Source organism: Diospyros lotus, chromosome 10 (assembly GCF_014633365.1).
Source record: "Diospyros lotus cultivar Yz01 chromosome 10, ASM1463336v1, whole genome shotgun sequence".
NCBI classification, from domain to species: Eukaryota; Viridiplantae; Streptophyta; class Magnoliopsida; order Ericales; family Ebenaceae; genus Diospyros; species Diospyros lotus.
In genome coordinates this window covers 12,869,387-12,941,475 of record NC_068347.1, presented here as the reverse complement: position 1 = coordinate 12,941,475, position 72,089 = coordinate 12,869,387, and the positions used below count along the sequence as shown (strand labels likewise).

At 41.5% G+C, this 72,089-nt stretch overlaps 1 protein-coding gene, 1 non-coding gene and 1 pseudogene across 2 annotated transcripts; 2 read left to right on the top strand and 1 right to left on the bottom strand.

Moving 5' to 3' along the window:
* Positions 1–17,250: 17,250 nt before the first annotated feature.
* On the top strand, positions 17,251–18,318 carry LOC127811112 (uncharacterized). The gene has a single exon (XM_052350823.1). It carries the CDS (start codon positions 17,251–17,253, stop codon positions 18,316–18,318), a length of 1,068 nt encoding a protein of 355 aa, XP_052206783.1.
* A 22,925-nt stretch (positions 18,319–41,243) lies between these two features.
* LOC127811110 (uncharacterized) lies at positions 41,244–52,391 on the bottom strand (annotated as a pseudogene).
* On the top strand, positions 52,288–52,394 carry LOC127812382 (small nucleolar RNA R71). Its single transcript, XR_008025886.1, has one exon. It is a non-coding gene; the product is annotated as a small nucleolar RNA R71 (small nucleolar RNA).
* Positions 52,395–72,089: the final 19,695 nt, after the last annotated feature.

Below are 72,089 nucleotides of genomic sequence, written 5' to 3'. Positions count from 1 at the left end.
ACCCCGAAAAAATTCAAGCAATACTGTATATGGAACCGCTGACATCGATCAAAGAGGTTCAGCGGCTCACCGGATGGCTGGTAGCTTTAGGGCATTTTCTCTTTAAGTCAGCTGAGAGGGAGCTCCCATTTTTACGAACACTGAGGGCGGGGAAAAGTTCGAGTGGACAGAGTAATGTCAGAAGTCATTTGAAGCATTAAAGGAGTACTTGAAAGAAGTTCCCCTATTGACACGTTCAGAAATTGGAGAGGCATTGTACCTATACCTGGGGATAAGCGTTAAAGCAATAAGTGCGGTATTGATTAGAAAAGAGGAACAGGTGGATCGACCAATATACTACGTCAGCAAGGTGTTACAAGGTCCAGAGACACACTATCCCTTTGCTGAAAAGGTGGTGCTAGCTCTGCTAAATGCCTCTAGAAAGTTGAGGCCATACTTCCAAGTTCACTCAATCATTATACTGACAAACCAACCATTGTGGAGTATCTTGCAAAAGCTTGAATGTTCCAGTCGCCTTACCAAATAGTCCATTGAACTGAGCAAATATGATATACAGTATCAGCCCCGGCAAGCCATAAAGGGGCAGGCATTGGCTGACTTTATTGTGGAATGTATGCACTCTGATAAAATGGGCGAAAAAAAGCAGACCAAATGGCTACTGTCTGTGGATGGGGCATCCAGCTCACAGGGAAGCGGAGCCGGGATAGTACTTGTACCCCCCGAGGGAGAAACGTTATAATATTCTCTACAATTTGCTTTCCCAAGCACCAACAATGTGGCAGAGTACGAGGCATTGATTGTAGGAATGAGGTTAGCACGGAAATTGGAGATAACACAATTGATCACCCATAGTGATGCCCAGTTGATTGTTCAACAGTTTCATAAGCAGTATGAAACCATAGAGCAGGTGATGGCACAATACTTACGCAAGGTAAAAGACCTGGCACAGACGTTTCGGGGTTTTCAATTAACACAAATAAATCGATCGCTCAATGGACACGCTGATGCTTTGTCCAAACTAGCGTCCACTAAAGAAATAGCTAGGCGAACAATATCTGTTGAGGTGCTTCATCAACCGAGCATTGAGGAGAAAGAAGTGTCATGTGTTAAAGTAGGAATAGACTGGCGAATGCCCCTCTACCATTACCTAACTAGCAATGAACTAACCGATGATCCACAAGAAGCAAAGAGACTTAAGATACGGGCTACAAGGTTTACCATTATAGATGGGGTATTGTATAAGCGGGCTTACACTACACCTCTTCTCAAGTGTTTGGTTCCCTAAGAAGCCGAATATACTCTAGCAGAAACCCATAGCGGGGTATGTGGAGAACATTTGGGAGCAAGAGCCCTAGCAACTAAAGTCTTGAGGGTCAGTTTCTTTTGGCCCACGTTCCGATCAAAAGCATTAAAGAAAGTCAAATCGTGTGACAAATGCCAGCAACATGGACTAATCCAATCTGCCTCGATATCTCAGCTATAGCCTGCGTTCCAGCTTATACCATTTGCCATGTGGGGTTTGGATATTTTGGGTCCATTCCCATAAGCACCAAGGCAAAGAAAATTCTTACTGGTAGCCACAAACTATTTCACCAAATGGATCGAGGCTGAGACATTGGCCACCATTACAGCAAGAAAAGTAGAAACAATGGTATAGAAAGACATAATGTGCCGGTTTGGGGTACCGAGAATTATTGTTACAGACCACGAAAGGTAGTTTGATTGTGACTCATTTAGAAAATTCTGTGATGACCTAGGGATTCCATTACGATTCACTTCAGTGGCATATCCCAGGCTAATGGGCAAGCTGAGGTCAGTAACCGAACTATATTGCATGGACTAAAATCCCTCCTTGAAGGAGCCAGGGGGATATGAGCTGACGAACTACCATCGATCTTGTGGGCCTACCAAACAACTAGTCGAATTGTTACTGGTGAAACTCCATTCAATCTAGTATATGGAACAGAGGCCCTAATTCCCATTGAAATTTCAACTAAGTCTCTTAGGCTGATGGCATATGAGGAAGAGAACGGTGCGAGGAATTCCGAAGCATTGTGAAAAAATTTGGATTTGATTAAAGAGCAGCGGGATAATGCTGCCTTGAGGATAGCCACTTATTAGAGAAGAATGACTAGTTATTATAACTCTCGGGTAAGGAATAGGCCCATGAAATAAGGGGATCTAGTATTCCGAAGGTCTGCTGTAACCAACACGCTCAACGATGATGGAAAGTTACAGCAAATTGGGAGGGGTCATGTAACACCGCCTCGCTGGGCGTGTCACTATAAGGGTATTTTTGAGAATTTTTTTTTTTTTTTAAATAACATCATCATGTGCAGTGCTTCATGAACAACCTTCACATGCACACACAGGATCCTGAAAACCCTAGTCTTGCTCGTTTACTAACAAGATTAGTAATCTTAAGCTAAACGTGACATAATACAACGCAACAGATACATTAACAACAAACACTGTGGTTCTTACATAATATTTCCATAACAAAATACGTAATACAGATAACCAAATGATAACAACGTTACCGTATAACTATTCACACACAAGCTGAAATACAGACTAAAACCCCAAAAGGTTACAACGACTATCAATCTAAGCACCGTTGACCTTCAATCGGCCATGTCCTTGCCCTCACAACAGTCCCTGGCTGGAACATTGAATGTTCTAGGGGCATAACCCAGGTTAGATGACAAAACATCTAAGTGACGGCATGAAATAGTTTACATAACGCATGCAAAACATACAAGCATGGCATACACAGACAAAATGACATCATGCAAACACATCTAACTTGAGAAATCTCCCTATCATACTCAACCTCCCGTGGAAAATCCATTCCACACTCCGTTGGAGTTGACCTTGCTGCGACATACTTAATCTCTCAAGTGCCCTACCATGTCACTCATTCACCTGGATTAACCTTGTCCCATTCTCAAGTAGACCCCATCCTGTCCCATACGGACCCAACAACGACATGAAAATCAATGCCCTGATGATATGAAAATCACACGCCATGCACCGACTCTTTTGCAAGTAAAAACAGTTGATGCAATATACCACATGATCAATATGCAAATGATGCCATGAATACATGAATAAAACATATAAGCATAGCATCCCGAGTTCTGGTAAGACCGCTCACCTGAACTCACTACACTCGCACCAAAACATATCCAAAACAAGGTAAAACTAGAGTCAGACCACTCACCTCAAACGTGTTCGGATCACCTCGATCCTCGTGCACTACCTAGAATTGCTTGCCAAATCCCAAATACTTGAACTTATATTCAACCTCGAGCCAACATATTCCCTAAACACCATAATTAATTAAGGAAGCATTAAAGTCTATGTTCCTCAATTTTTCCATAATTTCCTTTATTTTCTCCCAATTTTCACCTCGATAATTCCAAAATAATCATTTCCTCAACCATTTTCCAAAATATTTCAACACAATAAATCCTAAAATAATTAAAGGAAAATTCTGGAATCAAAATCACCAAAAATGCACCTATCACGCGCCCTCACGCGCCTGGCACGTGGGTGCGTGTGGAAGCTGGCGCGTGGCTGTACGCGCCACTATCTTCTTCGTTGAATCGGCTGCCGGCGGTTGCACCGATGACCAAAATGAAGACACCCCGTTGAAGCCCTCTTAATGTTGATCACTATGGTACCTTTTTCGGCCGAAACAACACAAGCAAAGCCCCCCAAAGGGCCAATTGTAGGTCCGACAAGCGGACCGCCTCCAGTTTCCAGCCGACCCTCGAATGGCCACCAAATGCACCCTAAAACGCTTCAAAATGCTCCCAATCCCTTCTCCTTGACGCAAGGATCAAAACCCCCTTATTCATTCTCTCGAAATCATTTAAAAGCACGGCCGATCTTGATGCCAAAAACCAAAACCCTCGGCCTTTTTTTTATACTCGAAAACTGGCCAATCATCGGCCACAACTTTGCCTACAAGCAACCACACGCCGTATAGCACCTCCCCCAGGTCCTACCGCGACCATCCCATCGCCGGAGGCAGCTCCACGTGCGGGGGAAGGTGGCGGCTGACTTTGGCTTGCTGTGTTCACACCATAATTTTTGATAAATTACACTTTAGCCCTCTAACTTTCAATTGACATTTTTGCCCTTTTTCTTGAGCCCCCGAACAATCCAAATATACCACTAAGTCCCATAAGTTTAATACATCTCATCTGACTCTCGAAACTTCTGAAAAATTACCATTTTGACCTCGCTCGGGTAATTTTAGAAAATTGCACTTAGGCTTGGTTGATCATTTTAACCCTAATTCCTTTCATTTCAACCCGAATTCGCTTAAGGATTGTTCTCCACATCAAATGTTAGTCCTTAGCATGATCTGTTGACCTTCCGGACGTCTCCTAAGTCGATTTGGTTTTCCCAGCCCGGTCGACAACTGTACCGAAAATTGTCCCCGATCCAATTTCTTTCATCACTAAAAATCATAATTCGTATTACTAGTCAATACTATACCATTTTCCTTGGCTATCTAGGGTCCTAGATACTTCCTCGGGTCGTTTCGGTCACTCAAGACTGCGATAGTGTGTCCTATAGCCTTATTCTTTCGATAATTCCACTTGTACCCTTAATCAAATATTATTTATACCCTCAAATCATTCCCGGGTATTACAGGCCATACAGCATCCAGAAGTTGATTGGTCCCAACACCTGCATTTTACAAACACTTTTAGGAGAAACCCTTGGGAAAACGTGGAATTTGAATTATCTCAAGTTGTATATGAACGCAATACCTGGCAAAGTATTTGCAATAATATAAGCCATAATTGGGGCTGTGGACGTAGGCACATTTAAAAGAACCACGTAAAATTACTTGTGTGTTCATTACTTTTATTTTTGTATAGTATTTTACTCGCATTATTTGCTTGCAGAAAGGAATCTCAAGAAATCCAATTCAAACCCGTTGCCCCGCTCACGACCCAGCAACCAGGTAAAATATATTCAAACCCATTGCCTCGATCACGACCTAGCAATGAGGTAAAATACGTTCAAACTCGTTGCCCCGCTCACGGCCCAGCAATGAGGTAAAATACATTCAAACTCATTGCCGAGCTCACAACCAGGCAACGAGGTAAATTACATTCAAACCCGTTGCCCCGATTCTAGCCCTTCAACGAGGTAAAATACGTTCAAACCCGTTGCCCAACTTTCGGCCTAACAACGAGGTGAAATAAGTTCAAACCCGTTGCCCCGCTCACGGCTCGACAATGAGGTAAAATACGTTCAAACCCGATGCCCCACTTTTGGCCCGATAACGAGGTAAAATATGTTCAAACCTGATGCCTAGCTTTTAGCCCGGCAATGAGGTAAAATACGTTCAAACCCGTTGCCCCGCTCACGGCTCGACAACGAGGTAAAATATGTTCAAACCCGATGCCCCGCTTTTAGCCTGACAATGACGTAAAAATACGTTCAAGCCCATTGCTCCGCTTATGGCCCGAAAACGAAAGAAAAATCCTGACCTTCTATCACTAAGTTGAGCATTAAAGAATAAGTCGAACATTAAGGAGTGGAACATATTGAGCGGATCAAAGAAGATAAATACTAGGAATAAAGTGATAATCCTATTGCAGCAAGAACAGTAGAGAGTACAAAAAAAAAAAAAAAAGAAGAAGAAGTAGAAAACAACAATGATGATCTACTCGAGAGAGCGAGACTTGCGAGATGAACGCCTAGTAGACCCGAATGATGTAGCAGGAATCTCAAGGGACACCGTTGGAAGTTCTACTTCCTCAGCCTTGTCCGTATTCGGTATGTCTTCAATAGCCGCTCAAGATCCTCCTCAATCACTTCAGGGTTAGCCACCATGTCTTCTCCACCACAGTTGAAAGGAAACGGATCCCATGGGCCCGTCAGATGTCCAAGTCATCCATCATAAAAGAATCCAAGTAAGAAGAAGGGGTCATGGGAGCATTCGGCTCATACTGACGCCACTCCACCTGAGTAGATTCCTCAACTTTAGAAGTAAGCAGAAGTTCAGGAAAAGTCTCTCCCGGACGCTGAGATTCCAGATAGGTACGAGTCAGATAAAATCCATACTTTAAAAAGCCTTGGGCATACCTCCCCTTCCTATCTTGGTAGTCAGTCGAAAGACGATATTCCTTCACTGCATCAGCATGAATGGCACGGGCATCCCTACGACTTATCTTCAGCTCCGCCAAGCATAGAGAGTGTTCTTGTAGAAGTGCCTCATGCTTCGTCATCAAGGCGACATTCTTTTTCTCTTTAGCCTCCAGCTTAGAGCGTAAATCCTGAATCTCCCCTTGAAGACCCGAGGTACCAATAGCAACCTCAGACAGCTGAGCACGCATGCTTTCAAGCTCTGCCTCCACATTCCTTTTCTCGGCCTCCGCCCGGCGAGCACGACACTTTAACTCCTGGCGTTCTTTATTCCAAGTGGATTGGCGATTCCTCCACTCCAATATATGGGTATCCACTTTCTCACAATATCCCCTATCCCTCGCATTAGAGGCAACGATACCCTGAATCCCTTGCACCAGGAATTGCTTTACTTCATTCCTAACCTGGGCATGGTTGCTGCCAATAAATCGTCACTCATCCCGAGGAAGAATAGTGGAGTTAATGAGATGGGCACCAATTCTAGGTTCAGAAATAGAATCTGTTTCTAGTACCCTAAGGGAAACTTGAAAATCCCTTCCGCTAAGCTTCGTACCATCCCCAAGAATCATAGTATGCTTCATCTCACCTGGAACAGGAAGGATAAGAGGCGGCCTCATTAACTTCTCACCATCAAGACGACGACGATCCTTCCTGTTAGGGATCACAGGGCGATGGCATTCTTCCTCCACTCGGGCCATGTCTCTAGCCAATCGAGAAGATGAACTTTGTCCCCCTTGAGAACTGGTAGTCCGAGAAGAAACGACAACTGCTTCTTCCCGTGAGAGAGGAACTGATCCTGGACTTTCCATGGGAGAAGGAACCTCTACGCTCGAATGGTCATCTCTCAGGCGATGATGCCTTTCAACCCCGATAGGAGAAACTCCGGCAGGCCTACATGAGGAGGAGGTCGAGAGCTGGTAGACCCCTCTGCGCGACGATCTGAAGTACCGGTTGCTACTGCAATACATGCTTCCTCCTCACGATGATCCCTACGCAATTCCACCAGTCTGCCTAACCCAGTCATCCCTACCAAAATTTAGGTAAAGCATTAGATATGGGAAGTAACGCGGTAACAGAACAATGAAGACAATGCCAAATAGGAAATCTACCCCTAGGAGTGATTTCCTCCTAGGGATCAAAAGGACGATACAAAGATTGCCCAGGCATTTCCATCTCCTCCTCCTCCTCGACTCCTTCCATTCCTCGGTTAGACAGCATAGAAGATAGAGGAGGAACAGTTGGCATCACAACCCCCCAACCTGTGACTCTGAAATTCTCTAAATTCAAGAGACTCAGCAAATCAACAGGACCCTGTGTTGTTAGCGTCCCAACGAGACGAAGATATACGCCCTGAACATCTTTACAATGAGGGAACCCTTGGCTAGCATCATGATGATTCCAATACATGGGAGCATCCCAATCAAGTGGAGGCTCTATCACCAACCATCCTTCTTTGAATCGATTGATCTTATTAGGAAGAGCATTAAATAGCTCGAAGCCAAATATCTTTTGGAGCGTGTAGAGTTGACGGTCTTTACTAGCCTTTCGTAACCGATAGAAACAACTAAAAAGCATTAATGAAGGGATTACATCCCGTTGATGACAAACACCAGCTAGGCCCAACCATTAGGATGAAGCTGAGTGTTAGCCTAATTCGAAAGAGTACGAATCACACAAGTAATATAATGAATGAGTAGAGTGTCAATCCTAAGAGGATTGGATTAAGTACCAAAATTGGATTAACTTTAATATTATTTAGACTATAAAAAGAAGATGAATTTGAATAAATTAAACTAACGAGAACTAAAATTAAATGCAAATTTAAAAGAAACTTAACTTGAATAAAATAGAGGCAACTAGGGTGTTTCGAATCCACTTATTAATCCGTCTTAATTTTTAATCAATTAGGTTTCTATCAATTCAATAAGGTGAATATCTAAATTGGTTAGCTTCTTTCCCAAGATTTACTAACCTAATTAAATCTTAATTTGTTAATAATCAACCTATTTCCCAATAGTTATAACAAACCGAAATTCATTGTTAAGTTCAAATTCATTATCCCTCATAAAATTCAAGTATCAAATCCCTTATCAACTATCTATCTTATGAAATTTATTATTTCAACCTGTTATGAAAATCATTTCTCGGTCTCAAATCATAATACAAAATCAATTAAATGATGATTAAATCACTCAATCGCATTAAGAACAAGTAATAAATAATTGTGATGTACCTGAGAGGATGAAATGGATTTATGATCAAGTGTGAGCCCCAATAGGAGATAAATCAAAGTCAAGAGCCGAGGAAGACCCGCTCGACCGGGCCGGGTGGGAGCCTACTCGGCGCAACCGAGTGGCTAAGAGCACTCGGCTGGGCCGAGTGGCTAAGACCACTCGGAGCAACCGAGTGGTAAAGACCACTCAGTCGGTCCGAGTGGCTGAGACCACTCGGCTGGGTCGAGTGGCTAAGACCACTCGGCACAACCGAGTGGCTAAGACCAGTCGGTTGCTGAGTGGTTTTCCCCCCCACTCGGCCCAACCGAGTGGGGGCCCACTCGGCATGACCGAGTGGAGAGGGTCACTCAGTCATACTGAGTGATCCCTCCCCAAACTCAGCCTAACCGAGTGGAGGTCACTCGGCATGACCGAGTGACCCTTCGAGATTGTCAATCCAGCCGAATCCCCCCCTTCTCGCCAGACGATCAGCATTGCGAAATTTTCGTAATGGGCCGCGAGATTTCTGCCGAGAAAACCACGAGGCCTCTCTCTCTCCTCCACTATAAATATGAGACCCCACCTTTATTCCGAGGTACGCAATTTTGAGTAATCAAAGTATACTTTTCTCATTTTCTCTCGAGATTCTGACTTAAGCATCGGAGGGTTTGCACGGGGACACCCCCCCCCCCCCCCGCGTCCTAACGGTGCTTTCATTTTGTAGGTCACCAAGGGCACTCGGTCATCAAGGGCACTCATCATCAAGGCCACTCGTTGCCCTCAGGTCACTCGGTCACGGCCACTCGGTCACCAAGGCCACTCAGTCATCTAGGCCACTCGTCGCCCTCATGCCACTCGGTCACCAAGGCCACTCGGTCATCAAGGCTACTCGTCGCCCTCAGGTCACTCGATCACAGCCACTCGTCGCCCTCAGGTCACTCGGTCACGGCCACTCGTCGCCCTCAGGTCACTTGGTCACCCAAGCTACTCGGTCATTTAGGCTACTCGTCGCCCTCAGGTCACTCGGTCACGGTCACTCGTCATCCGAGGCCACTCGTCATCCTCAGGTCACTCGTTCATCTGAGGCCACTCGTCATCCTCAGGTCACTCGTTCATCTTGGGTCACCTGATCATCAGCCTACCAGACCTACCAGATCTAGTTACTCATCAAGATTCTCATCAGTAAGGGCACGACTCCCAAGACTCTTGTGTCTCTCCTCAATTAAAAATAGATTGTTGTATTTTGGCAACAACAATTGGCGCCGTCTGTGGGAAACGCAAGACAAAAAGTCAACAAGAATGGCAAACACCCGTGGACACTGACGGACTCTCTCTCAAGGAGTAGAGACACGCCTGCCACCATGAAACTCTCAGCAACAGGGAGCGCCTCCCACTATTCACAATTCTCAGCAACATCCTCCTCCCCCTCATAACGCTCAAACGTAAGGAGGTGATCGCTCCATTTCTCCAAACCGACAGATGGGGGATCAATCAATCCTACCTCCACTTAACATGGGCTCAGGATCACTCCCTACTGATCAAGCTGGGACCTCATGACAGCCACCACGTACGGTCCCGTGGGAAGAGTATGAAGCATTGAGATAATAACATGTTGAAGGCATGCAAGCACTACGAGACATGGCTGGTGTACTCCAAAGTATGATACCCGGAGGGACGCTGTCGGATACTCTAAAAAAGTTTATGCCACCTCTTGAACCTCAACCCGAGGTGGGAGCTGATTCCTATCAAGAGGCTACTCCCGATTCACATTCACGATCTACGCCTCCACGCGAGGGTAGACCCAGATCTCCACCACCAAGAAGGATCCCTCATTTCGTGCCTCGGAGAAATGAAAACCCAAGAATGGAAAACAGGACTAGAAGCCCTCAAAGGCGGAGGTATCACGAAACAGTGGCCAGTACACCAATAAGAGATGACAACCAGACGACAGTTAGTATGCGTGATGACATGAAAAGAGTAGTAGAAGAGGTGCTTGAGAAGAAAAATTAATCCCGGCAATAGAAGAGCACCAGCATAGAAAATGTCCTTTTACTGCAGATATATTGGAAAGACCTCTGCTTCGAAAATTCAAGATACCTCAGATCACCCCCTATTCCGGCAAGGATGACCCATATGATCATGTTCAGAATTACGAGTCGCTGATGATATTGCACGGATGGGACGACGACGTGATGTGCCGAGCATTTTCCTTAACACTATCAGGACATGCTCGAACATGGTTCAACAGCCTTCCAGAAGCCTCTATTTCGTCATTTGGGCAGCTTAGAACAAAATTTACCAAGGCTTTTGTGATAAACAGTCGAAGAAAGAAGGATGCCACATATTTGCTCAGCATACGACAAGGAAATAAGGAATCCTTACGTCAATTTGTGGACAGATTTCGCAATGCTACTCTTGAAGTCCCAGACTTGCCGGCTCAAGTGGCAGTATCCGCTATGCTCTAAGGGACATGTCTCGCCTCTCTTCAAGAATCACTTTCTTTTGACCCTCCACCATCCTTGGCCGATCTATTTGTCAGAGAAAACCGATATATCCTTCACACTGAGATTATCAGGAACGTGGCGGGGAAAGAGGATAAAGAAAGGAAAAGAAAAGAACGTGAAGGGGAAGAAAAGTTTATTTGACGGCAGGAAAGGAATAGAAGACCGGATGTACCAAAACCTCATTTTAATCATATACTCGGCTCTTACAACCCCAATCAACTATATTAGTTGCAGTAGAGGGAGAAGGACTTCTTAAACTACCCCACAGAGTTGATCGCCCCATGGGAAAAAATCAGGGAGAGTATTGCAGATACCATTGAACCAAAGGGCATTCCACTGACCACTGTAGAGAATTGAAGAATCAGATTGAGATGCCCATTCGTGAGGGACACTTGCAAAGATATTTGAGACATGAGGAAGAAGAAAACAGGGAACCCTGGCAAAGGATAGATAGGCGTGATGGGCATGAAAGGCCGAACCCGAGACAACAAGAGAGAGGAGGAGATCGTCGACTAGATACTCATGTAGACAATGAGCCGACTCAACAGGTCATTCACGTTATTTCAGGTGGGGAAACCCTAGGTGGGGACACATCAGCCTCCCGAAAAGCATACGCCCGTCAAGCCTACCAAGTTAACTCAGTAATGGAGGTAAGAGATGATGAAGAGCCAATCACCTGCGCCCCAACCGATCGGGGTGATATAATACTTCCACATGATGATCCCATGGTTATTTCAGCAGTCGTAGCTAAGCATCCTATCAGTAGAATTCTGGTAGATAGTGGCAGTTCTGTCAACCTGATCTATTGGAACTGTTTTGAACAAATGCATTTATCTCATGACCGGCTGAAGAAAGTATCCTCACCTCTATATAGCTTCACTGGAGAAGCAATTCCAGTTGCAGGATCAATTCAGCTGCCTATCACATTAGGTGTGGACCCCCAACTCGTAACTCGATAAGCAAATTTCATGGTGGTTAAAACCTCCTCGGCAGCATATAATATGATCTTGGGACGCCCATTACTCAATGATCTAAGGGTCGTAGTATCCTCATGCTATTTATTGATAAAATTCCCCACACCCGCCGGAGTAGGACAAGTTCGAGGAGATCAGAAGAAAGCCAAAACTTGCTATGTGTCCTTCACAAAAGGGAAAAGAGCTGAAGAAACCTTATCCATAGCCGAGAAAGCCATACATAAATCCTTGGAGGAAGGAGGCGCACGTAAACCTCAACCTGTTGAGGAATTGGAAATAGTACACCTAAGTGAATCAGATTCAAAAAAAGTAGTGTATGTGGGATCCCAGCTTCCAGAGCATACGAAAGAAGAAATTGCAAGATGCCTGCGAGAAAATTCAGACGTATTTGCTTGGAAACCAAAAGATATGCCAGGAATCAGTCTAGAAGTAATATGTCACCACTTGAATGTGGACCCCCAATTCAAGCCGGTCCGACAAAAGAAGTGAAACATTGCCTCTGATAGGCTACACACATTAGAAGAAGAAGTTGACAAATTGCTAAAAGCGGGCTTCATTCGAGAGGTATTGTATCCAGACTGGTTGGCCAATGTTGTTATGGTCCCAAAACCTAATGGAAAATGGCGTGTCTGTGTAGATTTCACCAATCTCAATAAGGCATGCCCCAAAGACTCATACCCGCTACCACGGATCGATCGTCTTGTGGACGAAACGTCTAGATACCAGTTTCTGAGCTTTCTGGATGCTTTCTCAGGGTACCACCAAATAATTATGTACCCCCCAGATCAGGAGAAGACGTCATTCATCACTGAAAAGGGGACATATTGCTACCAAGTCATGCCTTTTGGACTCAAGAACGCCGGAGCCACTTATCAATGCATGGTGAACAAAGTCTTTAAAAAACTACTGGGCCACACAATGGAAGCATATGTTGACAACATGATTGTGAAAAGTCGAAAGGATGAATCCCATGTAGAAAAACTAGCCCAAGTGCTGGGAGTCTTTAGACAATACAAGATGCGGTTAAATACAACAAAGTGCGCCTTTGGCGTACAGTCTGGAAAATTCTTGGGATACATGATCAAGCAAAGAGGAATCGAGGCAAACCCTAAGAAAATACAGGCAATATTGGACATGGAACCACCAGCATCAACTAAGGAAGTTCAGCGATTGACAGGGCGAATGGCAGCTCTTGGACGTTTTCTCTCCAAGTTAGCCGAAAAAGAGTTACCCTTCTTGCGAACATTAAGAGCAGGAAAAAAGTTTGAGTAGACAGATGTAATACCCTCGATGAGTCATGATAAATTTTGTCATTTAAGAGAATTTTGGTCTATGAAAAATTCCACAATTGCCCTTGAATTAAAGAAAATGCCATGATATATTGGATGTCTTAGGAGGGGCAAAATGGTAATTTGGAATTCCATCCCAAAGGAAGATAAATTATCTTTGGAGAAATTATTTATATTGGAGAATTAATTTTGGAGAATTTAATTCTTAATTAAGTGCATGGATAATTAGGAATTAAATTGGAAAACCAAGTATGGCTAGATTGGTGACACTTAGCAAATTCTTATGGAATGAGATTTAATTTAATTTGGAGAATAAGGATTTATTTAATTAAGAGAATTTGGTGACACATGACATGATCTTATGAATCAAAAGGGATATTTAATAAATGCAAAAAGGAAAAGAAATTAGTCTCTCAAGCATTAATGAGAGCCATTATGGAGAGAATTAAAAGGAAAATCTATATTAAAAAGAAATGTGTCAAGCATTAATGTTGGAAAATAGAGGATTTAAATAAATGCTAAAGTAAATGGATTATGTCTTTCAAGAGCCTTTAAATTTAAATCAAAAAGAAATTATTTAAGTCTCCATTAAATGCTTGAAAAGTTGTGGATTTAAATTAAATGCAAATTTGGGAAATTAGTCAATCTTGGAAATTAGTCATGATTTAATTATTTGGAAAATGGAGAATTATGGAAAATTGGGATTGATCCAAGGGAGGAGATTTAGTCTCCAAAGAAAGATCAATGGATGAGAATTAAGAAGACAAGTCTCTTGGATTTGTGTTTCCTTTGAATCTAGACAAGTGTTCTCCTAAAATCAAGGGCTAGGATTTAAATTGGGAGAAGCACAAGGATTGTGCTAATGTTCAAAGGTGGAGATTAAGTCTCTTGAAATAAGAAGAAATCTATGGCTAGGATGTGATCTTTAGATTTGGCATGGATTAAGAAGAAAGCTCTATAAATAAGAAGTGAGAAATTGGTTCAAAGCTTTTTTTTCCATTTGTGAAGTGAAGAAGCAAGAAGGCAAGCAAGTCTAAGAGAAGGGGAAAGAAAGACTAGCAAAGGTAAATCTAGTTTTCTCCCTTGATATAGTTGAATGCATGTGTTTAAGAGCTAAAATCCCTTTATTATTTTTCTTTAAGGGTGAGTCTTAGCTTGTGGAGGTGTTGAAGCTTCAAAGTCTAAGAGGGATTCTTGACTTGTGAGAGTATTAAAGCTTCAAAGAAACAAGGTAAGGGATAGCCCCAAGTGGAGGGGTTTTTGCTTGCATTTGTACATGTGTGAATGAGTTGCATGTAATGGTTTTTTGCATGTTTTGTGCTGAAGTGGACCTATGGCCATAAGGAGGACTTGTGAGGGGAGAGACGGGTTGGTTGGTGCCTTAACCTAAGTGGTTATGAGGGCATGGAGAACTACCCTTAATATGCATTGCATTTACATTACATGTTATGTTTCTCATACTTCATTTACATTTGCATAGCAGCCTTACTGAGCATTGGCTCATAAGGTCCTTTGACCTCAATGTAGGTGGAGAATCATCAAAGGGAAAGGGAGTTTTGCAAGGGTGAAGGTATTGAAGCAAAGAGGAAACCATGTGTAGTGGTTATGTAGTTTTGTGTTTGTGTTGTATTATTTTGTTAAACTTTGAATGTATGTAAATGTGGTAAAAAGGGGGGTAAACTTGAGTGTTTTGGAAGCCCCTTGGTATGGAAATGTATTCTGAAAAATATGGTATTTAAAAAAATATATATATATATTTTTTTGTGAAAAAATGGGTGAGGCAGTGGGCTGGCGCGGCCAAGGGCGCGCCTGGGCGAGGCTGGCGCGGCCGCGCGCAGCGTGCGTGCGCGGCCGGCCAGCGCGCGTGGGGCGTGCGTGGCCCGCGCGCGAGGCCTGCGCGGCCAGCGCGCGCGGGGCCTGCGCACGCTGGGGGGCGCGACGGCTACTGCCCCCCCTATGGCTGCTGTGAAGTTATTTTTTATATTTTTTTGGTTATTTAATTATTTTTGAGATTTTATAAAGTTCTGAAATAATTTAAATAAATAAATAAATAAATGAGTATTTAGCCTCTAAATTAATTTTTAAATTAATGTGAATTTGAGGCAATTGTGGGAAAAAATTTCTACATTTTGGGAAATTAAATAATGGAGTATTTTCCTTAAAGTTTGAAATTGGATGAGGATGCTTGAGATTTGTATTTCAAAAATTAATTTCCTAATGGTTGGAAAATTATGGAAATTTTGAAATAAATAAAGGGAAAATCAATAGAGCTTTAATGAGGAAAATTTATTTAAATTTTTCCAAAGAAGTATTAATCCAAATATTTTCCAAAGGAATTGGAAGTGAGATAAATGGGTTAATGGTTGGGGCAAAGATAGGAAAAATTTATTTTCTTATAATTAAGGCGTTATGCCATAAATTATTTAAGCTAGAGAGTTAACTTATTTTCTTTCGATCTTGGTAGGTCACCCTTAGCCCTTCGTTAGGGAGCTCGAGAAGGGGTGACGATTGCGAGGTTTCGGGTTTTAATAGGTCGTTTGATAATTCCCGGACCCTCGAGCAGAGCGAAGAGAAGGCAAAGCCTAGTTCCCACCTAGGTCGTTTCCCGTTGAAATGTAGCCGTCTCTTCATCTTTGCCCTAGCATGTGAATAGTAAGTTGGCTATTCGTGAGTAACACCCATAGGTGGGAGCGGGGCGTTACAGTTTGGTATCAGAGCGTGATTCTAGTTTGAGATAGGATTTTCACGATTGTTGGGCATCATAGTTATGATGATATGATTGTTGTGGTGGTGATGTCTTTGGGTTGATATCTATGGTGTGGTGTTTTGTGCGTAGGTATGGAGAGACGAACCCCATTTCGTTCAGTGTGGCTAGTGCGAGACTACATCCGGAGGCTGAAGGCCCAGTGGACTTTAGCCATATCAGTGATGAGACCCGGAGAGTCCATCCAGCGCTACCTTAGTAGGGTGGAGGACGTCATTACGGAGACCCCGGGCACAGCCTTACCTCCTGCATTGTTGGGTGAAGTGAAGGTGCACTATGTGAAAGAATTACTCCATGGCAAGTGGAGGCGGTACGCAAGAAGGATTGCGAGACGTCCAAGAGTATCCCAAAACTTCACCTTGTTCATTGAGATGATACGGGAGACAGACGTGTGGCAGTCTAGAGAAGTCACCCGTGGGCATGCGGGACCAGACGAAGAAAGTGTGGGAAGCAATGAGACCATAGATGATTCAGAGGAAGACCTTAATAGGGAGGTAGACTCTCCCGAAGCCCCTTATGAGGACCCCTCGGAGGAGTCCGAGTCCCTGATTGGCATCTACTATAGCGACCCGGTTAGCCTAAAGCTTCGAGGCGGGGTGATCCCATGTAGGCCTCAAAGTAGTTATGTGGTTGATGGGCCTAGTAGCGAGGGTTGTGATGTGGAGGCCATGGGTAGGGCTAAGTCATGCTAGGTGACTAGTGAGCTCTGGGGGTTGAGTTTGTGGGGCTAGTGGGGGAAAACTTGATGTATTTTGTTTTGTGTGGCTTTGGTTCATGATGACTATAAGCTTTTCCTCTTTTTGAAAACTTTTGTAATGGGGAAAGCTCTTTTGTAAGCCTGTGTCTTGTTTATGCAAATAAATAAGTTACGTTGGAAACATCATCTTGTATGGCATTGCCCGAAACTTGTGTTATGTATGTATGTGTGGCTATGGTGTAGTAGAAAAATGAATGTCGCTTGTGCCATTGTGCAGATGAGCCGTGAAGAACGACTTCGTAGGAGAAGGAGCCAGGCCCAGTCGTCATCTCAAGACTTCCCAGAAGGAAGTGGCTCGGAAAGGCCAAGTGGTGATAAGTCATTCGAAAGGTTCGTCGAAATGATGATGAGTTCGGTGAACAGACCAGAAACCCCTACTACAAATTGGCTGAAGATGTTTCGAGATTTACATCCGCCAAGCTTTAAGGGAGACCCAGAAATGGACCCAAAGTGTAGGAGAATATTGGATGGAGCAAACTGAAAAACTACTGGAACACTTGGAGTGCCCTGAAGACCACTGGGTAAGGTGCGCTACATTTATGTTAGAGGAAGAAGCGGCTATCTGGTGGAAGTCAATGTCAAGAGTCTTAAGGACTCGAAATACCATCCAAGAAAATGAGGAGGTGCGGGTGACACCTATTACCTGGGAGCAGTTCAAAATTGCATTCAATGATAAGTACTTTCCTGAGTACTGGAGAGAGGTGAAGAAACAAGAGTTTTTGAAGCTGAACCAATCAGAGGATATGTTTGTGGTGCAGTACGAGGCCAAGTTTTCCAAGCTGATAAAGTATGTACCTATGTACACTACGGATGAATTTGAGAAGGCCCAGAAGTTCTTTCAAGGACTTAGAAAGGAAGTGAAGCAAGTACTGTACGCGTGGAACATTCGTACTTTTGATGATGCAGTTGAGAAGGCTATTACTGTTGAGCGAAACATGATGGCTCAGGGAGAGCTGAAACTCCGAAGTGATGTGAAAAAGGAGGTGGAGAGCAAAGACAAATCAACAAACCCTCCAGTAGCACAATTCAAGAAGCCTGAAGGAGCTAAATTTAAGAGGGAAAGATATTGCAAGAAGTGCCAAAGGAGGCATGCTAACAACAAGTGTGGGACCAAAAGCAAAGGAGCAGGTTGCTTTATGTGTGGAGAAGTTGGACATTTAGCGAGAGACTGCCCTTCGAGGAAAACATTGAAGATCGAGGAAGGGGCCAAAAGGGAAGTAACGTGCTATGCTTGCAAGCAACGGGGACATTATTCATGGAACTGCCCCCAACGAGACAAGTCTGACCCAAGGAAGAAGCCAGAGGGAAAACCAGGCCCACAATCAGCACGAGTATTTCAACTAACAAAGGCGGAGGCTGATGCTGACCCGATCGTTGTGGAAGGTACGCTCTTCATCCACACTACTCCTGTACATGCATTGGTAGACCCTGGTGCCACTCATTCATTCATAGCAAATGAGTCTGCTAGGAGTTTGGGTCTTGCACCCTCGATAATAGGGCATGGAGTTAGAATTCAATCTCCAATTGGGGAGACTATGGAGACTAATTTAATGATCCGAGATTGTGATGTGGATATTGAGGACGAGAAATTTAAGATAGATCTTATACTGATGGAGATGCATGACTTCGATGTCATCCTATGAATGGATTTCCTTTCTCGGTATTGCGCCAGTATGGATTGTTTGGAAAAGACAGTAGAATTGGGATGTCCGGGGGGAAAGGTGGTGACGTTTAAGGGACCACGGTTTGGTAGGTCGTTAAAATTTGTATCGGCCTTGAAGGCCTGCAAATGGTTGGAAAACGGAGCATATGGATTTATAGCTTATGTTATGGTAGTGGACAATAAGTCAGAAATGAAACCAGAGGAGGTAGAAGTAGTGAGGGAGTTCTTGGATGTTTTCCCAAATGACTTAATAGAGCTACCTCCTGATCGAGAGGTGGAGTTTGCCATTGAACTGTTGCCGGGAACAACACCAATTTCTATACCCACTTATCAAATGGCCCCGGCTGAGTTGAAGGAGCTTAAGGTACAACTTCAAGATTTGGTGGATAAGGGATTTATTCGACCAAGTATTTCCCCATGGGGAGCTCCAGTGTTGTTTGTAAAGAAGAAAGATGGCAGCTTACGATTGTGCATCGATTTTCGAGCACTCAATAAGGTGATAGTGAAAAATAAGTACCCATTGCCTAGAATTGGAGAGTTATTTGATCAATTGAAAGGTGCCAGAATATTTTCAAAAATTGATCTGCGCTCGGGGTACTACCAACTGAAAGTTAGAAGTGAGGATATACCCAAGACGGCATTTCGGTGTCGATACGGACACTTTGAATTTTTGGTAATGCCATTCGGGTTAACCAATGCCCCTGCAACTTTTATGGATCTCATGAATAGAGTGTTTAAACCATTTCTAGACCAGTTTGTGATCGTCTTTATTGATGATATCTTGGTGTACTCAGCTAGTGAGGCGGAGCACTGTGAGCATTTGAGGTTGGTGCTAGAAAGGTTGCGTAGCGAAAGGCTATATGCCAAATTTTCCAAATGTAGCTTCTGGCTAAGGGAGGTGGCATTTCTTGGCCATGTAATTTTGAGTGACGGTGTATCAGTGGATCCATCCAAGATAGAGGCCGTTAAGAACTGGCACCGACCGAGTACAGTGTTCGAGGTAAGAAGTTTTCTAGGGTTAGCTGGATACTATCGACAATTCGTTGAAGGATTTTCAAAAATTGTTTGCCTCTGACATGTTTGACTCAGAAGAATGTGAGGTTCATATGGGATGACAAGTGTGAACAAAGTTTTGAGGAACTTAAGAAACGGTTGACCACAGCGCCGATTTTGACCCTACCTGAAGGTTCAGGAGGATTCGTGGTCTACAGTGATGCTTCAGGATCGGGATTAGGCTGCGTGTTGATGCAGCATGGTAAAGTGATTACTTATGGGTCGCGTCAATTACGACCTCATGAGAAGAACTACCCGGTCCACGATTTGGAATTGGCTGCAGTCATCCACGCCCTGAAGATTTGGCGATATTATCTCTACGGTGAGAAGTTTGAGATCTACACCGATCATAAAAGCCTAAAGTATATCTTTTCCCAAAAAGAGCTGAACATGAGACAACGTCGATGGATGGAGTTCTTGAAGGACTATGACTGCACCATCCATTATCATCCAGGGCGGGCGAATGTTGTGGCGGATGCCCTTAGTCGTAGGGATCTTGCTGTCGCGGCCGGGATGATGATGTGGGAATGGCAGCTGATAGAGGTGTTCAGTAGCCTAACGATGGGTGTAGCGCCTGGGAACGGTATATCCATGGTGGCTAGTCTGCGAATTCAGCCAGGTTGGTGGGAGGAGATACGGCAGGCTACCGGGGAAGATCGGAGACTTCGCCAATGGGTGGATGAGAAAGGTGAGCCAATGAAGATAGGTTTTGAGTTCAGAGATGGAATCATGAGGATGAACGGGCGAATTTATATTCCTAATAATGAAGAATTAAGGCAAAAGATTTTAGATGAAGCTCATGATCAAAGTACACTGTACATCCAGGGGCGACCAAGATGTATAAAGACTTGAGAGAAGTTTATTGGTGGCCTGGAATGAAACGGAGTGTGGCTCAGTATGTAGCCAAGTGTGACACATGCCAACGTATTAAGATCGAGCATCAGCGGCCAGCAGGATTGTTGCGACCGTTAGAGATACCAGAATGGAAGTGGGAGCACATCTCCATGGATTTCATTGTGGGATTGCCCAAGACAGTAAGGAAGAAAGACTCGATATGGGTTGTGGTCGACAGGCTAACAAAGTTGGCTCATTTCATACCTGTTCGAACTGGTCAAGGTGCGGAAGAGCTGTCACGGATTTATGTTCAGGAAATTGTACGGTTGCATGGAACCCCAGTCAGCATTGTGTCTGATAGAGATTCAAAATTTTTATCAAGATTTTGGACATGTTTGCAAGAAGAATTGGGAACGAGGTTGAATTTTAGTACTGCTTATCACCCCCAGACAGATGGCCAGACTGAGAGGGTGAACCAGGTTTTGGAAGACATGTTGCGGGCATGTGTCCTAGAATTTGGAGGAAATTGGGATGAGTACTTTCCGTTGGTAGAATTCTCATATAATAACAGCTATCAGAGTAGCATCGGCATGGCGCCGTATGAAGCTTTGTATGGCAGGCATTGTCGATCGCCTTCGTGTTGGCTTGAGGTGGGTGAAAGGCAGCTGGCCAAGACTGAATTAGTGCAGCAAGCCTCTGAGAAGATTGATGTGGCGAGAAAGTGTATGAAGATTGCTCAAGATCGCCAAAAATACTATGCGGATCACCGTGCGCGAGATTTAGAATTTCAAGAAGGGGATAGAGTATTTCTTCGGATCTCACCACAAAGACTGTCAATGAGAAATCGGAAGCAAGGGAAGCTTAGTCCGAAGTTTATGGGACCGTATAGGATCATTGAGCGAGTAGGTCCTTTGGCCTATCGGTTGGCCTTGTCCAACGAATTAGCTGGATTTCATGACGTGTTCCATGTGTCTCAATTGCGAAAGTTCATACCGGATCCAAGAATGGAAGTTCCAGAGGAAGAGGTTGAGGTTCGTCAAAACATAACCTATATTGAAAGGCCGGTAAAAATCTTGGACCGCAAGGAAAAGAAATTGAGAAGCAAATCAATTCCATTAGTTAAAGTTCAATGGAACCATCACTCTGATCGGGAAGCAACATGGGAGCTAGAAGAGCATTTAAAGCGTCAATTTCCCGAATTATTTGTTGATGTAATGGAAGAGTAGCTTTGATGTATTGATACATTGCATTAATGGAAATGAAATTTCGAGAACGAAATTCTTTTAAGAGAGGTGGATTGTAATACCCTCGATGAGTCATGATAAATTTTGTCATTTAAGAGAATTTTGGTCTATGAAAAATTCCACAATTGCCCTTGAATTAAAGAAAATGCCATGATATATTGGATGTCTTAGGAGGGGCAAAATGGTAATTTGGAATTCCATCCCAAAGGAAGATAAATTATCTTTGGAGAAATTATTTATATTGGAGAATTAATTTTGGAGAATTTAATTCTTGATTAAGTGCATGGATAATTAGGAATTAAATTGGAAAACCAAGTATGGCTAGATTAGTGACACTTGGCAAATTCTTATGAAATGAGATTTAATTTAATTTGGAGAATAAGGATTTATTTAATTAAGAGAATTTGGTGACACATGACATGATCTTATGAATCAAGAGGGATATTTAATAAATGCAAAAAGGAAAAGAAATTAGTCTCTCAAGCATTAATGAGAGCCATTATGGAGAGAATTAAAAGGAAAATCTATATTAAAAAGAAATGTGTCAAGCATTAATGTTGGAAAATAGAGGATTTAAATAAATGCTAAAGTAAATGGATTATGTCTTTCAAGAGCCTTTAAATTTAAATCAAAAAGAAATTATTTAAGTCTCCATTAAATGCTTGAAAAGTTGTGGATTTAAATTAAATGCAAATTTGGGAAATTAGTCAATCTTGGAAATTAGTCATGATTTAATTATTTGGAAAATGGAGAATTATGGAAAATTGGGATTGATCCAAGGGAGGAGATTTAGTCTCCAAAGAAAGATCAATGGATGAGAATTAAGAAGACAAGTCTCTTGGATTTGTGTTTCCTTTGAATCTAGACAAGTGTTCTCCTAAAATCAAGGGCTAGGATTTAAATTGGGAGAAGCACAAGGATTGTGCTAATGTTCAAAGGTGGAGATTAAGTCTCTTGAAATAAGAAGAAATCTATGGCTAGGATGTGATCTTGAGATTTGGCATGGATTAAGAAGAAAGCTCTATAAATAAGAAGTGAGAAATTGGTTCAAAGCTTTTTTTTCCATTTGTGAAGTGAAGAAGCAAGAAGGCAAGCAAGTCTAAGAGAAGGGAAAAGAAAGACTAGCAAAGGTAAATCTAGTTTTCTCCCTTGATATAGTTGAATGCATGTGTTTAAGAGCTAAAATCCCTTTATTATTTTTCTTTAAGGGTGAGTCTTAGCTTGTGGAGGTGTTGAAGCTTCAAAGTCTAAGAGGGATTCTTGACTTGTGAGAGTATTAAAGCTTCAAAGAAACAAGGTAAGGGATAGCCCCAAGTGGAGGGGTTTTTGCTTGCATTTGTACATGTGTGAATGAGGTTGCATGTAATGGTTCTTTGCATGTTTTGTGCCGAACTGGACCTATGGCCATAAGGAGGACTTGTGAGGGGAGAGACGGGTAGGTTGGTGCCTTAACCTAAGTGGTTATGAGGGCATGGAGAACTACCCTTAATATGCATTGCATTTACATTACATGTTATGTTTCTCATACTTCATTTACATTTGCATAGCAGCCTTACTGAGCTTTGGCTCATAAGGTCCTTTGACCTCAATGTAGGTGGAGAATCATCAAAGGGAAATGGAGTTTTGCAAGGGTGAAGGTATTGAAGCAAAGAGGAAACCATGTGTAGTGGTTATGTAGTTTTGTGTTTGTCTTGTATTATTTTGTTAAACTTGGAATGTATGTAAATGTGGTAAAAAGGGGGGTAAACTTGAGTGTTTTGGAAGCACCTTGGTATGGAAATGTATTCTGGAAAATATGGTATTTAAAAAAAATATATATATTTTTTTTGTGTCAAAAATGGGTGAGGCAGTGGGCTGGCGAGGCCAAAGGCGCGCTTGGGCGAGGCCAGCGCGGCCGCGGGCCCGGGGCGTGCGCGGCCCGCGGGCGAGGCCTGCGCGGTGGGGGGCGCGGCAGCTGCTGCCCCCCCCCCCCCCTTGTGGCTGCTGTGAAGTTATTTTTTATATTTTTTGGGTTATTTAATTATTTCTGAGATTTTATAAAGTTCTGAAATAATTTAAATAAATAAATAAATAAATGAGTATTTAGCCTCTAAATTAATTTTTAAATTAATGTGAATTTGAGGCAATTGTGGGAAAAAATTTCTACATTTTGGGAAATTAAATAATGGAGTATTTTCCTTAAAGTTTGAAATTGGATGAGGATGCTTGAGATTTGTATTTCAAAAATTAATTTCCTAATGGTTGGAAAATTATGGAAATTTTGAAATAAATAAAGGGAAAATCAATGGAGCTTTAATGAGGAAAATTTATTTAAATTTTTCCAAAGAAGTATTAATCCAAATATTTTCCAAAGGAATTGGAAGTGAGATAAATGGGTTAATGGTTGGGGCAAAGATAGGAAAAATTTATTTTCTTAAAATTAAGGCGTTATGCCATAAATTTTTTAAGCTAGAGAGTTAGCTTATTTTCTTTCGGTCTTGGTAGGTCACCCTTAGCCCTTTGTTAAGGAGCTCGAGAAGGGGTGACGATTGTGAGGTTTCGGGTTTTAATAGGTCGTTTGATAATTCCCGGACCCTCGAGTGGAGCGAAGAGAGGGCAAAGCCTAGTTCCCACCTAGGTCGTTTCCCGTTGAAACGTAGCCGTCTCTTCATCTTTGCCCTAGCGTGTGAATAGTAAGTTGGCTATTCGTGAGTAACACCCGTAGGTGGGAGCGGGGCATTACAACAGAGCAATGCCAAAAGTCATTTGAAGCGTTAAAGGAGTATTTGAAAGAAGTTCCCCTATTAACACGACCAGAAACTGGAGAAACATTGTACTTATACTTGGGGATAAGTGATGAAGCCATAAGTGCAGTATTAATCAGGAAAGAAGGATAGGTGGATCGACCAATATATTATGTTAGTAAAGTATTACAGGGCCCCAAGACACGTTATCCAGTGGCAGAAAAAATGGCATTAGCACTGGTAAACGCATCCAGAAAGTTGAGGCCATACTTCCAAGCTCATTCGATCATCGTACTTACAAATCAGCCCTTGCGAAGTATTTTACAAAAGCCCGAATGTTCCGGTCAACTTACCAAATGGTCCATTGAGTTAAGTGAATATGATATCCAGTATCAACCTCGACAAGCTATAAAGGGACAAGCGCTAGCTGACTTTATTGTGGAATGTACACACTTCGGTAAGGCAACAGAAAATAGGCAGGCAGAATGGTTGTTGTTTGTTGACAGAGCATCTGGTTCACAGGGGAGCGGCGCTGGGATAGTACTCGTATCCCTGGAAGGAGAAACGTTTGAGTATTCCCTACGATTCGCTTTTCCAAGTACTAACAACGTAGCTGAATATGAAGCATTAATCGCTGGAATGAGGATAACAAGAAAATTGGAAGTAGCACAACTGGTTGCTTATAGTGATTCTCAGTTGATTGTGCAGCAGTTTCAGGGACAATATGAAACCAGAGAACAGATAATGGCCCAATACTTGCGTAAAGTAAAAGACCTAGCACAGACATTTCAGAGTTTTCAGTTAACACAAATAAACAGATCACTCAATGGACATGCCGATGCCTTATCTAAACTAGCGTCCACTAAAGAAACAACCGGAAGAGCAGTATTTGTTGAAATGCTTCATCAACCGAGCATTGAAGAAAAAGAGGTATCATATGTGGAGACAAGAATGGATTGGAGATCGTCTTTCTACTGTTATCTCACTAACAATGAAGTACCAGATGACCCACAAGAAGCAAGAAGACTTAAGATGCAAGCTTCAAGGTTTACCATCATAGACGGGATATTATATAAGCGAGCTTACACTACACCTCTTCTCAAATGTTTAGGCCCTCAAGAGGCCGAATATGTCTTGGCAGAAGCTCATAGTGGAGTATGTGGAGAGCACTTGGGAGCAAGAGCCCTAGTAACCAAAATTTTGAGAGCCGATTTCTTTTGTCCCACATTAAGGTCAGACGCCTTAAAGAAAGTCAAATCATGTGACAAATGTCAATGACACGCTCCAGTCCAATCTGCCCCAATATCTCAGTTGCAACCTGCGTTCCAACCTATACCATTCGCTCAGTGGGGTTTGGATATTCTGGGACCTTTCCCTCAAGCGCCTGGGCAAAGAAAATTTTTAATAGTGGCCATTGACTATTTCACCAAATGGATTGAAGCTGAGGCATTGGCTACTATTACGACATGAAAAGTAGAGGCAATGGTGTGGAAAGACATCGTGTCCAGTTTGGGATACCAAGAATTATCGTCACAGATCATGGGAAGCAATTTGACTGTGACTCCTTTAGAAAATTCTGTGACGACCTAGGAATTCAATTAAGATTTGCTTCAGTGGCATATCCCCAAGCTAATGGACAAGCTGAGGTCAATAACCGAACCATATTACATGGCCTAAAAACCCGACTTGAAGGGGCTAGAGGCAGATGGGCCGACGAGCTACCCACCATTTTGTGGGCTTATCGAACAACTAGTCTGGTCGCTACGGGAGAAACTCCATTCAACCTGGTATATGGAATAGAGGCTTTAATTCCCATTGAAATTTCAGCTAAGTCCCCAAGACTGATGGCATATGAGGAAGAGGATGACGCAAGGAATTTTGAAGCGTTGCGAGAAAATTTGGATCTGATTGAAGAGTAGAGGGATAACACTACCATGAAGATAGCTGCATATCAAAGAAGAGTAGCCAGTTATTTCAATTCTCAGGTGAAGAACAGACCCATAAAAGAAGGAGATTTAGTATTTCGAAGATCTGTTGTAACCAACGCACTAAAGGATGATGGAAAGTTACGAGCAAATTGGGATGGGTCGTACCGCATTCTAAAACTGATTGGCCCCAACACTTGCATTTTACAGACTCTTTCAGGGGACACTATGGGGAAAACATGGAATTTGAACTATGTAAAGTTGTATATGAACAATGTATCAGAGAAAAATCTGCAATAACATAAGTCCTAAAGGGACCGTGGACGTAGGCGCATTTGGCCGAACCACATAAAAATGCTTGTGTACGCATGGTTGTCATTTTATTTTCGAAAAGGAAAAGATCGAGCCCGTTGTCCCGCCTATGGCCCGGCAACGAGGTAAACTACGATCGAGCCCGTTCTCCCGCCTATGGCCCGGCAACAAGGTAAACTAAGATCGAGCCCGTTGTCCCGCCTATGGCCCGGCAACAAGGTAAACTAAGATCGAGCCCGTTGTCCCGCCTATGGCCTAGCAACAAGGTAAACTACGATCGAGCCCGTTGTCCCGCCTATGGCCTGGCAACGAGGTAAACTACGATCGAGCCCGTTGTCCCGCCTATCGCCTAGTAACGAGGTAAACTACGATCGAGCCCGTTGTCCCGCCTATGGCCCGGCAACGAGGTAAACTAAGATCGAGCCCGTTGTCCCGCCTATGGCCTGGCAACGAGGTAAATTACGATCGAGCCCGTTGTCCTGTCTATGGCCCGGCAACGACGTAAACTAAGATCGAGCCCGTTGTCCCGCCTATGGTGTAATACCCGGTATTACATGATATTAAAAATAAATAATGTTGATTATTTTGGATAGGACCTTGGGTGGTCCGGAAAGGCCAAAAGTCAAATTTGAGTAATTTATTAATGAAATTTGCCGAATTGGCGACCGGGAGTGCCTCGGGACTTGGATGTCCAGGGAAGAGGACAAGAGATTGATGAGCATCTCGGGATGAAGATAATGGCTCTAAAAGCGGTCCGACTGGGAATAATTTTTGGAATAAATTTCGTATAAGCCCGAGTGGGTGCCATTACCGAATAATCGAAGGGGACCTCCTGGAAGCTGAGAGGACCCTAGGGGAGGTTCGGTTTTCTGAGTAAGGCAACCCTTAAGTGTTTTCGGGTCGAATAAAGGTCCCGTGTAAGCGCAGGGATGAGGTCAGTATTCCCGAGTAACGGTCGGCTATTAATTTGTTGATAAATCGAGATGTGGTGTGGCTTGATAATAATTTAATTAAGCTTTGGAGGGTCAAAGTGTTATTATTAAAAGTCTCAAGTGTAATTTTGTATTCCTTAAAAAGGAATTATGATAAAATAAGGGGATTAAAAGCTTTATATATGTAATTATATATATGGATATATATATGGGCATGAATATATGTATATATATATAGGAGACCGCGAGTTCTCTGCTATCAAAAAAAAAATTTAAATTTTGAATTCAAACAGAGAGATCGAAATTGAGGGAGAGTGAATGCGAGAGGGAGCTCGCAAAAGAGAGAGCGAGAGAGCAATGCCGAGGGGGGGGAAACGGCCGAGCTTGGCCATGGAAGTGGCAGCTTCGAGCTGCTGTTGAAATGGCCGAGACAGAGGCGGCCATGGAAGCCGATTAGAAGCAATGTCGTCGGCGATCGAGGCAAGCAGCGGTGGCACACGATGGCTTGGCTGAGGCGGAGGCACGCAGAGGTGCACCAGGAGCTTCGAACGCTGGCAATGGCGGTCGCGCACAGCAATGGCTCTATGCGCGTAAGCCGGTGATGGCAGAAGGCGTGAGATGCCGCGGTGGTGGCCGCGATGCAGGCTGCTGTGCGAGGCGGAGCAAAAAAAAAAATGACCGGCCGAGGCAAGTGGACCAGCAGCGGTCGAAGGCGCGAGCAGGGTCGGCCATGGCGGTTCCAGCGGCTGCGGTGCGCACAGGTGGCCGGCTGGTTGTTGCTCGCGATGGCGTCGGCCAGTGGCGGCGGTTGCGGAGCTTGCTATGTTGACCGAAGGTAGGTGTGGCGGGCGTCGGAGCCAGGCTTGGCGGCGGCGTGCGTAGGCTGGGCTTAGTAAAGAAGATGAAGGAACAGTGGCTGCGCCCGGGAGAAGAAAACCAAGGAAGAAGAAAGGAAAAATAAAAAGAAAAAAGGAAAATAAAAATAAAGGAAATTCTGGAAAATAGGGAAAAATCCCAAAAAATTCCAGAAAGATTGGGGAAAGTTCTGGAAATTAATTTGGGGCCCGAGAAGCATGTTGGAGGCCGAGAATGAGATTTGGGCGCAAGATTTGCAGCCAAAGAAGCAACGTCGGGTGAGCGTTTTCCTGATGCCTTCTCCAGAATTAATTGAGGTATATTGAGTTAATTCTTCCCTAGTTATTTTCATTAAATGAGTTAATGAATTGTGTAGTATTGGTTGGATTAAACCCTGCGTTGGGGTATTTAAAATTTTGTTAATGGATGATTTTGGGGATGTTCGGAGTAGTTGAGGGCATTAATTGAATGCCGGATGTTAATGGAGTTGGGGTTTTGTGTGTTTTGCATCTAGGTTTGATCGGGGAGGCGGTGATCCTAGAGGAACTAGAGGTTCGAGCTGGAATTCGTGCCGAGGCGGAGATGAAGCTTCGACCCAGGTAAGGGACGGCCCCATGTGGAGGTGGCCTTGCAAGTTGGTAAATGTGTTTGATAATGTTTTTTTATGTTGCAGTTGCATGTAGTGGTTAACACTTGCATGATGCGAGACCTAGTGGACCTATGGCCATATGGAGGACTAGTGTGGTGAGGGCTGACAGGTTGATGCCTCAAACCTTAGTGGGTTGTGAGGATGTGTGAGCCTAGCCTCATTTGCATGCATTTGGCATACATAAACATGATTATATTCATATTTACATGCATTGCACCCTTACTGAGTCTTTAAGACTCATGAGGTTTTACCTCATGTGTAGATGATGTAAGCCCAGATGCAAGCCGGGATGGTGCCGGGAGACTGTTATGGAAATTAGCTTGTTGCCTGAGTTGTGTTGTTGTGTAATCTCCTGTAAATTTTTATAAGTATTCATGTAATTGAATGTAAACGATATTGAGCACTAGATGTATTTAATTATTGAAATCATCGTAGTGTGATAAATGATTGTGAGATTGTTCGTGGTATATGGCTTAGTTGGAGAAGCCGAGTTCGGACCGAGTAAAGATCAGCGAGGTATGTTCTCATAAATCCCCAATACTCAGCGAAGTGTTTATATGCTAGCCTCGTGCCTGGGTCACCTCTGGCTTGCTATGGGGTGAGCTGAAGAAAGGTGAAGCTCACTCGAGTTTCGGGTCTTGGTCCGCTGGATTTTTCTTATTTGAGTTGGGACCGATTCCTGAGTGGAGCGAAGGGAAGAACGAAGCCTAGTTCCCACCTAGGGCGTTTCCTGTTGAAACATAGTCCAACCCTTCAGTTGTGGTTGTCGGGTGAGTAATTCGGTCAATTATTTATCGGTGGCGCCCGTAACTGGGAGCGGGTCGTTACAGTTGGTATCAGAGCATGGCTAGCTATATAAGTGAGGAAGGCTAGCGTGCTTGGGTGTTAAGTATGGTCGGTTAAGTGATTGATGTGAGCGATTGCCAGAGTAGCGAGTCGATGATGTCTGGTATGAATTCGGATATAAGTCGAAATGTCGTAACTGCTGAGTTGGGGTCGAGAACAATTGATTTGAAATTTTGAGATTTCAATGTAAGGGTTGGTCTGATAACCTTGAAAGTTGGACATGTGGACCAAGGACCCTAAGGGATTGGGTCAAGTCATTGAGGCCTGCAATGGCATGTATGGATATTCCTGTTCTTGGGATGAGAAAATACCCTCGAATGAGATGATATACCTGTGAGAGGTATGCGGGTCAAGCAATGAGGAACCGAACCCAAGTGTGGGTGTTGGTATCAAGGAAATTCGAATGTGGCATCTCGAGGATATGAAATGTTTTAAGGATGGGGACTCCTTGAGATTGAAGTGTTGAGGCTCGTGTGGGGACACGAACCCGAAGCATGACTAGTCCGGGAGGGAATTAGTGGAGCGTCCCTATGTCAGGGATTTGCCGAGCATGTTCGAGGGAATAGAGTTGTCCCTTGGAAGCGGTGTAGTAAGGCGTGTGCGTTTGAGATAGAGTGAGCTAAAGTGGAAGTTAGCTCGGGACTCAAGGAGATGAGACGTCAGTGAGACTCTATGGAGAGCGTGCCTGTTAGGCATCTGTATGTCATGGCCAATGACGGCATGAAGTAAGTAGCATCCGGAAGGACTCTGAGGGGAGTCAGGATGCTAGATGTATGTGATGCGATGTGATCGTATTGTTATGATGATCCCGGAGGGGATGTGCCTAGGGTATGAGTGGACCCTAGTTGGTTTCATGATGAGACGAGGTCTATCCTTGGGAATGTTAGGCGTGTGACAAGTGGACCCTAGTGGGTGTTTGCATGTGATGGAAGTCCCAAGCGAGTCAAGCTGGAATCCAGATTGGGATTAAGGAGTTGGGCATGCGTTGATGTGCGTGTGAGAGCCATTGGGTTAGCAGTCCTAGTTGTGAAGGGCCAAAAGACCGTTCATGTGAGTGATGGATGAGGGGTCAATCAAAACTCTCATTAGAATGCTTGGGGTCTGGTAGGACTCCTAAGGTCGGGAGATGAGAGATGAATAAACGCTCATTATGATGCCTGGGGTCGTGATGACGCCTAAGGTCTCGAGACCCTTGATGGAACGCGGAGGTCACCCGATGAAGGGTATGAACGGGTGCGTGTGGTCCGAGGGTGATGAGTGTGTGGCAACAGGACATCCATAGGCTATGCGCACAATGGAAATGCCAACTTCGGATGCCAAGTGGGCAGGGGCATGGTGAGCAATGTGGAGACTCCGAATTTTAAATTCCAAGTCATGGGAGCCTGAGTAAGGCGTGCTGGAAGGCCAAGCTGGGCATCGTGACTGAATGCACTATGGGTGTACAAGGAGAGACGAGAGGTCTCGATTTACCTGGAGGGTAATGGTAGGTGCTTTATGGTTATGGGTGCCAGAGCTTGAGGTATGATCTTGTGGGGTAAGATCATGAGGCCTCAAGAGGAAATGTGGTTTAAGAGTCTTTTAAGCGGTAAGAGATGTAGAGTCCTAAGGAGTAAGGCTTCTGGTATGAACTTGAGGTTATCAAGGCAAGGATAACCAAGTAAGTTGGCTTTGGTAAGATGGTGGCGGAACCATCGTAGCTCGGGAAGGCTTTAAGTAGCCTTGATGCTAAGGGTGCAAGGCTCGAGGTGACGGATCAGATGCTATGGACCGTGTGGCAGAGGACTAATGAGTTGGCTCGCGTTGAGGGCAAGTGGCCCATGGGCCTGAGCAATTTAGTGAATTGCAGGTGACGGTCAAATGTCGAAGATTCAGAGCAGCACCCTAGGAAATTTGGTCAGGTGAGACTGAGAATCTCCTGCTAAGGATAGGACATCTAGGGTAGTCCTAAGGAAGAATCGTGGAAAGCGGTAATGATCCTATAGATTTTGCCGAGTAGGAAGGCTGGTAAGAATAATGGCTGCGAGCGTAGCGGGGTGGTCATGTTAAGTTCGATATCAGAGGTGTGACTGAAAGGCTGAAAGCCACATTATGGGGTGCGAAACAGATCAGAGTGGGACTTGAGCCATGTTGTTGGAAACTGTTGTTGGGCCAGTGTAAGGGAGCCACATGATAATAACGATTAGGTGTTGACTCTCTGAAGCACAGGGCAACACGATGGGGAACCAGTGTTGGGCCAGTGTATGGGAGTGACACGGTGATGGTGACCAGGTGTTGGCTCGCCTAAAGTACAGGGCAGCACAGTGATTATGCAGATGGCCAGGGGCTAAAGATTTGTGAAATGTGGTAGGGTGACGAAAGTTGTGGCCAGTTCCACAACTCAACTGCTAGTAATAAGAGTTGTCAGGGTGTTCCACCCAAGTGGAGTGTAAGCCCTTTATCTCGTTAAAGTAGTGTTGAGGCGGTTTAACGAATGTTGAGGTGTTGTAGCATCTCGAGATGTTTAAGGAAGAAACCCGGAAAAAAGAAACGGGTCTAGCATGGGAATAACGCTACGGTTGATGCCTATCGTTGATGGGTCTAATGCTAAGGACCACTGGATATAGACGGTTAGTTCACAGAAGGGACTGCAGCCCTCTATGTGGAGTAACCTGTCTGCGGTGGAGACGATTAGACGCCGAAGACTTGGGGTATGCCATAGGTTATGTCTGGGCTAGACTTAAATTTCTGTGAGGGTTGAAGTGCCGTGGTAGTACTTTTGTTGTCAGGGCAGCAAGAAGGATTGTGAATCGATTAGGTGATATCTTGTGGTGTGATAACAAGACGTGTGGCGATGCTCCTTATTAAAGGATGCTAACGCAGTTGTGGTTGAATTTGATCGAAGTTGATCAAATAAATTGAGATGATGGACCCTGTGACCTTGTGATGATGCAAGAAGATGGGTCAACTGGTGGAGTTGGTAAATGACTCCAGGATGTTACGTAAGTGCCGTGAAGGGCGAGACTTACGAGTTAGAAGCCAACCATGAAATGTGAAAGTTGAAGCATGCAAAAGTTTCAAGTATGGGGATCTCTAATCCTGTGATGTGAGTTGTGGCAGGCTAAACGTGTGGCAGAGGCACGGTTTGAAATTCGTGAAGGCTTGCAAGTGCACGGTCTAGTATTAGTCCTGATGTGTCGATGCGAAAATGAGGAAGTATCCTCATGTAGCACTGGATGGATTTCCGGTTGATGACACAGGATCAGTTGCCAAGTGGTAGCACCTGATGGCAATGATGGGAGCATGAGGCTCAAGGACCGTGACGTAAAGCCTTATTGATTGACCGTGTACAAAAAGGTTCGGCGGCTCCTGGTGGTTAGACTAGGCGAATTTTGAGAAAGAGATCCAAGGCAATAAAGATGGTTGGTCAGGGTAGAATTGTGCTTGAAGGAGTGCTACTCCGTAACGAGAGTTATAAATGGTGGAGCTGAAATGTGTCCTGGGTAGAATGTGAGAGGTTCTCCCGAGAAAGGTCGAGCATAGGGCGACAACATTAAATGGATCTCCTAAGGCACTACCACTCTAACAGGATGCATCACCCGGGGAAAGCCAGCGTGATGGCAAGTGCCTGAGTAGGAATGTGAGTCCTACGACATCTAGTGGAAGTGTGAGTTCCACAGGAGTAGCAGGGGTGATGTCTAGTGGGTGGATTTAAATCAAAAATCATAGTCGATGAGTGCAAGAGTAATGCCTGGAGAAAAGTTATGTTGGTTATGAGCCGGGCGATCCGGGTAAAGCTAATCGAGTTGATTAGATGGAAGGTGAAGACGAATTTAAGATGTCACCAATGGGTGGCTAGAGCTCAAAGAAAGAGCTTGTGGGACGAGATTGGTTCTCAGGAATCGTGTAGAAGTGATGAAATCACCTGGAAGCTGTGAGTAATACAGCTAGAGGGATGCCTTGGAGTTTGGGCAATTAATGAGATTTAACCTCGTGGCTAAAGGTTAACGATTGTGAAAGGAAATCGGCTAGTGGAGCCGATTGGTGACTAGCTGAGGGTAGCTAATGGTGACCAAAGGCGCCAATTGGTGATAGTAGCAGCGGCGAGCGGTGGCTAGCCATGGCCGTGTTGCGTCGTGAGAGTAGTTGGTCAGTGGCGTTGGTGGATCTGGAGTCGCGGTTGCGGCTGGATGTGGCGCTAAGCGATGGCAAGAGATCGTCTTAGCTGATGATGATGGCGTTAAGGCTAATGTGGACGCTCACTGAGTGATGTGAGCTGGTTGTAGCAAAAGTTATAAGAAACCTGGGAGAAGCCAAAGTTTCTCAGGGAATAAGCTAGCTGCTATAAGTATAGCAAAGTGATTTGTGGAAAATGGCCTAAGGGTGGGGTCGTGTTTGTTGTGATGACTAGTAAGATTCAAGGAGCAGCGAGTCTTTGAGATGACGTGGTGGTGTCATCGTCGCTGTAAGAGAATTCATTGTTGTCATGGTGTTGTCCCTGCCGAGTAGGACAAAGGGAACCATTAAGCATGGTTTAAATCAGGTGTTTATCACAAATTGAGAAAGAACCTGATTTTGGGATTGCCGAAAGGTTCCATGCTTCAAGAGTAAGAGGCTTTGTTGAGAAATGTGAGATTTAAAAAGTCCTAACGAAATTGAAGCTAGGCGAGTAAATTTGGCTAAAAGACCGCTACAAGAGTAGGGGTGTTACCGTGTTAGCTTGTTGTGGTGCGGACCAAAGGCACGAGTCATCCTACAAGTGCGATGCAATAAGTGATTGTGCAGATGGTAATAAGCCAATCACTTGTGCCACGCACCGTGGGTGATGACGAGGGCTGATTAATGGTTCCGCGACCTTAAGCGCAATGATAGGATCCTTGACTCGCGGTAGGGTTTAATAGCCAAGATAAGGCCTAGCATGGGGCATGATTGTGAAAGCTGAATTGGGTGAAGTATTAAAGAGGGGTTGCTCAGTGAAGAGTTCCCTTGTATGGGTAAGAGACCCCTACTAGCGTGCGATATCGGCTAGTAAGTATCCTTATGTGCTTAATGCGAAGAACTCCTGGTTGGGAGATGGTTGTGGCCCGAGCATGATTAAGCTCGAGGTGAGATTGTAATAGTGCGTGCATCGCCAAGCTCGAGTTGGACTCGGGTAATGCACGTATGGTTGAAATGTGAAATTACCTGACATGGTGTTAGGTATATCGATTTTTCGTAATCGTATCGATAAATGAGGGTCAGCTGGTCAAGGTAGTAGACCATGTATGAAATGGTCGAAATTGGCAGGGTGGGCCAAATGGGTGCTTCCCATGTAGTGCTAGCATGGTTAGTTGATCGGTAATGAGAGGTTGCCATGAGGATCGACTCAAACTCTGCATGCTTGTAATAAATGGCGGTGTGCCATGATAAATGGGTGTCTGAGTGTCTTGTGGGCACTAAAAGAGACATTGCGGTGATGATCAGTGCTAAAACGTTGCTGGTTGGACCAGCGTAAAATCGTGGCCATGTGTGATTGGCAGTGGGAAACGTTGCCGTGTGTGATCGGCGTAAAATCGTGGTAGGCTGATCAGTAATGCAATGTTTGTGAGAGTTGTTTCGGGTGATGCGAAAAGGGGAAATGGGAAGTAAACCTGCAAATTGATGCTTCGAGGCAGAGAAAATTCATCTGGAGATGAATGTCGTTACAGTAAGCATGATCAGCGACCAGAGGTGCCGTTTGGCGGGAGGCCAAAGTGATAATCGGTTGGTGAACGTCCTGGAAAGGTGGAGGAGCAAATGCCTAAGTGAAGCCTTGAGGTGGGAATAACCCAAGGTGAAGGCTGAGAAATGGTTCGGCTACGAGATTCTTGAGCAGGAGATTCGGAGAGTAGCTAGAGAATGTGATTATCTTGGGTAAGAGATTAAGGCAAAGTGAATTTCGAGGACGAAATTCTTTAAGGAGGGTGGAATGTAATACCCGGTATTACATGATATTAAAAATAAATAATGTTGATTATTTTGGATAGGACCTCGGGTGGTCCGGAAAGGCCAAAAGTCAAATTTGAGTAATTTATTAATGAAATTTGCCGAATTGGCGGCCGGGAGTGCCTCGGGACTTGGATGTCTAGGGAAGAGGACAAGAGATTGATGAGCATCTCGGGATGAAGATAATGGCGCTAAAAGCGGTCCGACTGGGAATAATTTTTGGAATAAATTTCGTATAAGCCCGAGTGGGTGCCATTACCGAATAATCGAATGGGACCTCCTGGAAGCTGAGAGGACCCTAAGGGAGGTTCGGTTTTCTGAGTAAGGCAACCCTTAAGTGTTTTCGGGTCGAATAAAGGTCCCGTGCAGGCGTAGGGATGAGGTCAGTATTCCCGAGTAACGGTCGGCTATTAATTTTTTGATAAATCGAGATGTGGTGTGGCTTGATAATAATTTAATTAAGTTTTGGAGGGTCAAAGTGTTATTATTAAAAGTCTCAAGTGTAATTTTGTATTCCTTAAAAAGGAATTATGATAAAATAAGGGGATTAAAAGCTTTATATATGTAATTATATATATGGATATATATATGGCCATGAATATATGTATATATATATATAGGAGACCGCGAGTTCTCTGCTATCAAAAAAAAAATTTAAATTTTGAATTCAAACAGAGAGATCGAAATTGAGGGAGAGTGAATGCGAGAAGGAGCTCGCAAAAGAGGGAGCGAGAGAGCAATGCCAAGGGGGGGGAGACGGCCGAGCTCGGCCATCGAAGTGGCAGCTTCGAGCTGCTGTTGAAATGGCCGAGACAGAGGCGGCCATGGAAGCCGATTAGAAGCAATGTCGTCGGCGATCGAGGCAAGCAGCGGTGGCACACGATGGCTTGGCTGAGGCGGAGGCACGCAGAGGTGCACTAGGAGCTTCGAACGCTGGCAATGGCGGTCGCGCACAGCAGTGGCTTTATGCGCGTAAGCCGGTGATGGCAGAAGGCGTGAGATGCCGCGGTGGTGGCCGCGATGCAGGCTGCTGTGCGAGGCGGAGCAAAAAAAAAATGACCGGCGGAGGCAAGTGGACCAGCAGCGGTCGAAGGCGCGAGTAGGGTCGGCCATGGCGGTTCCAGCGGCTGCGGTGCGCGCAGGTGGCCGGCTGGTTGTTGCTCGCGATGGCGTCGGCCAGTGGCGGCGGTTGCGGAGCTTGCTACGTTGACCGGAGGTAGGTGGGGCGGGCGTCGGAGCCAGGCTTGGCGGCGGCGTGCGCAGGCTGCGCTTAGTGAAGAAGATGAAGGAACAGTGGCTGCGCCCGGGAGAAGAAAACCAAGGAAGAAGAAAGGAAAAATAAAAATAAAAAGGGAAAATAAAAATAAAGGAAATTCTGGAAAATAGGGAAAAATCCCGAAAAATTCCAGAAAGATTGGGGAAAGTTCTGGAAATTAATTTGGGGCCCGAGAAGCGTGTTGGAGGCCGAGAATGAGATTTGGGCGCAAGATTTGCAGCCAAAGAAGCAACGTCGGGTGAGCGTTTTCCCGATGCCTTCTCCAGAATTAATTGAGGTATATTGAGTTAATTCTTCCCTAGTTATTTTCATTAAATGAGTTAATGAATTGTGTAGTATTGGTTGGATTAAACCCTGTGTTGGGGTATTTAAAATTTTGTTAATGGATGATTTTGGGGATGTTCGGAGTAGTTGAGGGCATTAATTGAATGCCGGATGTTAATGGAGTTGGGGTTTTGTGTGTTTTGCATCTAGGTTTGACCGGGGAGGCGGTGATCCTAGAGGAACTAGAGGTTCGAGCTGGAATTCGTGCCGAGGCGGAGATGAAGCTTCGAGCCAGGTAAGGGACGGCTCCATGTGGAGGTGGCCTTGCAAGTTGGTAAATGTGTTTGATAATTTTTTTTATGTTGCAGTTGCATGTAGTGGTTAACACTTGCATGATGCGAGACCTAGTGGACCTATGGCCATATGGAGGACTAGTGTGGTGGGGGCTGATAGGTTGATGCCTCAAACCTTAGTGGGTTGTGAGGATGTGTGAGCCTAGCCTCATTTGCATGCATTTGGCATACATAAACATGATTATATTCATATTTACATGCATTGCACCCTTACTGAGTCTTTAAGACTCATGAGATTTTACCTCATGTGTAGATGATGCAAGCCCAGATGCAAGCCGGGATGGTGCAGGGAGACTGTTATGGAAATTAGCTTGTTGCCTGAGTTGTGTTGTTGTGTAATCTCCTGTAAATTTTTATAAGTATTCATGTAATTGAATGTAAACGATATTGAGCACTAGATGTATTTTATTATTGAAATCATCATAGTGTGATAAATGATTGTGAGATTGTTCGTGGTATATGGCTTAGTTGGAGAAGCCGAGTTCGGACCGAGTAAAGATCAGCGAGGTATGTTCTCATAAATCCCCAATACTCAGCGAAGTGTTTGTATGCTAGCCTCGTGCCTGGGTCACCTCTGGCTTGCTATGGGGTGAGCTGAAGAGAGGTGAAGCTCACTCGGGTTTCGGGTCTTGGTCCGCTAGATTTTTCTTATTTGAGTTGGGACCGATTCCTGAGTGGAGCGAAGGGAAGGACGAAGCCTAGTTCCCACCTAGGGCGTTTCCTGTTGAAACATAGTCCAACCCTTCAGTTGTGGTTGTCGGGTGAGTAATTCGGTCGATTATTTATCGGTGGCGCCCGTAACTGGGAGCGGGTCGTTACATATGGCCCAGCAACGAGGTAAACTAAGATCGAGCCCGTTATCCCGCCTATAGCCCTGCAACGAGGTAAACTACGATCGAGCCCGTTGTCCTGCCTATGGCCCGGCAACGAGGTAAAACTGAGATCGAACCCGTTGTCCCGCCTATGGCCCGGCAACGAGGTAAAACTATGATTGAACCCGTGGCCCTGCTCACAGCCCAATACGAGAAAAAATACGCTCAAGCTCGCCACATCGTGCATGATTCAATAGCCAAAGAAAAGTCTTGGTCTTATATCACTAAAGACAGCAATAAAAGAATAAATCAAGCAACAAAGAGCAGAGCGCATTGGGTAGAACAAATAAAAAACATCCATTGATAAAACAAGCAAACTACAACGAGAGGAGCACATGAGCCCGGCAACAGCGGAAAGCAAACTACAATGAGGGTCTACTCGCGGGAGCGGGACTTGCGAGAGGAATGCTTAGAAGATCCCAACGACACAACAGGAATCTCAGGAGCCCCCATCGGGAATTCCCCTTCCTCAACCTCGACCGTGTGAGGGATATCTTCATCGGCCGCGCCAGAATCTTCTCCAACGGCTCCGGGATCGACTGTCATGCCTTTTTCCCCATGATTGAAAGGAAATGGATTCCAAGGGCCTGTCAAATTTTCCAAATCATCCACTAAGTAAGAGTCTAGATAAGAAGAAGGACTCATAGGCTCATTCGGCTCATATTGACGCCAATCTACTTGATGAGACTCCTCAACTTCGCGAGTAAGAAAAAGTTCAGGAAAAGTCTCTCCCGGACGCTGAGATTCTAGATGTGCATGGGCCAGATAAAATCCATATTTCAGGAAGCCGGAAGCATACTTTCCCTTCCTATCTTGACAGTCGGTTGAGAGACGATATTCTTTCACTGCTTCAGCTCGAATAGCCCGAGCATCTTTCCGACTTATCTTCAATTCTGACAGGCGTAGAGAATGTTCCTGCAAAAGTGCCTCGTGTTGCGCCATCAAACCAACATTCTTATGCTCTTCAGCTTCTAGCTGAGAGCGTAAGTCTTTAATTTCCTCGTGAAGACCCAAGGTACCAACAGAAGCCTCGGACAGTCGATCCTGCATGCGCCCAATCTCTGCCTCTGCATTCTTCTTCCCGAGCTCCGCCCGACGAGCATGACCCTTTAACTCTTGACGCTCCTCATTCCAGGATGATTTGCGCTTCCTCCAGTCTAACATTTGGGTCTCTACTTGTTCACGATAGGCCCTGTCCCTAGCGTTGGAAGCAACGATTCCTTGGATACCTTGCACCAGGAGCTGCTCTGCCTCGTCTCTAGTCTGGGCATAATTACCACTAATAAATCGTCGTTCCTCTCGAGGGAGAATGGTGGAATAAATGAGGCGAGCACCAATCCCTGGTTCAGTAACCGAGTTTGTCTCTAATACCCCTGGGGAAACTTCACAGTCTCGACCACTAAGTTTTGTGCCATCTCCAAGAATCATGGTATGTCTCACATTGCCTGGAATGGGAAGTATAGGAGGGGGCCTCAATGCTTTCTCGCCTTCAAGACGGTGGCGATCCTTCTTATTTGGAACTATAAGATGCCGACATTCTTCTTCCACCCGTGCCATGTCACCAACAAATCGAGAGGACGAGCTTCGCCCCCCTTGAGAATTGGGAGCAAGAGAGGGGATGTCTGCAGCCTCTTCATAAGAAAGAGGAATTTATGGACTTTCCGTATGAGTAGGAGCTTCAGCACTAGAGTGGTCGCTTCTTGGACGCCGCCGCCTTTCCACCCCAGTGGGAGAAACGCCGGCAGGTATACACGACCAAGGAGGGCAGGAGCTTGTAGATCCCTCAGCTCCATGCGTAGAAACCTTGGCCGCTGTCGCAGCACGTGACTCCTCCTCGCGGTGGCGTCTATGCAACTCCATCAGTCTACTCAATCCAGCCATTTCTGCAAAAATCAATACAAAACATTTAGCATGGAGAAATAATGTGACAATGGAAAAAAGAAAGATAATGGCGAAAGATATTCTACCCCCAGGACTGTTTTCCTCCTAAGGATTAAAAGGAGGAAGGGAAGATGATCCAGGCATTTCCATCTCTTCCTCCTCGACTCCTTCCATTTCTTCGTTGGATAGCGTGGAAGAGTGAGGAGGAACAGTTGGTATCACGACCCCCCAACCCGCGATTCTGAAATTCTCCAAAGTCAGGAGGCTCCTCAACTCGACGGGGCCCTGCGCCGTTAACATTTCTACTAGATGACGATACACGCCCCGAACTTCCTTGCAGGGAGGAAACCCTTGGCTGGCGTCTTGATGGTTCCAGTATAAAGGAGCATCCCAATTAGGTGGAGGTTCTATCACTACCCACCGTTCTTCAAATCGACTAATCTTGTTTGGAAGAGCGATGAACAGCTCTAAACCCGACACCTTCTAGAGAGTGTAAAGGGCACGATCCTTGTTGGCTTTTCACAATCGATAGAAGCAACTGAAGAGTTTCAAGGAAGGGACGACGTCCCTCAGACGACAAAGTATAGAGAAGCCGACCATCTGAGACCAACCATTAGGATAAAGTTGAGCGGGAACGATCTTGTAGTGACGCAACCACGCCATGGCAAAGGGCGGAAGAGGAAAGCGGAGTCCCACCTCAAATAAAGCAAAGTGAAGACCAAGGGAGCCCTCGTCTACCCGAGAGGGGTCCGGCTCATCGAGGCGAGGGTACCTCACCATAAATCCAGAAGGCGTGGCATCATAAACTTGCTCAAAGGCCCCGTATCGAAGCCGGGAGCTCGAAGTGGTAGGAATGTGCGCGAGGCCGGGGGGTGATGCCGGTCTTCTCCTCGACATGTTAAAAGGATCAAAGTCGTTACCTTGTTACGTTAGGAAAAGCGGACGATCACGACAAGCAAAGCACCTGCACATAAACACAAAGAAAATCAGTACAAGGCAAAGAAGGAGCAACCGAAGGCCGAGATAAGCATTTCAAGCCGTTTAAAGGGCACCGGGGCACTAGAACCACTCGGTCATGACCGAGTGGGTGGCCACTCGGTTATGACCGAGTGGCCTCGGCTAAAATCACGACCACTCAGTCATGACCGAGTGGTACTAGTTGCACGTCATGGCCACTCGGTCATGACCGAGTGGCCCAGTGAGAGCTCCCCCAAATGCTGAAAATGAAGACATGGCCTAGAAAATGCGTCGAGACCTGAGGGAACTTGAGTTTTGGAGCACCTCAGCTGATCCTTGTGAGAATTAAATGAAGAGTGGAAGCCCTACTTATAGGAGCTCAAAAGGCAAAAATGTCGAAAGCTGTGGAGCAAATACAGAAAATGAAGACCAAATGTGCAAAAATGATCTCCCGAGGGATAAGCAAAATGTGGCAAAAGCGACGCTAATATTTCCCGGGATCGTATGCTCTTTTACCCGACTCATCAGCTAAAAAAGCAGGGAGTAATTGATGTACCTGGGAGGACGAAATGGATCTATGATCAAGTGTGGGCCCCAATAGGAGATAAATCAAAGTCAAGAGCCGAGGAAGACCCGCTCGGCCGAGCCGAGTGGCTAAGACCGCTCGGAGCAACCGAGTGCTAAAGACCACTCAGTCGGTCCGAGTGGCTGAGACCACTCGACTGGGCCGAGTGGCTGAGACCACTCAGCTGGGCTGAGTGGCTAAGACCACTCGGAGCAACAGAGTGGTAAAGACCACACGGTCGGTCCGAGTGGCTGAGACCACTCGGCTGGGCCGAGTGGCTAAGACCACTCGGTTGCCGAGTGGTTTTCGCCCCCACTCGGCCCTACCGAGTGGAGAGGGTCACTCGGTCATACCGAGTGATCCCTCCCCAAACTCGGCCTAACCGAGTAGAGGTCACTCGGCATGACCGAGTGACCCTTCTGGATTGTCAATCCAGCCGAATCCCCCCCTCTCGCCAGACGATCAGCATTGCGAAATTTCCGTAATGGGCCGCGAGATTTTCGCCGAGAAAACCGCGAGGCCTCTCTTTCTCCTCCACTATAAATATGAGACCCCACCTTCATTCCGAGGTACGCAATTTTGAGTAATCAAAGTATACTTTTCTCATTTTCTCTCGAGATTCTGACTTAAGCATCAGAGGGTTTGCGCGGGGACCCCCACCCGCGTCCTAACGGTGCTCTCGTTTTGTAGGCCACTCGGTCACCAAGGGCACTCGGTCATCAAGGGCACTCATCATCAAGGCCACTCGTCGCCCTCAGGTCACTCGGTCACGGCCACTTGTCGCCCTCAGGTCACTCAGTCACCCAGGCCACTTGGTCATCTAGGCCACTCGGTCACCAAGGCCACTCGGTCATCAAGGCCACTCGTCGCCCTCAGGTCACTCGGTCACGGCCACTCGTCGCCCTCAGGTCACTCGGTCACCCAGGCCACTCGGTCATCTAGGCCACTCGTCGCCCTCAGGCCACTCGGTCACCAAGGCTACTCGGTCATCAAGGCCACTCGTCACCCTCTGGTCACTCGGTCATGGCCACTCGTCGCCCTCAGGTCACTCGGTCACGGCCACTCGTCATCCTCAGGTCACTTGTCATCTGAGGCCACTCGTCATCCTCAGGTCACTCATTCTTCCAAGGCCACTTGTCATCCTCAGGTCACTCGTTCATCCGAGGCCACTCATCATCCTCAGGTAACTCGTTCATCCGAGGCCACTCGTCATCCTCAGGTCACTCGTTCATCTTGGGCCACCTGATCATCAGCCCACTAGACCTACCTGATCCAGTTACTCATCAAGATTCTCATCAGTAAATGCACGACTCCCAAGACTCTTGTGTCTCTCCTCAATTAAAAATAGATTGTTGTATTTTGGCAACAACAATTTGAAATCATGATAGAAAACCCAATCAATAAAAATTAATAATTCATAACAAGTTTTATCTCAAACCCTAGTTAAATAAAATTAGTTCATAATAGAATTAATTAAAATCTAAAATAACAGTGGGAGCATAAAAAAAATTAATTAAACAAGGAAGAAAAAGAAAAATATGAAGCTCCCTGCCCAGATCTAAAACAGATCTGGGTGCTTTCTGCTCCAACGGTCTTGTATCTGCCTTCTTCTATTCCATGCGCCTGGCTTCTCAATTTCTCCTTTTCAATGCCTTGTTCTCACTCCTTGCGTCCGCTGCCACCCAAAGTCTCCTCCTAGCATTCCATGCCTCTCTTTTGATCTCTTTATCTATATAGAGTATGCACGACCGCTACCTTCATTCCTTTCTCCAAGTGCCTTTTATTATATATATATGTATATAAGATGAATGCAGCAACCCTAGTCCAAATTTTTCAATCTCACGCCATTGCCACCATATTATATATAAATAAATAATATAAATATATAATATAATACATATATATTATAAATATTATAATTTAATTTATAGTATAATATCTAATATCTAATATACTACTAATTATAATAACTTTGATTATATTATAATAATAATTATTATTATTAAAATATTTATTTATTATTATTTATATTAAAATATTAATTTTGAAATTAACTTTATAATATTTTTTTTCTTTTCTTTTCACACCCAAATCTTCGAAATAATATCATTTGTTGAATTCCTACAAAAAGAGATTAAAATGATGTAAAATCCATATAATCACACATTATATGTAGGAAAAATCACACAAGGTTAAGATGAAAAATAGATAAAAATATGCATACAATTAAGCCCTATCAAATACTCCCATACTTAACCTTTTGCTTGTCGTCAAGCAAAGTAGAGAAATTCCATACTCAAAAGAACAAAACATGTATTTGGAATTATTCATCACATTCAAAGCCTTTTGTTATGTCCACATGTAAATCCTCAATCGAGAATGCAACAGTAACAAATAAAGAGAAATTGAGCATACTCACATTTCCTAGCTTAAGAATTCATATAAAATTCTAAACTCAGTCATGTTTTTTCATGTAGCCAGCACAATCGAATAATGCAACACTCATTATTGTAACCATCCCTTCTCACTACTACAAACAAAGGTAGCAAATTAGGGGTTTCTTTTTTTTAATATATATATATATATATTTAACGAGTGCATTTTATGCTCCATCTCATATTTTTTTAACTGTTGAACGAGTGCATTTTATGCTCCATCTCGCTTTTTCATTCTTTTTTTTTTTTGAATTGTCGAACGAGTACATTTTATACTCCATCTCGTTCAACATTATTCTCCCTACTTACTTAAACCCTGTTTAGGCCTAGCTCAAAGGGAACAATCACAAGAAAAACATTGCATTTATCTTTCATGCCTAGTCACACAACTTACATGACTTTGCAAAGAACATGTATTTCAACGATCATAAAAACCAAGTATGCTTGATATTGCTTTATAAGATATTGTTCATTCCAAATCAAAGACTCAATGTTAAACACAATAAAGAACCCAAATGCAAATCATGATTCCAAATAACAAGTTTTGTTTATTTTATCTTTCATTATTATTATTATTATTATTATTATTATTATTATTATTTAGGCTTGGGGTTGGCCAAATGTGCACTTGATATAAGTTCCACCAAAATCTTCACATTAAGCACACACATATATAACAAAAAAAGCACAACAATCAATAATTTTTACCCCCCCAAACTTATTTAACACATTTTCCTCAATGTGAAGCAAAAGAACATGAAAGAAATACTCCCCTGAAATGCGAAAAAGAATGCCCACAAAAATTCTTCTTGTCTCCTACTTTCAAACTTTTGGAGCTTTGGTCTTCAAGTGAGTTGGATGGAAGTCTTTTGTGGAATTAGACTTCCATTGATGTATGGCTTCAAGCGCTATCCATAAACCTTGAAAACTTTATCACCACGTTGAACTTCAATTCCACCATGAGGAAAAATTTGGCTGATAGTAAAAGGGCCTGACCATCGTGATTTTAATTTTCCTAGAAACAATCTCAAACGAGAATTATATAATAACACCATTTGACCAATTTGAAAATCACGCTTTACAATATGTTTATCATGCCATTGCTTAGTTCTCTCCTTATAAATCCTAGCATTCTCATAAGCATTCAATCTGAACTCATCCATCTCATTCAGTTGCAACAATCTTTTTTTACCGCAAGCATTCATATCAAAATTCAAGAATTTAATATCCCAATATGCTTTATGCTCTAATTCCACAGGTAAGGGACATGTTTTTTCCATAAACTAGACGTTAAGGGGACATACCAATAGGTGTTTTAAATGCAGTCCTATATGCCCATAATGCATCATCCAATTTATGAGACCAGTCTTTTCTAGAGGTATTCACTGTTTTCTCCAATATGCTCTTAATTTCTCTGTTAGAAATCTCTACCTGGCCACTAGTTTGAGGATGGTACGGTGTAGCAACCTTGTGGGTAACCCCATATCTGGCTAGTAAAGAATCTAATAAGCGATTACAAAAATGTTTACCTCCATCACTTATAATTGCCCTAGGAACTCCAAAACGAGAGAAGATATTCTTCTTAAAAAACTTAATCACACTTTTAGAATCATTTGAAGGAAGTGCAACTGCTTCTACCCATTTAGAAACATAATCAACAGCGACAAGAATGTATTGGCTTTTAAATGAAGAAGGAAAAGGTCCCATAAAGTCAATACCCCAAACATCAAATAACTCAACTTCTAAAATGTTAGTTAAAGGCATTTCATTTCTACGAGACACATTATCTGTTCTTTAGCACCTATCACATGAATGAACAAATGAATATGCATCTTTAAATACGGTGAGCCAATAAAAACCACTTTGAAGCACCTTAGCTGCAGTTTTGGAGGGTCCAAAGTGACCTCCTGTTTCTAAAGAATGACAATGGGTAAGCACACTAACAACCTCATCTTCATTCACACATCTTCTAATAAGTTGATCAGAGTAATATTTAAACAAGTATGGATCGTCCCAAAAATAATTTTTCACTTCAGAAAATAATTTCTTTTTCTGTTGATAAGTTAGATCATGAGGAACAATACCACTTGCTAAATAATTCACATAATCAACATACCATGGCGATGATGAAATCAGAAGTGCATACAATTGTTCATCGGGGAAGGATTAGTTGATGGGTAGACTTTCCTCTTCATGAGCGTTCTCCTTTTTAAGTCTTGACAAATGGTCAGCTACCAAATTTTCAGCTCCCTTTTTATCTTTAATTTCCAAGTCAAATTCCTGCAATAATAAAATCCATCTAATCAACCTTGGTTTAGCATCTTTCTTTGCTAACAAATATTTAATTGTAGAATGATCATACTATTGTTTTAGCTCCAATAAGATATGATCTAAATTTATCAAAAGCGAAAACAATAGCTAACAACTCATTTTTTGTAATACCCAGGAAGTTATTAAGAGTATAAATGATTTTTAAGGAAGGGTATAATTGGAATTAGCAAAAGAATAAGGCTATATGGCACATTAACGCAGTTTTAGACGATCAAATCAGTCGGAGGGAGTAACCCGGACCTTAGATAGCTAAATAAAATTGTACAGTATCGACAAGTGATTCGAATTATGATTTTTAGTGATGAAAGAAGTGGGATCGGGAACAGTTTTCGGTACAGCTGTCGATCGGGCTGAGAAAACCAAATCGACGTAGGAAACGTCTAGAAGATCAACGGAGCGCGTCAAGGACTACTATTTAATGTGTAGAACAACCCTTAAGCAATTTCGAGTTGAATCAAATGGATTTAAAGTCAATTTGACCAATCGGGCCTAAGTGCAATTTTCAAATTTTACCCGAAGGAGGTCAAAACGATAATTTTTCAGGAGTTTCGAGGGTCTAATGAGATGTACTAAACTTGCGGGACATGGTGATATAATTGGATTTATTAGGAGTGTTAAGGAAGGGGCCAAATTGAGAATTGATGAAATCAGGGGGGCTAAAGTGCAAATTAACAAAAGCTGCACAGTGTGAACGCAAGAAGGATTTCGGCCGCCGCCTTCCGCCGCACGTGGAGGTCGTTTCAGGCGATGGGACGGCCGAGGGTGGTTCGAGGGAGGTAGTATTCGACGCTAGGAAGCTTGTAAGCCAAGCCTCGATCGCTGATTGGCCGGAAATGGGCCGGAGGTTCGCTATAAAAACCTAGGTTTTGGCCGAAAATTAACATTCAAATTTCTCGCGATGGGGAGCAAATCGAAGGGAGTGGTTAAGGGGCTTTTGCTCCTTACATCGATTAGAAGGGTTCTGGAGCATTTGCAGCATTTTCGTCAAGGTTTGGAGGCTGTTCGGAGAAGCGAGGCGGTCCGCCTCGCCGGACCTGCAACTGGCCGTTTGGGCCATTTTCCGGCGAGCTTTCGGCCTAAAAATGGTGCCGTTGGGATCGACTCACCGAGGGCTTGAAGGGGGTGTGCTCAGATCGGTCATCGGAGGGGTCGTCGCCGGCGGGTCTTGAGAAAGAAGACGACGCGCGTAGCTGCACGCGCCAGCCTCCACGCGCAGGGCGCGTGAGAGCGCGTGCGAAGGGCTATTTTGGTAATTTTAATTCCAATATTTTTATTTAATTATTCTAGGAATTATTGTGTTGAAATATTTCGGAAAATAGTTGAAGAAATAATTATTTTAGAATTAACGAAGAGAAAGTTGGGAGAAAATAGAGAAAATTATGGAAAATTGAGGAAAATGGATTTTAATGCTTCCTTAATTAAATATGGTGTTTAGGAAGTATTATGGCTTGAGGTTGAGTATAAGTTCAAACATTTGGGATTTGGCACGCAAACCGAGGCGCTACATGAGGATCGAGGCGATCTTAATACATTCAAGGTGAGTGGTTTGATTCCAACTTTTCCTTGTCTTGGAAGTGTTTTTAGGTGCTTGTGGTGGGTTCTAGTGAGCGGTTATACCCTCCTAGACATAGATTGTTTTACAAGGCTTTTGCTTATAATCATTATGTCGATATTTGCTACATTGCAATAACTGTTTTATTTTAAAATGTTGGTGCATGGCGTGTAAATTTTCATATCATTTAATTGCATCGTTGGGTCCGTATGGGGCGGGATGGGGTCTACTTGAGGTTGGGACAATGTTAATCCAGGTGAACGGGTGTCACACTGGGGCACTCGATGGAACAATGTTAAACTAGGTGAACGGGTGTCACGACGGTGCACTCGAGGGATTAACATTAGACCAGGTGAACGGGTGTTACAGTGGGGCATTCGAGGGATTAAGTATGTCAAGGTGATATCTCGAGTTAGACGTGTCTTGCATATTTACATTTGACTGAGTATGCCATGCTCGTGTGTCTCTCATGCATTGTATGAACTGTTTTATGTCGTCACTTAGATGTTTATCATCTAACTTGGGCTATGCCCCTGGAACGTTTAATGTTCCAGCCAGGAACTGCTGCGGGGGCAAGGATGTGGCCGGTTGAGGGCCAATGGTGCTTAGTTTGTTAAGTCGTTGTAACGTTTGGCGATTTAATATGCATTTCAGGTTGTAAATGAACAGTTGTATAATAGCAATTTTATCATTTGATCTGTATTACGTATTTTGCTATGGAAATACAATGTAAGAACTATGGTGTTTTGGTATTAGTGTATCCGCTGCGTTGTATTAAGACTCGTTTAGTTTAAGATTATTGATCTTGATAGTTAAACGGGCAAGACTGGGGTTCGCGGGGTTTTGTTTCTACATGTGAAGATTGTTCTTGAAATACCGCGCGTGTGTAACTTAAAGAGAAAAAAAAAAAGAAATCCCGGGAATACCCTTATAGTAACACGCCTGGCGAGACGGGGTGTTACATTTTTAGTGGTGACATAATTCAATTGCGCATCATTATAGGTCCTGCTAGCATAATATATGACATGCAATTTCTTATCTTTTCTTTGCCCCAATACGGCTCCAACTACATAATCACTAGCATCGTACATCAATTCAAAAGGAAGTGTCCAATCAGGTGAAGTCATGATAGGTGCTGAAGTCAATTCTTCCTTTATCCTATTAAAAGCAAATAAGCACTCATTAGTAAATTCAAATGGTATATCTTTAATCAACAAATTACAAAGAGGCGTAGTGATTTTAGAGAATTCTCTTATAAATCTTCTGTAGAACCCTGCATGCCCCAAGAAACTTCTCACTTCTTTAATTGTGGTCGGAGGTGGTAATTTTTCCATTACTTCAACTTTTGCTCTATCCACCTCAATTCCTCTTTCGAAAATTTTATGACCCAACACAATTCCTTCCTGCACCATAAAATGACACTTTTCCCAATTTAACACTAAATTAGTGTCTTCACATCGCTACAAAACTCGAGAGAGATTAGACAAACACTTATCAAAAGAAACACCAAAGACTAAAAAATCATACATAAAGACTTCAATAAAATTTTCAATCATATCATGGAAAATTGCCATCATACACCGCTGAAAAGTAGCAGGTGCATTACACAAACCAAATGGCATTCTCCTAAAAGCAAAAGTGCCATATGGACATGTAAAAGTAGTCTTTTCTTGGTCTTCAAGTGCAATAGGAATTTATGTATAACCAGAATATCCATCTAAGAAGCAATAAAATTTATTTCCAGCAAGTCTTTCAAGCATTTGATCAATAAAAGGCAGAGGAAAGTGATCTTTTCTAGTGGCGTTATTTAACTTTCTATAATCAATGCAAAGACGCCACCCTGTGACTGTTCTAGTAGGAATCAATTCATTGTTGTCATTTTTAACCACAGTCATTCCTCCCTTCTTCGGTACTACTTGAATTGGACTCACCCAACTGCTATCAAAAATAGGATAGATAATTCCAGCATCGAGCCATTTAATAATTTCAGCCCTAACAACTTCTTGCATGTTCGAATTTAATCTTCTTTGATGTTCAATAGATGGCTTAAAATTATCTTCCATTAAGATCTTATGCATGCAAAATGAAGGACTAATACCTTTTATATCCGCAATGGACCAACTTAAAGCTCTAATATGCCTTCTTAATACATTCAAAAGTTATTCTTCCTCTTCTTTTATCAAATGTGCAGAAATAATAACATGAAGAGTAGAAGACTTACCTAGGAATACATACCTCAAATGTGATGGTAACGGTTTTAATTCAAGCTTAGGAGGTATCTCAATAGAAGGTCGAGATTCTTTCCTTAGTTGCTCAAAAGCCTTCTTTTCATCTCCATTGTACTGATCAATTCCATTGGGCTTTATAATAGTGTTTTGTGCATGTTCCAGTTCCTGCATGTCACCACTTTCTATAGCCAGTAGTTTTTCATCTAATGGCTCATGCAAACTATCAACATATTCATCAACACAATGATCAAGAACATCAATTCTTAAACAAGAGTCATCATCATTCAATCCTTTAGAAGCCTAAAAAACATTAAAATTCACCTCTTTAGACCCTATTCTCAAAGTTAACTTACCTTGTTCAAGATTAATTAAAGCTCTACCTGTTGCAAGGAATCGTCTTCCTAAAATCAATGGTATTTCCCTATCCTCTTCCATTTCAAGCACAATAAAATCCACAAGAAAAATAAATTTAGCAACTTTAACAAGGACATCTTCTATCATTCCTATGGGATGCTTAATGGACCTATCAGCAAGTTGCAAGGAAACAGAAGTATGCTTAATTTCACCAAGGCCTAGCTTTTAAAAACAAAGAATATGGCATCAAATTTATGTTAGCACCTAGATCACAAAGAACTTTATTAAATTCACAATTTCCAATAATGCATGGTATAGTAAAACTCCTTGGATCTTTCAATTTCTGAGGCATCTTGTTTTGGATAATGACACTACACTCCTCAGTAAGCATCACTGTTTCATTCTCATCTAGTCGCATTTTCTTTGATAGAATTTCCTTCAAGAACTTTGCATAACTTGGCATTTGAGCCAATGCATCTGTAAAAGAAATGTTAATATGCAATTTTTTAAACACATCAAGAAATTTGAGAAAATTCTTATCTTCATTTTGCTTTTGCAATCTCTGAGGAAAGGGAACATATTTCTTCATATTTTCAACCTACCTTGCATCTTCCTCTTCTTTTTACTTCTTTTCTTCTTGCACTATTTTTCACTTTGGTATCCACTTTGTAGTTTCAGTCGACCACTGATCTTCAAATTTTAACTTTTCTGATTCAGTCGCATTTCGATCGCCTTCCTTGATGGCCCAATCGACTGTTTCTGAAAAAAAATTTCCAGCTTCTTCTGGTTCAGCTTTTTCTTCTTCATCTTACCCCACTTGCTTTTCACTCCTCAACTTTATTACTTTACACTACTCTTTTGGATTATTTTTTGTTGTGCTTGGTAGCATTCCTTGAGCTCTATTGTTGACCATATTAGCTATTTAGCCAATTTGCATTTCTAGATTTCTGATGGTAGCTTGTTGATTTTGAAACATAATGTCTATCCTAGCCATATAATCTGAAGTTGTTTTAGCCATGGTAGCCATTAAATCTTCCAATGAAGGCTTCTTTTCCTGTTATTGGAATCCTATCGGAGGCTTCAACACATTCTGATTATTGGACCATGAAAAGTTGGGGTGATTCCTCCATCCTAGATTATAAGTGTTTGCATTGGGATTAAATTGACTTTCTCCTTGATTAGCCACATAGTTGACTTGCTCAGATGGTTGAGGTATAAAAGATATCCCGGCTTGACACTCATGGGTAACATAAGGACCCGCACAAATCTCACAAGCCTGCACACAAGATTTAATAGAGTTAATATTCAACTGGTCGATTTTCTTAAAAAGATTATCTACCTTTGCATTCAATGTTGTTATCGCATCAATCTCATGTACTCCAGCTATTCTTCTTGGCATAGATCTTTTAGATGACCATTGATAGCTATTGTTGGCCATCTCTTCAAGAAGGTTATAAGCTTCATCAATCTCTTTTCCCATTAAAGCTCCTTCTGCAGCTGCATCAATAGTAATCCTGGTGTTATGATTTAAACCATTATAAAATGTTTGAACCACTAACCACTTTGGAAGCCCATGATGAGGACATCTTCTTAACAACTCCTTAAACCGCTCCCATGCTTCATATAAATTCTCCATGTCTGCTTGCATGAAATTGGTTATATCATTCCTCATCTTTGCAGTTTTCGTAGGTGGAAAGAATTTATTAAGAAATTTTTGTGCCAAATCATCCCAAGTTGTAATGGACCCTGCAAGCAAAGAGTTCAACCAATACTTAGCTTTATCTCTTAATGAAAAAGGAAATAGCCTACGTCTAACCGCATCATTAGAGACACCATTTTGCTTAAAAGTATCACAAGTCTCTAAAAAATTAGCTATGTGAGCATTGGGGTCATCGTTCGATAATCCACTAAACTAAACAGAGATTTGAATCATTTGAATAATAACTGGCTTAATCTCAAAATTATTTGCCCCTATGCTTGGTCTGGTGATGCTGGAGGGTGTTCCTTGAATAGAGGGCATAGCATAATCCCTTAAAGCTCTAGCTTGCCCATTCCTTTGATCCACAATTTCGTCTCCCATGTTCTATTGAGATTCCAATGTGACCTACAAAGAAGAAATAGAATATCACAACGGTTAAAAACTTGATTTTTTTTATTTCTTTATTTTTTATTTTATTATTTTATTTTATTATTATTATTATTGAACACTCAAAAATGCAAATAAAAATGAATAAAAGAGAACAAAAAAATAAATAAAAAAAACAACTAAAAACAATTAATGTCTAAACTAATATTCAAGTTAATTAATATTGATATTAATACCAATCCCCGGCAACGGCGCCAAAAACTTGTTAAGCTAATTCGCAAGCATATGAATCACACAAGTAATATAATGAATGAGTAGAGTGTCAATCCCACAAACATTGAATTAAGTACCAAAATTGGATTAACTTTAATATTATTTAGACTATAAAAAGAAGATGAATTTGAATAAATTAAACTAATGAGAACTAAAATTAAATGCAAATTTAAAAGCAACTTAACTTGAATAAAATGGAGGCAACTAGAGTGTTTCGAATCCACTTATTAATCTGTCTTAATTTTCAATTAATTGGGTTTCTATCAATTCAATGAGGTGAATATCTAAATTGGTTAGCTTCTTTCCCAAGATTTACTAACCTAATTAAATCTTAATTCGTTAACAATCAACCTATTTCCCAATAGTTATAACAAACTGAAATTCATTGTTAAGTTCAAATTCATTATCCTTCATAAGATTCAAGTATCAAATCCCTATCAACTATCTATCTTATGAAATTTATTACTTCAACCTGTTATGAAAATCACTTCTCAGTTTCAAATCATAATACAAAATCAATTAAATGATGATTAAATCACTTATTCGCATTAAGAACAAATAATAAATAATTGAAATCACGATAGAAAACCCAATCAATAAAAATTAATAATTCATAAGTTTCATCTCAAACCCTAGTTAAATAAAATTAGTTCATAATAGAATTAATTAAAATCTAAACTAACAGTGGGAGCATAAAAAAATTAATTAAACAAGGAAGAAAAAGAAAAAGATGAAGCTCCCTGCCTAGTGTTGAGTGTAGATTTTGATGATTGATAATTGGCATGTGTGAATGTGAATTTATATTTTATGTTCTAACAAAGCATGAAGCCTTCATAAGGCTTACAAAGCTATTCTTTAGTGATTTCATGACACAGGTTATATATGGAAACTTCTTATACTTATATAGAGATTTCATTATAAATGGAAACAAGTTTTTAGAGAGCTTTCTAGAAATTTGAGTATTTGAGCTATGAATGGAAAGTTCTTCTTAGAATGGAAAGTCTAGAAGATATATTGAATCCTTGTTCATATATGGGAAGTTCAAAAGATATATATGGAAGTTTTTGAGGAGATTGGAGTAGTCCACTATATGGAGTTGCCATATATGTAACTTGGCGACATGGTATTGTTAATGTGGCATTTTGATGACATGGCAGCCACATGGAGCACACTCATCAAGGTTACATCTTCTCGTTGGTCTAAATATGGTAAGAGAATCATGGAGTAAATTTAAAGGTTCTTAGAAGCTTCTTTACTTAGTTAAATATGGAAGAATTTTTGAATTGCATTCAAATGGAGAAGTTAAAGATTCAGCCCTATTATTCAACATTAATGGAGGAAATTAAGGTTTTAAAGTTAAACCTTGATTGATATTACTTTCCTTTATTGCTGATTCTATCTCATTAAAAGGATCCTCTACTCAAATCATGGAATCAATTATCCTACTTATTATGACTAATTGATATCCTCATTGCTAATTGATATCTTCATTATGGGAGAATATTCTAAGGATATCTTGCATATATTCAGCTACACAAATTGATTCTCTTCTTGTTGTCAACATTTTTTAGTATGGAAACTTGATCAATTAATGGCCTTTGAAGTTATAATTGATATCTTCATTATTGGACAAATTTGCTTCATTATCTAAGAATATTTGGAAGGATTTTACACCATTTGGAGGTTTAAATTCAAATTTCAAATTAGCTATGCTTGTTATGGAAGCTAAGGGGCCAATTGCACAATCAAAGGAGTTTGAAGATCAACTAGAAGTCAGAATTGATCATTTGGTATTTAATTTCGATTTTGCAAGAATTATGAAGGGTTTGGATGATATTTTTAATCCTTGAAATCAGCCATGCATTATTGGAATTGATTTGCTCATTCAAGGCTGATTGGAGATCTACAAAAGTCAAAGGTCTTGAAGATCAATCAAGTTAGCTGATTATGGAAGGTAAATCAAAAATTCAAAACGAAGGGCTAAGATTGGCTTGAAGACTTGACACATGGAGGGCTGAGATTGATCAAGGAAAGCCAACTCTAACACTATATAAAAGGATCTCTTGAAGGCTTTGGAACAACTTTTGAAAGCCCTATTATTCTCTACATCATTGGCCAAGATTTTCATTCTCTCTAAGTCTTTCTTTTCCTCTATCTTCTTGAGAGAAAACTAAGAGAGTTCTCTACACTTCATTGTATTATTTTTGAGAGAACCATATTTCTCAATCTCTACTATCTTGTAAAGAGCGTACAAAATCCAAACTAGTGAGTGTGAGACTCCAGAAATAGTTTGGTGGTGGTGAAGCCAAGTGAAGGCTTTGGTGGTTGTAAGAAAAGTTTCATATAGTGGATTTGATTGAAAATCCTAAGGAAGGGAATCCTTAGGTAGTGGATGTAAGCCATCAGGGCCGAACCACTATAAATCGTTGTGTCCTTCTTCTCTTCACTCTTTACTTATTCTTGCTTGATTATACTTGTTTGTTTTTGTTTTTGTGTGGCCAAATCCTAAGTCCTACATTTTTGTTGGCTATTATATTCTGATTTGCTTTAATTGATCATTCTTTGTACTCATTCAATATTCCATTTGGTTTATTTAAAGTCTTGTTATTGTGTGCATTCAAATCACATGTTTTTCACCAAGTTGTAATTTGAAGAGTATATTGGATCTAAGCACATACTAGCACAGCTGGCGGATATCATATTATCCATCTAGTATTTAAGTGCTCCCGTACTCTCAACTACAATTTTGGTTTATATTAAATTTGTTTTCTCATATATATAGGTGCATAAGTTTTGCATTAAAGTTTTTAAAAGGTGTCAATTCACCCCCCCTCTTGACTAAGTTAGAACTCAACACCTAGATCTAAAACAGATTCGGGTGCTTGCTGCTCCAACGGTCTTACGTCTGCCTTCTTCTATTCCGTGCGCCTGGCTTCTCAATTTCTCCTTTTCAACGCCTTATTTTCACTCCTTGCGTCCTCTGCCGCCGAAAGTCTCCTCTTAGCATTCCATGCCTCTCTTTTAATCTCTTTATCTATATAGAGTATGCACAGCTGCTACCCTTCATTCCTTTCTCCAAGTGCCTTTATTATTATTATTATATATGTATATATATATAAGATGAATGCGGCAGCCCTAGTCCAAATTTTTCAATCTCACGCCACTGCCACCATATTATATATAAATAATATAATATAATATATAATATATAATATAATACATATATATAAATATTATAATTTAATATATAATATACTATTAATTATAATAACTTTGATTATATTATAATAATAATAATTAAATAAAATATTTATTTATTTTTATTTATATTAAAATATTAATTTTGAAATTAACTTTATAATATTTTTTTTCTTTTCTTTTCACACCCAAATCTTCGAAATAATATCCTTTGCTGAATTCCTACAAAAAGAGATTAAAATGATGTAAAATCCATATAATCACACATTATATGTAGGAAAGATCACACAAGGTTAAGATGAAAAATAGATAAAAATATGCATACAATTAAGGTGAGCTACAAAGCTCAACAAGTAATAAGGTGGAAAGAATAACTGAAATCAAATCGAAGAATATCGATACTGAAAAAAATACTAACTAAACTTGTACTGAATATAATCACTATCTGTTTACATTAACACAAATGTAATGCACATAAACTGTAAACTAAATGAAGGTATGCAACTTTGGCACATAGGCCCACATAATTGCAAAACATACATGTCTGATCTGAATCCTGCATACATAAAAACTGTAAGCACATACTGTGGACAAAGCCCTTAGCCCCCTGGTCGTCACCAGGCGAGCAACTCATAACTGAGCTGAAACTAAAACTAGTGGGATCCCCGCGGACTAGCCACCTGGTGCGCATACTGTAATGCAATGCTCACATACATGCTTACACACGATATGTAGTGCCCTATATAAAATCATGCTCAATGCTCACACCAAAATGTATGCACATAATCTCACAGAATAATGCTGATCATGTCATAATAATCTACACATGTAATATGATCTTCAATATATTGGCATACAAAGATTCTATAATTTCTGAGTATTGACGTATTACATTTATCATAAATGTTATGGGTTTCCAATACTAAGGGTATTTATTATTTTATTAAATAATAATTGAAATTGGAGTTCACTGATTAGTAATTTAATTAACAGAGGGACTCATTCGTATGCGAAGAGAAACATCCGAATGTGAACAAGACATTCGAATGGAAAATAAAGCATTCAGATGAAAAGCGTAACACTTGGGATGCATTCAAATGAGGAAGGGATCACTCAGATGATACATGAAGGTATTCAGGCATCGGCTTAAGCATAAGGGAATCATTCGAATGGAAAGGAAGAACATTCGGATGATATTAGAAATTCATTCGAATGATACCACTGTAGCATTCGAATGCTACTCACAATCTTCAGAATCGGATGAAATTCATTCGAATGCCACAATTGTAACATTCGAATGCTACTCACAAATCTCTAAAATCCGATGAAATTCATTTGAATGGGAGGGCTTACATTCGAATGCTAGATGATACAAAGCACAGGCTATTCGGATCTTTCAATGACTCATTCGATTGACAAAGCATACTCATTCAAATAACATACTCAAAAATTTAAGAAAACGATGAGATGATACGAAAACACTGAGAATTCGTTCGGATGCCTCAAAACTCATTTGAATGACACAACGCTCATTTGAATGTGTGGAATCTCATAAGAAATAAAACTCACGATAACAGAGACTACATCTTAAATCAAAACTTAACGTTACTACACCATTTTGAAAGAAATCTTAGGAGAACAATCCCAATTGACATGAACTAACAAAAGGATGAATCACATATCGTTTCTGAAAGAAAATGCTGCAAGAATTATGCATCACTTATCAAACTCACTGGATACTGATATAACTGTGTATGTACATAAGCATGTAAACACAACTGATAAAGATTTGGGAACAAGAATGAAGAGTCTTGTTTAATCTGAGAATGTATGCTAACATGATTTGGAGATCATATTTAAAAGAATTGCTACAAAGAATCATGCACATCTTCTTCATGCACTCACTGTGATACACACATATATATATGTATACGTGCACTGACTGTTACAACTGAAACTTAACAAAGAGTTACTAAAAAATTGAGATTTAATACTAAATCATGATCCCGTAAGAATGTTTTATAGGGATAGATACTTGCACAAGGAAGCCTTTGATATGCTAATCTAAACACGCATATAGGTATATATAAACTGGCTGATTAACTGAGTATCAAACAAGAGTCTTAACAATTATGAAAAACGAACTATCATGATCCTGGAATGGAAGGGATTACAGGGAGAATACTTCCCTTAATCTTCTTGACTGGATTGCAACGATTGCAAAGCAACTTCTCCTATGCTAGACACTGCTGGAACTTCTTTTATCTCCTGTTCTTTACACGGCGTGAAGAAATTTATAGCCATCAAGCTATATATATAGGAATAAGAAGCCCTAGCCCATAACTCAATCTCCTTTTATAACTGGGAATCCTTCTCCTACTAGCACGAGGAGACTCTCAATCAAAATTCATGTCACGCATGGATTCTCACTCTTCCTTAATTATTAATAAGAAGAAATTATTATTAAGACTCTTAATTAATAACTAAACTCTAGAATTACCTTCAAGCCCTTGCATTTAATTCTTAAATAATTAAATGCCATTAAATGCTATTCTTTTCCTTAAAAAATCTCTGAATTGCCACATTAAATATTTAATTGGAAAAAATGCTTTTAACTAAATCTAAATAAATTCTAGGCCCTCTCTTGGGCCGTTATAGAGTGGGCTTTGACGAGCCAGCATGCCCACTCGGTCATGACTGAGTGAACCCCCAGCCACACCAACACAGCCACTCGATCATAACCGAGTGGCTAGGCATCTTCCACGATGGGCCTTAAAACGCGACGAGGAAGTTTTAGCTTTGGAGGCACTAGAACCAAGATTGCATGTGGACCATATGAAATCCTTGAGCCCTATTTATAGGGGTTTAAAAGACAACAAGGCATTAAGACTCACAGATGAATACAGAAAATAAAGGACAAACGCAATCAAACGATCTTCTGAAAGGAAGCAAAATATGGTAGGAAATGCGCAAGATTTTCCTAGGATTATATGCTTTTTCAATCAACTTCCTCGGCTAAAAGAGCAGGGAGCAATTGATATGCCTAGAAAAATCAAATCAAATATCGAATTAAAGGTGGGTACCCCCTCGGTTATGCCGAGTGGGTTGCTCGATCCCAGTATTTTCATGGCCCACTCGATCATGATCAAGTGGGCCCCCTCTCGTCACCATGCCAGCCTTCCCATTTTTATCCCCACTCGGTCATGACCGAGTGGGCCTCCTCTCGTCATTGTGCGCCTAGCCGAATGGGCTTCGAAACCCTTGAAATAGGTCACAAAATCTCTGGAACGGGCCGCAAAACTCTTTATATGATTATCGCGTGGCTCCCCCCACCCTCCACTATAAATAAGAGGCCATGTTTTCATCTCAAGGTACACATTCTTGAGCCTTTGAACTACAATTTCACACTATTGCTCTCGAGAACTGACTTAGGCATCGGAGGGTTTACGCAGGGACACCCACCCGCGTCCTAATGGTCCTCTCGTTTTGCACGCCGCTCGGTTATCAAGGGGCACTCAGTTATTAAGGGTCACTCGGTTATCAAGGGTCATTTGATTATCAAGGGTCACTCGGTTATCAAGGGTCACTCGGTTATCTTGGGCCACCAGATCACTAGATCCACCAAACCTACTAGATCTTCAGACCCAATCATTCATTAGACCCTCTAGGCTACCAAGACTCAGCTCATAGTAACGAGGCTCTTACGTCCACCCACAATTAAAAATAGATTATTGTATTTTGGCAACAACAGTGGCAGTTATGGGTATTTTGATGATGATCTTTGACTTGGTCAATGTACTAGTAGTATTGATGACTTATCAGAATATTTTTTAATGTGAACAAATGAAGAGAATAACTTAGGATAATATTGGGAACTTTGTCGAGGATGTTAACCTAGGATCAGACAAGGAAAATGAGCTGATCAGGTCTTATGACAACCAAGATGGACCAGTAGTGGAGTCTGGAGTTGACATGATTGGGAATGATACTCAAGTTTGGAAGTCGTCTGATACTTAAAAGAAGAAAATGAACTAGAATTAACTGAAAATCGAATTCTCGTTCTGCTAGATATTGAGTGTTTTAGAAGTTTTCTTAGTAGTAATTGGAGATTGGTGTAACATGTTTTGAGTTGCAATTTTTCCTTTTGAGTGAAATCTTGGAGCGTGATCTCAATTTATTTCCCTTATGAATGGTCACTACTAGACAAAGAGGGAACGACTGTAAATTGGCTATAGTTAGGGTCGAGTTGCGACTAGAAAGTATTAAGATATCAAACGTGAAATTCGCATGTTTTAAAGATTGGGATTTTCCCTTTAGTTGCAAATTTGAAAGAATCTTTTGGCTTATAAAGGATTTGCAGAATGAAACCTTACTTGATTATTTTGGGCATTGTAAATGATATAGGGATAAATGATAAACTAGAGATTTGTGATTTAGGACGAATCTTGAAGATTAGAAAGGTTTTGGGATAAGAGAATTTCGAGTTTGGCTTTGATGTTCTAAGGAAAATTTACACGTATTGTATAGAGTTGGAGATAAAATAGTATTTCAACCTGAGAAGATGATTACATGTAAAGTTCGAAATGACGTTGATTTAGGAAGGTTCAAAGTTGGAAGAACAGAGTTAACAAGGTGTGCGGCAGCTAAGTCAAAAATTATGCACACAAAGGGTCGTATGGATGACAAGTGTTTATAAACAACATAATTAGCACAATGATTGTTAAGGACCAAAGGGTAGTCATAGAAGTTTTGGCTTGAGTTTTAGGGCACCAAGCAATGAGATAGGATTTGCTAAACTTGATAAGCTCGTAAAGATATCATGAGACATGATTAGATCTTAATACATTGGAGTTGACTCTAAGAGGTCCAAAGAAAGAAATAGGATTGATTGAAATAATAATCCATAGGAGTAAGTGTCAGGTTGAAAGACAATCGTGAAATGAGATGTCATAACCCATATAAGGAGTGCAGAACATCTAAACTAGTTTTCTGATGGACTGAGTGTAACACCCAGTAATCCTAGTGTTATGAGCATGAGAAAGGAAGTAAGAAAACTTCCAAAAATGCCCTTGAGGAGGTGTTAGATCCTTGAGAATATTAGTGCCCTATGAGAGGGGCATTTTGGTAATTTGGATAGTGAAGTCCAATAAAACGTATTTTGGTAAATTGAAAATAACTCCTATGTGGAATTAGGTGAGTAAGTGAATTAAATCCCAATTTTGTATTTATGTGGAGATATGGGATCAATAATTCATGAAAGGGTATTTTAGTAATTTGGAATGAAATTCCATAAAGGAATTAAATTATGGAAAATAGGAAAAATGGAGAATATTCAAGTATATGACAAATAATTGAATTTACCTAAATTTGGTAGATAAATGTGGTAATGCCACATGGATGGATGAGATGAGAACTTGGGAGCCAAGTATGGGTTTAAAAGGTGACACTTGGCAAAGTCTTGTTCAAGTATAAATGGGTGATTTAATTAAATGCAAAAAGAAATGATTTTGGTCTTCCAAGCATTTAATAAGAAGCATGATGGTGTTGGATTAAAAGAAAAATCCAAAAGAAAATAAATTAGTCATGCATTAATAGTGGAAAATGGTCTCATTAAATAAATGGGAAAGAAATTAATTATGTCTCTCACGTGTGATGGTTATGAAAATATTCTCATTTAAGTAAATGAGAAATAAATGGAAAATTCAAGAGATCTAATGGGTGAGATGTATTCTTGAGAAAGAGAATAAATCCAAGGGTGGGGATTTAAAGAGAGGAAATGGCATGGATTGCCAACATATTAAAAGTGTGTTTTCTTTAAATGGTGGGGATTAAGTCTTGAAAGGGAAAAATAATCCAATTGATGAGATTAATCAAGATAAAGAGCATGGATTGTGCTTTCTCCTAGAGAGGAGACTTGTTTATTTGAAATGAATGGTGGAGATTTAATTCTCCTTAAGCACATGGATTCTGCTTTTAATGAATGGTGGAGATCCATTCTTGAAATGGGAAAGGGTAGTATTTAAGGGCAAGTGAGGAGGACTTGTCTTCCTTTGGCCATTTGGAGAAAGAAATGAAGAAGGGAAGAAAGAAAGAGAGATAAGGAAGTCTCCTATGGAGGAAAAAGTGAAGAAGAAGAAGAAGTAAGGGATCAAGGTAAGATCCATCTTTCTTCTCTTTATTTTGGTTTTCTTTGTATGTAAAGTGAGTTCTTGTTTGAATGTCATCTTAGATGGGAGAAGATGATGATGGAAGCTCTCTTGAAATGAAGATTTGAAGATTCAAGAAGAGGTAAGGGATGGCCCCATGGGAGGGTGGCCTTGCAATGTGTTGTAAGTATGTTTCATAAATGTATATGTTGCATTTGTCATGTTCTTTTATGTTCATGAGACTTATGGCCATAGGGTAGTTTGGGAACATGGTTGAAATGGTGGGTTGATGCCTCTAACCTTGGTGGGTTGTGAGGGCAAAGAGACCTAGCCACACTTGCATGCATTTGGCATCATATAATCTTGTTATGTCCATATTTATTTTGCATTGCACCCTTATTGAGCTTAATAGCTCGTGAGGTTTTTACCCTCACATATAGGTTGTGAAAGCATGGTAAAGTAAAGGCAATGGTGGAATGGCATATGGAAGCATGGAAAGAAGATCTAAGAATAGTGTATAGCATATGAAAGGCTTATGTTGTTGTGTTTGGTTCATATCTTGTAATTTATTTGGTTGGAAATGGCTTGTTAAAGCCTAAGATCATGTGTGTATTTTATATTTTGGGAATGTTTAACCTTAGTGTGAAAATGAGATTGTGGCTTATGGCATGTTGAAGCCTAAGTTTTGGTGAAAGCCTTATTTTTGGTGTGTTGTGGGAAGTACCAAAGTAATTAAATCAAATGATTTTTTGTTGTGAAATGAGGCTTTGGGGATGTGAAAAATGGATGTTTTTTATGCATGTATGAGGGCTATAATTTTTGGAAAAATTTAGGTTAAGAAACCCAAATAAAAGAAAAAAAAAAAGAGAAAAGAAAAATTAGTGGAGGTAGCAGTAGCAGCTGTCGAGGCCCGAGCATGGCCCGCGGGGGGCCACAACGAGCAGCAGCAAGCGAAGGGCGCATGGGCACGCGGGCGCGGGCACACAAACACGCGGCAGGCGTGTGCAGCCCGCTACCAGCCCGTGCGGCTAGCGCACAGCGGGGCCCCGTGTGGGCCCCGGGGTGCACCGCAGGCCCCGCCAGCCAATTTTTTTAAAAAATTTATGAAAAATTGGGGATTTGGGGGCATTTCCAAATTTATTTTGGGCCCTGGAGAATTTTCAAAATAAAGGGATTTTTTAGTCATTTTTGAAGATAAATGCCGAATTTTGAAAAAAGAAAAATTTTGAGTTTTTCCCCAAAAATTGGTAATCAATCAATGTATGGATTGAGCTTGTGAATTTTTGGAGCCCGGTGTAATTCTTGGAGGGAAAAAGAATTAAATATAAATGAGAAAATGGCAATTGGGCATCTTAATGAGATTTTCTTTTTAGCCAAGTGCGGTGTGGTTAAGCCTAATTCTACTAGTGAATCCTAGGGTTGAGAAAAGATAAGGACGAGCCTAGTTCCCACCTAGGGCATTTCGTCTTGAAACATGGTCCGCCCTTCATCAAAAGCCAGGCAAGTGGACAATTCGGGTAATTGTTCACGAGTGGCACCCGTAAGTGGGAACGAGGCGTCACACTAAGCGTATGGTAGTAACGTAAGTCTATAAGAGAATACGGTTGCACGATCTAGTATAAATTCAGAATATGATTGGATGGATTTCTAATAAAGGAATTTCAATTGATGTTGAAATGTTTGACAAATTATAAACGGTTATAAGAGTAGCATTAGGAGCATGAGGTTCCATCATGTGCGTGATAAATTTTGAAAGTAAAAGAGATTAGATTGTGGGAAAGAAATCTGAAGTCTTAGGAATGGTTAGGACAAGGATGCATAACTCGATTGAGTGTTACTCTAGAAAAGAAAATTTGGGAATCCAAGAGATCTGGGATTTAGAATAGTATTAATAGAACCACTATAGCTCTTGGAGGTGGAACGAGGAATTCTAGCATAATAATAACACCATTAGTTCTTAGCCTGTAACAACGGATTTGAGCCTAGGGACCAAGGCGGACGATTGGTGGTTGGCTCGTGTTTGGGGTGTGATACCCATGAATCGAGGCAACACAGTGAACTGTGGAGACAGTCAGGTGCCAATGTTTGGGCAGTAACGTGGATGTTATGTATGGATTAGAGTCCAAGTTCCTATGGGCCAGAGCATTGTGGTAGAATCCTTAATCATGTATGAAAAGGTTGAAGGCTTGGAAGATGACTTAACCTGGATATTTGTCTTGTGGACTATGATTGTCAAAAGAGAATCAGGAAAAAAAAAAATGTAATCTCAAGCGAAGAAATAATGTTTAGCGAGCTGTTATATGAGATTTGTGGAAATTAAGGTTCTCTAGGATAATTACACCTACGATAAAACTTGTGAGGTTATGGTTACTGCAATGTGATGAGTAGATCTCGGGACTCAAGAGTTTGTGTAAAGGGGTGGTAAAATTGTAATTGTGTTCATTGGTCGAGGTAGGCCATAACTAGGGGTGGAATGACCCCTAGTATAGACATGTGTTGTGGAATTGCTTAGGAAATATGTTTTAACCAAGTGGTGGGACGGTTGTTTCCTGGATATGGCCTTAGGGAGGGATTTAATTACCATTGTTGACTTGATTTTCGATTTTGTGTGCTTAATATTACACACCCCAAGAATTATAAGCCATTAGCTTTGATTTAACTGTCTCAAACCTTGCCCTTGAGTGAGATGCCACGAATAACGTATGGGTCTAAGTGCTATAGTTGATAGTGTAATTATGGAATGTTGTTTTTTATGGTAGTGTGAACAATGAATTGAAACGAACAAGAGTATTGTGTTAAGACAAAACTAGTCTGATTGATGGATAGTTTTTGGAAGAGAAATAGTAACATGTCAGGATGTTAGGTTACCGTAAGAGAAATTATGTTCTTGATAGACCTAAATTGACGATTTGTGTAACCAGCTGCAAGAGACTAAGATATTATTTCTAAAGTTAATGTGTGATCAAGGTACTCTCAATTGAGGGAAAGGAAATGAAGCCATCCTAAAGCAATGTACAGATCATAATATGGTGAAAGTAAGCATTCGATGATGCCTTTGGGTTTAACTAATGCATTTGAAGCATTTATGGATCTTAGGAATTGTGTATTTGGACCATGTTTGGACGAAAATAAGTGTTGTTATAGTTGGTAACCAAGAATCATTGATGATATATCTTTAGAATAGACTCATAGAATAATTTTGAGATAAGTGTGACCACTTGTGATGAGCTACAACGAGAAATTCTGGAAATGTCATGACATGCTTGTAAGCATTGGTCGTATAATAAATGCAAACTAGGGTATTTGTTAAGGATTAAATCGATATGTAATTGAGGTATTTAGATAATAAGTTGTGTTTTATTTTAATTGCTTGATTGGTTAGGTGCAAATTTTGAGGACGAAATTTCTTGAAGGAGGGGTGAATGTAATACCCGAGAATTTCTAAAGGACTCAAAGAGTAATTTATCCAAGGGCAAAAATGAATTTATTAGAAGTTTTGGGGTTTAAGTATAATTTCTTGGAGTTATAAACAACCGAATTGATTGAAGGGAATGCCCCAGAATATAAGTATCTCAAGAAGAAAAAGTATGTTGTGGATAAATATAATATCCCATGTTTCGTTTGGTTGTCACGTTGTTTGAATGAGTCTGGGATACCGAAAAATGGTTGTGGTAGCAAAATAAGACGTCGAATCAGCGATAGGGAATGCCCTGGAGTCTAGATATCTAAGAAAAATGTTATGGTGTTGACGAGTATCCCGAGATAGGATTTATGGTATTAAAAGAAATTGAGACAGAAACGATTTTTAGTACAACTAAAATATAGCTATGGTTTAGGCTAAATTACTGAATTATTATAGGGGACTTTCGGGAAGTCAATGGAAGCCTGAGGGGGCTCCAATTTTTCGTAAGGAATAACCCCTCAATGGTTTTGGGATGAAACAATAGCCCAATGAGGACCTTGGGGCGGAATCGTCATTATCGAGTAATCCTGGATTATTAATTTTGCATTTTCGGTACTGAAATGCAAATTAATTGGATATCTGAGGGCATAGTTGCAATAAAGGAATTACTCAAGTGAGATTAAGAAGGAAATTGGGGTTTAATTATGTAATTTCTTTATATTAATAGTGAAATATATAGATATATATATATAAGTGTGTACGTGCGTGCATGTGTGCTGGTAGTGGCAGCTTCTGGGAAGCTTCATGGACGAATTGCTTGGAGTAATGGCCAAGTTTTAATGCAAGTGGGAGCAAGTAGTGGTGGCCAAGGCTCTTGAGTTGGTGGGATCTCTATAAATAGGGGTCATTTGAGAGCAAAATGGGAAATGAAAGGAAAGAAGAAATTAAGCAAAGCAATAGCAGAATGGCGGCAAGCATGGGCGAGTAAATGGCCGAGAGGTCGAGGGATAAATTGGGGACCAAAGCTGGAGATCGGAGGCTACCACAAGGGTTGCTGGAAGCAGCCAAAGCTGGTCGCAATTGATGGACAACAACTATGGCCGCAAGCCGTAGCCATGGCAACTCGAGAGTAAGGCAGGGCAGCAGCGGGTGCGTAAGGCAACTCGGTTGGCGGTGCATGCGTGCATGCGAGGCGATTGTAGAGCTCTGTGGAGGTCCTAGACGCACTCAGAAGCGGTGGAGATGGTCGAAGGCGTAGCCATGGCAGTCGCAAAGCTGCGTTGTAGCAGCTGGCCAGCAACGCAGCCGGCGTCGGGGGCGGTATGGCAGCCCTCGGCAAGGCTGCGAACACGGCAGTGCGGTGGCTAGATGAAGCTGGTTCGGCGGAAGAACATGGGCTAGAAGAGGAAGATGAAGTGGAGAAGAAGAAGAAGAGAAAAGAAAAAGGAAGAAGAGGAAAGAAATGAAAGAAAAATATGGATAAATGGGAAAAATCCTGAAAAATTCTAGGAATTTATTTGTGGTTAGAGGAGCATGCCAAATTTAGGAAATTATTCAGACGCACATTTCAAGGCTTATCATGCATTACGAGGCACAAATTGTCTTTTCAAATAAGGTGAGTGGTTTGATTTCAGTCTTATCCATTGTCTTGAAAATGGTTTGGTGTGTGTGAAATGGGTTCAGGTGAGCGGTTCTACCCTCCCGAGCTTAGGTTGCATGTGTTTGAACCAGTTTTGGCAAGCGATTATGCCCTTCTGAATTTAGATTATATCGTGTAGGCATTTTACTTATGTACTTGTGGCATCGTATGCATATTGAACATGTGGTATATTGAATAAACTGTTTTTACTTGTAAAAGAGTCGGTGCATGGCGTGTGGTTTTTCATATCATCGAGGCATTGATTTTCGTGTCGTGATTATGTCCGTGTGGGACGGGATGGGGTCTTCTTGAGAATGGGTCACACTACAAAAAATTGGCATTTAGCGGCGATTTTTTTTGCATTTAGCACCGCTAAGTGATTTAGCGGCAGTTTTGAAAACCGCCGCTAAATCAGCCGTCGCGGAGCATTTAGCGGCGGTTTTGACCAACCGCTGGAATAACCGCCGCAAATCATATTTTTTGCGGCGATTTTAAAACCGCCGCAAAAATTAAAACAAAATTAAAAATTTTAATTTTAACGGCGATTTTTAAAACCGCCGCTAAAATTAAAACAAAATTAAGAATTTTAATTTCTCCCACCCACCCGCGCCCCCACCTGTTTGGACTCGTCCACCCGCATCAAACCTCTAAATCAGTTTTTACTACACTTTTCGTGGTTGTCATGACATGTGTTGAACTTCCTATCATAAGCTTGTTTTCTACACCATACATAATCGTGCTATTTTGGGATTAATTAATAAATTGTCAAATAAAAACATATTTTAAGCAGTAAACTTTTAATCTATTCCACTTGTTTTGCATGGATGAAGGACGGAACGGTTATTTGATCTATTCTTTGCTCCATAGAACAATGAAAAAATATTATTATTATTATTATTATTATTATTATTATTATTATTATTATTATTATTATTATTATAACCATGTAAACAAGAGTCATTCTTATTTTGTTTAAATTAGAACTAGTGTGTGAAATTTGAGCACTCATTTTCCATTATTATTATTATTACTATATTTGTGTAAAATTATTAGAAAGCTATTAAGCTATTAGTATATTTAATTTGCATCTAGTATTATGAGTACAGATGCCTCGTTTTTTTGTTAACTAGAAAATATATTTTGAATTTGAAATAAATCATTTTGTCACGTAAAAAATAAAACATTTTACCAATTAACTAGCTAAGTATATACGTGTTACTCATTTTAGAGAAAGATATCTTCAAAACACGTCACCTTATTCAATTTGAAATAAAACATTTCATCGTTTGTAGTAATTTTATTTTATAAATAATCAAAATTTATTTTCCAAAAAAAGTTCCCAATTTAGATGATATTTCAAGCATCATATAAATATTTTGAATTTCTATTTTTGTTACGATATTATAGATTTTTTAAAGTTTTCCAATTTCTATTTTATTTTCAAATTAAAAAAATAATAATAAATAGATCACTAATATTTTACTCTTGTCATAAATGTTTTAATAATGACAAGTTATATGCCAAAAGAATTTAAACTCAAAATACTTGCTTGTAAGTGTCTCAAAAATCAATTACAATGAATTCATATGGTTTACATGTTCAAAGAGTATTTCATATGGAAGTGTTTTGATTGAAAATAAATTCACTTATTAAGTCTTTAAATTATCTAAGAATTGTTCTAAAGAGAGCATCAATCATGATTTTCAAAAGAAGCATTAAATCATGTATTAGGATATTGAAAAAACAAAGCATGAATACTTAAATCTTTCTCCAAACATGAGAAATGATGCTGCAAGTGTTAAAAAAGAAACACGAGTATTCAAAAGAACCAAGTTAAAAGAGGTTTCTTCAAAAAACTAGCATTCTTTAAAAGTTGCCAACAAAGTGTTTGTTTTTACTTAGGATCTGTCGACTAAGTGCTAAGCTTCTGTTGACTATCAGTTTTCAAGAAATTGCATTTGCCAATAGAAAAGCTTTGCTTCTACCGACTAATTGTGAGCCATCTTGCTTGACATTTTTAGTTAGTCTCATTCTGTCAACTAAGATATGAATTTTGTTGACTAACAGTATGTATGCATTTATATAATTCTTCATTGGGCTTAATCTGTCAACTAACCTACCAGTATCTGTCGACAAACAACATTTGTTTTTTAGTGCAGTCGATAGGAAGCTTCAATCTGTCGACTATGTCTTATTTTGTATTATAAGTTTGTCGACTAACCTATTTTCTTTGTCGACAGTTTGTTACTCTGAAACAAATAATAGCTAGTTTTTGGTGCATTAAATGCTCGCCCAACTACCATCAATGGCTCTATTTTTGTCTTTAAGCACCATCATGTATAAATAGGTGGTTGAAAGAACATTTAAAGCTGCTAAAGAACATTCAATTCTTACCTACAGTGCATTCAAGATCAATTGTGCGTTAAATTTTTGTTCACATTTTTTGTTATACTAAGGCTTTATTCTTATTTGTTTAAACTCATTTTCAGCCTCTTAGTTTTATTTTGAGAGAACGTGTAACTAAGAGCAAAAGCTCTGAGAGTTTCAATTTCATTTACCATTGTATTTTCTCTTTATAGCTTGTAAGCTTGAGGGCCTATCCAAGTGATAGAAGGTTGTATTTGTTTTCCTAGTCGAGGACTAGAGGACCTACTTGGCTAAGTAGGGGTTTGTTTTTAAGTGAATTGAATGCAACTACCTTAGTGGGTTACTAAGGGAGTGACCATAAGCTATATTAGCCGAACCACTATAAAATGTTAGTGTTCTCTGTGTATTGATTTTTGTTGTTGCCAAAATACGACAATCTATTTTTTTTTTCATGAGAGAATACAATTTATGTGTGGTTGATTGCGGGAGTCCCATTCAAGCCTCGTCACCGTGTGTTGAGAGTCTCGTCACCGTATGTTAAGAGTCTAATGATCGAGTCGCACTGATAAGAACAGGAGAGTTTGATGACCGAGTGACCCTTAATGACTGAGTGCATCTGATGAACGAGTGGCCCTTGATGATCGATTGGGTCTGATAAAGGAGTGGCCCTTGATGATTGAGTGGGTCTGATGAATGAGTGACCCTTAATGAAGGAGTAGCCTTAATGACCGAGTGGCCCTTGATGACCAGGTGCCCCTGATGACCAAGTGGCCCTTGATGATAGAGAGACCTGCAAGATGAGAGCACCATTAGGGGCGCGGGTGGGTGTCCCCGTGAAAACCCTCCGATACCTAAGTCAATTCCAAAGAGCAAGAGTGTGAGAATGTACTAAGAGTGCCCAAGAACGCGTACCTTGTGTCGAAGGCGTGGCCTCCTATTAATAGAGGAGGGAGAGGAGAGACACGTGGCAACCACAGTGAGAGTCTCATGACGCATTCCAGTGATTCCACTGCTCATCTAAGAGTCTTGGAGCCCATCCGTAGGGGCACAAGGGATACCCACTCGGTCATAATCAAGTGTGTGCTTCATGCCTTTGATCACCTCGAGAGGCAGCAAGAAGGGAAGACCCACTCGATCATGACCGAGTGGGTGGGGTCCATCCCCTTTTCATGACCCACTCGGTAGCAGGACAACGGGGTTGTGTTGGGTTTTTCCCTCGTTGTCGGGTTATAAGCAGGGCGACGAGCTTGAATTTATTTTCCCCCCGTTGTAGGGCCATAAGCGAGACAATAGGGTTGCTTTGGATTTTTCCCTCGTTGCCAAGGTGTAAGCGTGGCAACAGACTTGAATTTGTTTTTCCCTTGTTTTCGGGCCATGAGCGGGACAATGGCGTTACATTTGGTTTTTCCCTCGTTGCGAAGCTATAAGCGGGGCAACAAGCTTGAATCTGTTTTTCCCTCATTGTCGGGCCATGAGTGGGGTAACGGGCTTGAATCTGTTTTTCCCTTGTTGTCAGGCTATAAGCGGGACAACGGGGTTGCGTTGAGTTTTTCCCTTGTTGTCAGTGTAATATCCCAAAAATTTTGAAGATAAATAATAATTATTGATTCTAGTATTGGAGATAATTATTGAATATATGAGAATTTATGAGGAAATAATATTTTTTATGGTTTTGAGGAAATGGATGATTAGGATAATTAATTATTTTATTTGGGAGTACCTACAGGAATATTGAAAGAATAAAATAAATTAAGTTGGGGAATTTATTTAGAAATTTGGGGTGTAAGTGGAATGAGTGGAAATGGAAGTTCGTGTGTTAAGGAAATTAATAACGAGGCGTGTGTGTAATTAATGGAAATCGTGGGTGCTGAAATGCAAATTGCGAAAGTGGCCATGAGTTCACTTTAAAATTAATGGGGGCCGCATATATGTTGAAGATGACGTGTGGCGCGGGTGGTCGCACGCGAGGGGGACCAAGGGGTGGATGCAGGATCAAACCCGTGGGCACGCACACGAGGTTGGGATGGATTTGCTAGTTTTTTAGCAAAATCCTCCCTGAAACGACGTCATTTTGGGGAGGCAATGGTGCTCCCCAGCGACTGCCTCAATAGCCGCCACGTGGCTCTCCCCCAGCCGCTCGTTTTGCACCCTTTTTAAGCCCAATTCGGGCATCTCCTAGCCAACAGGAACATGAAGAAAAGTGGGAGAAGAGGGGGGGCTTGGCCAGCAGCGCGCAAGGGAGAAAATCCAAGGAAAGT

Bases quoted from the DNA above. Each gene is read 5' to 3' on its own strand.
- LOC127811112 (XM_052350823.1), top strand. From the start codon at position 17,251: ATGTCAAGAGTCTTAAGGACTCGAAATACCATCCAAGAAAATGAGGAG.